At 59.2% G+C, this 69,411-nt stretch overlaps 3 protein-coding genes across 6 annotated transcripts; 1 reads left to right on the top strand and 2 right to left on the bottom strand.

The window, feature by feature from the left end:
- Positions 1–34,708: 34,708 nt before the first annotated feature.
- Ythdf1 (YTH N6-methyladenosine RNA binding protein F1) lies at positions 34,709–48,542 on the bottom strand. Of its 3 annotated transcripts, XM_090352694.1 has the most exons (5): positions 48,421–48,531; positions 48,259–48,283; positions 47,495–47,574; positions 39,601–41,142; positions 34,709–35,931 (listed from the first exon to the last, which is right to left on the bottom strand). In XM_090352694.1, exons 1-5 carry the CDS (start codon positions 48,445–48,447, stop codon positions 35,905–35,907), a joined length of 1,701 nt encoding a protein of 566 aa, XP_090208820.1. In that variant the 5' UTR covers positions 48,448–48,531; the 3' UTR covers positions 34,709–35,904. The 3 variants fall into 3 exon arrangements, with proteins under 3 accessions (XP_090208820.1, XP_090208821.1, XP_090208822.1); XM_090352695.1 differs by lacking the exon at positions 48,259–48,283 and having other exon boundaries at positions 48,421–48,542; XM_090352696.1 differs by lacking the exons at positions 47,495–47,574; positions 48,259–48,283.
- A 3,885-nt stretch (positions 48,543–52,427) lies between these two features.
- On the top strand, positions 52,428–55,316 carry Birc7 (baculoviral IAP repeat containing 7). Its single transcript, XM_090352742.1, is given in 10 exon segments — positions 52,428–52,903; positions 53,610–53,652; positions 53,654–53,689; positions 53,829–53,893; positions 54,265–54,275; positions 54,333–54,461; positions 54,805–54,957; positions 55,074–55,157; positions 55,160–55,216; positions 55,219–55,316. Coding segments are annotated over 10 exon segments (1,152 nt in total).
- A 930-nt stretch (positions 55,317–56,246) lies between these two features.
- On the bottom strand, positions 56,247–66,594 carry Nkain4 (sodium/potassium transporting ATPase interacting 4). 2 transcript variants are annotated; one of them, XM_090352691.1, is made up of 7 exons: positions 66,504–66,594; positions 61,787–61,924; positions 61,054–61,134; positions 60,076–60,270; positions 58,584–58,644; positions 57,667–57,751; positions 56,247–56,740 (listed from the first exon to the last, which is right to left on the bottom strand). In XM_090352691.1, exons 1-7 carry the CDS (start codon positions 66,555–66,557, stop codon positions 56,731–56,733), a joined length of 624 nt encoding a protein of 207 aa, XP_090208817.1. In that variant the 5' UTR covers positions 66,558–66,594; the 3' UTR covers positions 56,247–56,730. The 2 variants fall into 2 exon arrangements, with proteins under 2 accessions (XP_090208817.1, XP_090208818.1); XM_090352692.1 differs by having other exon boundaries at positions 60,076–60,234.
- Between the last annotated feature and the right edge of the window lie 2,817 nt (positions 66,595–69,411).

Genomic DNA, 69,411 nt, shown 5'->3' with positions numbered 1-69,411 from the left:
TGCGGCCCCACCCAGGGCCCCAGGGACCAGAGAGGATCCCTTGCAAGCCACAGAAGCTGAGATGAGCCAGGCTGGGGACCACACGACCCACAACCCAAGGTCTCTGGATCTTGATTGTGTCTTCCTCCATCTCAGAAAAACAAAACCCAGGTTGTCTCAGTACAGGCAGAAGATTCCTGGCCGGCATCCCAGTGGCCCTGTCTGCTGCGTGGGCAGGGCAGGCGTGACTGGGCACCACTTGAGATGAGAAGAGCCCTGCGCTCCAGGGGCCGAGCTGCCCTCCAGCAGAGGCTGGAGCCACACCTGCCACCGCCCCTGTTACACGCCACGCTCACCTTCACCCTCAGCCCGTGAGGAGCTCAGGCTGCAGCTGCCCTGCCCGGGCTGGCGTGGACAGTGTGGGGAGGAGGTCATGACCTCCCAACCCCTTCCTTCCTGGGTCAGGCGTCACTTTCTCTGCTAAGATTGTGTTTTCTGCCAGCAAAGAATTGCGCGTTATAGAAAGGGCAGCTCTGATTAGAAGTGAGAGCGGAAAGGAGACTCGTGGGGCTCCCGTACGAGCCCCACCGATGCAGGAGCAGGAGGAGGGAGCTCACGGGAGCCCCCACGTCTGGCCCTCGGCAGAGCTCACTTCGCTGGCCCCGCCACACGCACGGCCACCAGCACTGAAGGGTGGAAGTCTTCCTTCATTCCCTTTATTAAGAAGGACATGCACAGCCCTTCACCGTCCTTGACCGCAGGCTCGCTGTTTATTAGCTGCTGTGGGTCTGTGGTGAGAAAGCTCTTCCTGGTGTACTTGGCAGCGCTTCACGAATCGTCCATCCATGGCAGGGGGAGGGAGGGTACTCGAGGCTTGTCTGTTCCTCCGCAGGGGTCTGGGGGGGCCCCAGGTGTGAGCCAAGCACTTGCTTCCCCTGCAAGGCCGGACAGGGCCACCTGGGCCTGTCCCCATCTGACCTGCCAGCTCATGAGTCAGCCCACATCCTGGACACCGCAGCAAGAGGGCAGAAGCACTGCTGCCGGGTGTGCGCGCGCACGCACGCACACACACACACACACACACACACACACGTACACGCACACGTCTACACTTTGGCAAACACTCATACCTACATACACATGGCTGCACCCCAGACCACCTGCTCATACAAGCATGCTCACATGCATTCGCTCGGACATGTGCGTGTACACGCCTGGTCACACAGACACCTGCACACACGCCTGCTCACACAGCCGCCTGCACTAGACATAGCTGACGTCCCCGCTAGGACTCACGGGGGCCCCACCTCCAGGTGGCCTGTGCTGAGGATGGCACCTGCCAGGGCTCCCGGGGCTGGTGGCCCAGGGACCCCGGGACCCCGGGACCCCGGGGAGCCGTCTGTGTGGTTCTCTCATAGCCAGCACATCTGAGCCCAGCTAGGCTTCTCTGGGAACGTTCCAGCCCCTGGGCAACTGAGACCTTTTATTTTACATTGAAAGTCTCTAGCCTTTTTTGATTTAAAAAACAACAGCACTTGACTAAAGGTTGTGCTGTGTGGCTTTCATCCCTCCCCGAGTGGCTGGTCCTGCAGGGCCTGCAGACCCTCGGCCACAGAAGAACCGCGCCCCCCACCAGCCCCGGGGCCTGGGCTGCCTGCACACTTGTCCCCGGGCTCTTCCTCCTCTGGTCCCAGCCTCACAGTGGCTCTCTGCTGGGTAGGGCAGCCACCATGCAGGTGAGGGAGTCCCTGGTGAATGTCACCTTGCATGACCACCTGACCCACAAGGACAGGGGCCTGTGCAGAGCCGGGCAGCTTCTCCTCAGAATGGCTCGCGCTCTCCGTGTGCTTGCTGCACTCTGCTGTCTAGCCAGAGGCTGTGTGCAGCACAGCTGCTGCCACGTGGGCTCGGCTCTTGGTTTCCTGAATGTGCCCTTCCGGGCCACTGCAGAGGGCACTGCAGCCCGGCCCTGCTGCAGGGAGGGAGGCAGCCTGGCCCTGCTCGAGGTGGGGGGGGCAGCGTGACACTCTATCCTGGATGCAAGAGGGACAGGGCTTCCCAGCACAGCTGGAGCACCCTAGCCACACATCTGGACAGCACACTCTCTGTCCACTCTGAGGACAAGGCAGAGACAGGTCCACCTTGATGCAGGAACACAGCCCTCCACCAAGTCTAATGCTCCTGAGCGACGGCTGCACAGGCAGGAGAGGGCCTCAGCGAGGGGCCCCGTGGCCAGTGCCAGAGGTGGGGTTTACTGGTGAGCATCAAGGATCCCCCCGGCTCATGAGCAAAGCCTGGCCGAGACTTCTTTAGAGCACTTTAGTGAAGAGCATGGCTGTGAATCGAAACCCTGCTGACTAAATCTGGAAAATTCACTTCTGAACGCGCGAGTTGATCTGGTTCTCGTGAGCTGAGGATGGCGTTTAGCAGTGACTTCCCCAGAAGGCCAAGGCCTCCTCCGAGGTGGGCAGCCCGGGGCAGGGGGGCTGGAGGCCATCAGAGCGGCTCACCAGGACCGGCAGAGCCGGGGGGGGGCGTGGGATGATAAGCTATGCCTCTTGGGCCCAAGTGCCCCCATCCCTTTGAAACGCAGCAGCTCTGCTGGCTCCGTGGGCGCAGAGCTCCTGCATCTCGTGCGCACGCACTCCAGGCAGCTTCAGACGAGTGCCCCTGCAGGCTCCCCACCAGGCTCCGCAGACTGGCTTTATCTCACCTAGAACCACGCCTACAGGTGCCTGGCCTTTCCTTCCCGCATGGAGTCTGGAGGGCTCTCAGTGAGGGAGTCTGGGGTTGTCATAGAGCCAAGAGTGGTGAAGTCGGGAATCAGGGGAAGTCCAAGGGAGTGGGAGAGTCGCTGTGTTTTGAGGGGAACAGGAGCCCCTTCCTGACTCCCACCAAACAGAACCCCACTATGTATATGCACCAGCTTGGGGGTTGCTGTTAGAACCCCCACGGCATTGGTTTATCTTCACTTCAAAATGTCTACCCAAGTCTTCCGCCTTCTGTTCTGATGGGCAGGACCCTGTCAGATGCCCTGGGAATGAGGCTTTCCTCAGAGCCAGCCACATGTAGCCCCAGCCCGTGACCAGTCTTTCCATTTCCTAGATGGCTATGATGAGCTCTCAGGAGTGGCATGGTGAGCCCTCAGGGGAGGTGATGGAGCCATGGTGAGCTCTCAGGGGAGGCCATGGAGCTGTGGTAAGCTCTCAGGTGAAGTGATAGAGCCGTGGTGAGCTCTCAGGGGAGGCGATGTAGCTGTGGTGAGCCCTCAGGGGAGGTGATGGAGCCGTGGTGAGCTCTCAGGGGAGGCGATGGAGCCGTGGTGAGCCCTCAGGGGAGGGGTGATGGAGCCGTAGTGAGCTCTCAGGGGAGGTGATGGAGCTGTGCTGAGCTCTCAGGTGAAGTGATGAAGCTGTGGTGAGCCCTCAGGGGAGGCGGTGGAGCTGTGGTGAGCTCTCAGAGGAGGTGATGGAGCCGTGGTGAGCCCTCAGGGGAGGGGGTGATGGAGCCGTAGTGAGCTCTCAGGGGAGGTGATGGAGCTGTGCTGAGCTCTCAGGGGAGGCGGTGGAGCCGTGGTGAGCCCTCAGGGGAGGCGATGGAGCTGTGGTGAGCTCTCAGAGGAGGTGATGGAGCCGTGGTGAGCTCTCCGGGGAGGCGATGGAGCCGTGGTGAGCCCTCAGGAGAGGGGGTGATGGAGCCATGGTGAGCTCTCAGGGGAGGCGGTGGAGTCGTGGTGAGCTCTCAGGTGAAGTGATGGAGCCGTGGTGAGCCCTCAGGGGAGGCGGTGGAGCCGTGGTGAGCTCTCAGGGGAGGCGGTGGAGCCGTGGTGAGCTCTCAGGGGAGGTGGTGGAGCCGTGGTGAGCTCTCAGGGGAGGCGATGGAGCCGTGGTGAGCTCTCAGGGGAGGCGATGGAGCCGTGGTGAGCTCTCAGGTGAAGTAACGGAGCTGTGATGAGCTCTCAGGGGAGGTGATGGAACCATGGTGAGCTCTCAGGGGAGGCGATGGAGCCATGATAAACACTCAGGAATGGCAAAGCTAGAACCAGTGGCTCATGCCTGTGATTCTGGCTATTCAGGGGGTTGAGATTTGAGGATCACAATTTGAAGCCAGGTCCATACCCACCTTGAGAGAATGTCTTGGTGGTGGATGATTTGAGCCTGTGGGAATGTGTGCAGACTTCCTTCTTTCCATGAGTTCTCTGTGCTTGAGGAAAATATGCATGTTTCAGTTGTCTGGTGCAAGATTCTAGTAATGCCTAACAGGGTTCGTCTTTCCTCATGGGTGGTGGAAGGCAAGCCTGGAGATGGACAGTGCTGAGAGATTGTTACTGCTCCCTCCCCCATGCATACACACGCACGCACACACGTGCACATGTGCACACCAGTGGTCCCCACCTCTGGGCACAGTGAGGGCTATAACCCTTCTGTTCTGAGGCATCCAGGATTCTCCGATCCAGCCTGCTACCTACAGCATTGAAGGCCACACTGCCTCTGGGCTGGGTCTTCCAGAACCTCAGTGCCCAGTGGCGGGGCTGGCAGTTCCAGTCTGCTTCCCACTGAGCATCTTGATGGCATTTGCTATCGTGGCGCACATCCTGTGCAGAGAGAAACGTGGCCAATAGGAGCCCTGGTGTGTGGCAGGATGTGTGATGCAGGTGTTTTTCCGGCAGTCCTCTGGTGGCCTGCACGTGCTAGGCTGGTTCAGTCATCTCCGGGCTTAGCGTTGTGTGGAGGCCACACAGCCCCACCTCAGATCTGCAGCCGATCCAGCTCAGATTTCCACTCCCTGATCCCCAGGGCCAGTTCTCTGTCCACCCGCCAGATCCACTGGGGGACAGTGATAGAGGCCCATGGGAGTGGAGCAAGCCTTCCATCCCACCCCACAGACAGGGCTACACGTGTGGCCCCGCCAAAACCAGACTTTCACAGGACGATGCAGACAAAGGCTGCGGCTCTCATTTTGGTAGACTCACACTCACACACACACACATACACATACACACTCACACACACACTCACACTCACACACACATACCATACACCACACACTCACACACACACACATACACAGACACTCACCACTCACACACACACATACACACTCACTCACACTCACACACACATACCATACACCACACACTCTCACACACACTCACACACATACCATACACCACACACTCACACATTCTCACACACACACAGACACACACTCACTCACACACACAGACACACACACACACATACCATACACCACACACTCACACATTCTCACACACACACAGACACACACTCACTCACACACACAGACACACAGACACACACACACACATACCATACACCACACACTCTCACACACACTCACACATACATACCATACACCACACACTCACACACTCTCACACACACACAGACACACTCACACATACACACACCCATACACACACAGACACACACTCACACTCACACACATACCACACACCACACACAGACACATTCACACATACACACACACTCACACACACATACACACACACTCACACACACATACCATACACCACACACTCATACACTCTCACACACACACTCACACACATACACACACAGAGACACACACTCACTCACACACAGACACACTCACACACACAGACACACTCACACATACACACACCCACACATACACACACACTCACACACACATACCATACACCACATACTCACACACACTCACACACACACATACACACACAGAGACACACACTCACTCACAGACACACTCACACACAGAGACACACTCACACATATACACACCCATACACACAGACACACACACTCACACACACATACACACACACTCACTCACACACTCACACACACAGACACACTCTCACACACACACAGACACACCCTCACACACACTCACACACACTCACAGGAACAATAAAAGCCAAGCACACGAGTTCAGGTCTGTAATCCTGGGGCCTGGGCCGACCCAGGTGGTCACCCCCATGTTAGATCCGAAGGTGCCATTGGCCAGGCACGGGGCCACCTCTGCGTCCAGGCCTGTGATGACCTCCCGCAAGCGGAGGGGAAAGGCATGCGTGGACCCGGTGCGCAAGAGGCAGAGCGCTGGCGAGGCTGTGCTCCATGGAGGATGACAACAGGGATGTCGGGCAGAGCCCCTCTGTCACACAGCTCCAGGCCCCCTCCACGACCCACACGCCACCCCAGGCCACCGGGCTCGAGGCCCTCCCTGTGTCCTGGACCTCCATCCATTGCCATTCTCCCTGCACAGCATGCTGGTTTTTAGTGTCGTCGCAAGCACATCAGCAGACAGCTCTGCAGAGCCGTGCCTGCGCCTGGCTTTCCTGCCCTGCATCTTCTGCTGGAGCAAACCAAGATGTTTACCCTGTGAAGAGGAGGGCGTCAGGGCCGGGAGTCTGCGGACAGCGTCGCCGTGTCCCCATCCGTGTGGACTGTGCTCCTCCTCCTCCACCTGCCTCTGACCTCAGCAGGCAGCCTGGGCCACACTGCCCACCACACCGTGCTCGCCTGGCGGCCAGTCCAAGTGGAGTGACACTGGCTGCAGGCCAAGGGGCCAGGCTCCAGCCTGTCCCAGGTGGCTCCCCACAGGTCTCATCTGGGTCACCAGTGCAGCTGCACCCTGGCGTAGACACAGCAGCCCACTCCGGTGCTGAGGCTGCTCTGGGCCAGAGGTGCCATCTTCGTGTACCCACTCATCACAGTGGGTTCCCAGGGGAGTCATTCTCCAGCCAGAGCCACCTCCATCTCAGCACCCCCGGGAAGCCTGGGCTACCCTTGGGGCTCTCATCAGGGACCCAGCGCCTACGCAGAACTGGGAAGGAGCCTGGGCTGGCCAGCCTGGGCCTGTCCTCTGCTCTACAAGACACGGCCCTGGAAACTTTGGGCAACATGGGTCTATGCAGTGGGCTTGGTCTTGAGCCCCAGGCCCAGGCCTTCAAGGACAGGGCTTTGTGTCACTTGTGAGTGTCTGGACCTCCTCAAGGAAGGACAAAAGCCAGCTTGCTCTGTGTGGCCACAGTGGGCAGAGGCACCCACCTGCCTAGCGCTTGTCCCTTGGGGAAAGATCCATGTGGACCACAGCCAGGGACAGGGAACAAACTGGAGCCAGGTGCCTGGATTCAAACCTTCTCCACAGATGCTGGCTGCGCGCCCCCAGCGTCCTTGACCCCTCTGTACGTGGCAGTCTCGTCTGCACAGCGCAAGTACACAGCTCGCCCTGACCCGCTTAGGAGAGCGCGGCCAGCTGTGCAGCCTGCAGTCTCGTCTGCAGGGCCTCTGCCTCCAGGGCTCAGGGGCCTTCTCCAGCAGAGAGAGCCCATGCCCAAGGCCATGCAGTGGGGACTTCTATGCAGGAGGCTGGCACTCCTCATGGAGTGTGCAGTAGTCAAGATCCCCTTTGCTGGAGGGAAAGCTTCCCTGTCCTCCCTGGCGATTCAACACGGCTTCTCTTTCGGGGCTGCCAGGGCCAGCCACAGCCTTTTGGAGACCTTGAGCCACGACGCCAGGAGAACCGTGTCCCCAGAGGCCCAGCCACCCGAGGAGGCTGTGAGAGAGGCAAACAGAACTGGCAATACATCAACTCTGAGTATTCTGCCTTTAATTGCAGTAAACTAATAAAGGCTTCAGATGCTCTCATTTTAACAGAATGCAGAATTATAATTGGTGACCTATTTTGAGCAATTTAATTTCCAATGACCTGTTTTCCAAATTAACACAGCTGTGAAGGCTGCAGTGCGGCGGGGGGGGGGGGCGGGGGGGCATGCTACCCGGCTGTCACAGGTGTGGCCCCTCAAGGCGTCCAGGGGCAGAGGAGACTGGCACGGCGGCTGCTTCCACATGCCACGTGCCTGGATTCCAAAGCAAAGCACACCCAAAGGAACAGACAAGGACACCTTGAGAGCCATGACATCACTCCAGAAGCCGCAGAGCTGGCAATTCTTTCAGCCTCTGCAGGAGAATGAGCGCCCTCTTGCAGGCTAGGGTGGGGTCACCTCAGGGGCTCCCTCAAATACAGAGGGGTGGACCTGCACAGCCTATCCTGCAGGGATGGTGGGAGTGAGGAGGGGCCCTGGGTGAGCCTTTAGACAGGGATCCACTGGGCTGGGCTACTGAAGACCAACCAGGGCGCAGACTGAGGCTCAGACCTGGCCTCCCCATCGCCCCAGCCAGACCCTGGTCCACCCCGCGCCAGCCCCTTCCTGCAATTTGCTGGTTGCCTCATAATGACATAAACGTATGGACTTGCTGTCCACAACAGCCTTCTTCTGCTTCAAACAGGGTCAGAAGCACACGAAGGTAAAAGCACAGGTGAAGCATCGACGAGCACACGTCAACTCCCAGCCTGAGGCATGGAGGTGCCCACGGCTGGGACACCAGGCTGGAATGGCAGGAGCTGGGGGAGAGACGGGGGGCAGGGCACTCGGCTCTCCTACAGGCCTTTCTCCCCACGCAGTCTTGCCACCTCCCAGGCCCTGGGGCTGGCTTCTCTGCACTTGGTTACAGACCCAAGCCCTCAGCACCTTTCCCCACACCTGGCTGAGGTGCCCGGATGGACAGAAGAGGACCTGGGACCACCACTGACCAAGTGACCCAGTGAGAGCAGTCTTTAGAAGGGCTCAGGCCCAAGGCCCCCTCTGGGCAAGCTATGCCCACACAAGGCCTGGTCCGTGAGCCTAGCGGACCTTGGAGTAGGAAGTCCTGTTCTGGAAGACTGCGGCCTCCTGGGACTAAAAACACTGTGGATTGCAATTACCTGAGGGGTCCTCTCCCCGGGCGTCTGCCTGCCTGAGGGGTCCCCTCCCCGGGCCTCTGCCTGCCTGCGGGGTCCTCTCTCCGGGCGTCGGCCCACCTGAGCTGGCCTCTCCCAGCAGTTTCTGCCCATCCACAGGGCCCTCTCACTGAGGGACTCTACCTATACAGGATCCTTGGCCAGGACTGCCCACCCTCTCTGCCCTGGCACAGGCAGGCCTGGCAGCCGGACTGGCCAAGCCTGGGGTGTCTCCCGTTGGCGCTAGGCAGTCCTCACACCCACTAGCCCCACGGCAGTCTGACACCAGCATGAATCCCAACTCTCCTTCCCAGCACACCCCAGACTTTTACACCAGAAGACCTAGCTTTCCCTGCGGTCTCAACATGCTGGGCTCCGGCTTGCTCCCTCCCTGGACAGCTCTGGCCCCGTTCACTGAAAGATGGGTGCCTCAGGCTGCGGCTGGGCTCACGCCCTGACTTGGGCGTGCGGGGAAGTCCCTGTTGATTCCGCTCTGAGCTGGATTAATGGTGAGGATAAAGCCTGTGATTTGCGTCCAGTGCTATTCGTGGTGCTGGTCAGGGTGCTGGCCCCAGGGAGCGGGCGTTCAGAGAGGAAGGCCTGGCCTGAGCATGTGTCCACCCTCCCTGCCCGGGCCGCCGGCAGCCGGCAGCAGATGGCTCTCCACAGTGGACACAGTGCTGTGTGTTCGGGCTCAAGCCGTCTTGATGTGGGCAGCAAGGCGGTGGCCAAAGCTCTATGGTGGGCCTGGAGCCCCTGCGGGATTTGGGCCCTGGGTGGCTGCAGTGAGTCCTGTGCCTCCACTCTGGTGCTAGCGCGGGAGTGGTCACAGTCCCTCCACATCACATAGAGGGCTCTTGCAATGCTACGGCCAGGACCTTGGGGACAGAGAGCCTTGGCATCCGTGATGTACCGGGGTGCTCAGACCCCAGGCAGCACATGGGGGCACGGAGAGACCACCTGTGGACATCGTGTTACCACAGCCAAATGCAGCTGTGGGGCCACTCTGCACCTGGGCCCCAGACAGCGCCATGGGCTCTTCCTGAGAGCCCCAGAAACAGAAGCGTGGCCCCCCACTGTGCCCACCCTGCTGTCACAGGTTTCTGAGCCCTGGTCCTGGGAGCAGCCCTGTGGATTAGGGCAGCGATGCTGGCCCTGGCTGCAGAGCCGCCTGGAGCCCTGAGCCCACATCCTGGTCAGCGGTCGGCATCACCAGGCCTCCTGGAGGCCTCCCACTCCTGCCCTGCCTCACGACACCAAGTCCTGCAGCTCAAGTTGCAGGCGTAGGACCAAGTCCTGGGGAGCTTGTGGTGGGCAGGAGACACAGAGAGTGGGGGTGGAGGAGGGACAGTTAGTGGGCAGTGGGTTGTGGATGAGCATGCTGGGCTGGCCCTTTTCCTTCCAGGACGCCCCCCCGCCAAGCCCTCTCCTCCCCCAGACCCCAGCCTACCTCCACCCACCACCCCGACAGTTAACGGCTCCAGACAGAGCTTCCACTGTGAACTGGTTCAAGGCCTCCATGGACCCCAAAGGACCTCACATTCATCCAATCTTGACTTGGTTTTCAATTAGCACAGCGTGAGCGGGGTATTGATCCCTACACATCTCCGTTTATAGCTGATGTGTCCGCTGTCGAGAGCAGCTGCCATCAGAGCACCAGCCCGGGAGCAGGGCTTGCCTTTCCCTCCCTGAGATCGATCGGAGACGAAATTGCTGTGTAGCTTTTCATTGGAGACACCGTGCGCTGTGCTTAACAGAGCAGCCGGAGCAGGGGCCGCAGGTGGACCACAGCCAGTGCTGTGTCCACTACCAACACTGGTCACCACCCAAGACACACGGGCCACTCTGTGCACGCACACACGCCCACGCCCACACCCCCACACAAGGACATGTCTCCATACAAACGTATCAACACAGCCACCTGCACCCATGGGTAAACACAAGCACGCGCACACATACACACGCACACATACACACGCACACACATGTGCGTGCACACACATGTGCACACACATGCACACGCACACACATGCACCCACATGTGCACGCACACATACACACGTGTGCACGCACGTGTACACACACGCACGTGTGCACACACGCACACGTGCACACACGCACACACATGCACACGCACACGTGCACACATGTGCACGCACACATGCGCACACATGCGCCAATATGCACACACATGTGCACGCATGCACACACGCACACACATGCACACACACAGCCGGGCACACATAGGAGGCAGGGGTGAGAGCTCCTCTCCGGGGAGGTGGAAGCCTTTACCACGCTGTGTGCATGTCACGCTCTCGCTGGGGTCTGAGGAGGTGGCTAATTGCATGTGGTTGGCTTTGCCCCTATTCACTTGATTTCTTGATTCTGACCTGCCATTGGCATCAAGACAAGGAATTAAGTGCTTTGCTGTCCTGAAGTAAACGTAGGGTTGTCTCCAGGGTGCTTCTGGACAGGTGTCTCACCAGGAAAGTAATGGCCCTCCCACGTCTTCCTGGAAATGGAGACCCAGGCCGGCGAGGTCTTCCCCGGCAACCTCAGCAGCCACACATCCCAGACAAGGCTGCGGGCTGCCAGGCTATCTCTGCTCTCTGTTCTCCCCAGCCTCACTTGCCAGTGAGTCCCGGCTACCCCCACCCCACGAGGCAGCCTCTCCCCACACACATGCTGTCCAGGGATGAAAGACCAAGGCCTGCCTCTACCGGCACCCCACGTCGGCTCTGGGGACTCGTGGGCCATCTTGATCCCCTGTGTCTCTAGCCAGGGAAGTGTGCCAACATCCCTGCTGTGACATCTCTGCAAATCTTTCCTCTAGGGAAGCGTGAGCACTGGGTATCAGCCTCCTCCCGGGGTCTGACTTCTCCACATCCACCAGAAGCACCTGAGGGCCCACCCAGGACAGGGCACAGCTGTCCCCTGAGCACACACAGAGAAGGACCGTGGACGGGGAAGAGGAGGGGGATAGGACGGGACAGGAGAGGACAAAAGGAGGACAGGAGGAGACATCCAGACAGTCCTGAGCTGACTGTGCTCGCTGGCCTCCTGGTGATTGGATCATGGCGCCAAGGATCACCAGGCCATGGATCACCAGGCCAAGGATCACCAGGCCAAGGATCACAGGATCAAGGATCACCAAACCATGGATCACCAGGCCAAGGATCACCAGGCCAAGGATCACCAGGCCATGGATCACTAGGCCATGGATCACAGGATCAAGGATCACCAGGCCAAGGATCACCAAACCATGGATCACCAGGCCAAGGATCACCAGGCCAAGGATCACCAAACCATGGATCACCAGGCCAAGGATCACCAGGCCAAGGATCACCAAACCATGGATCACCAGGCCAAGGATCACTAGGCCATGGATCACAGGATCAAGGATCACCAGGCCATGGATCACTAGGCCATGGATCACAGGATCAAGGATCACCAGGCCAAGGATCACCAGGCCAGGCATCACAGGGCGATGGTCCCTGGATCCCGCCTTTCCCACCCTGTGCCTTCAGGGAGCGTTTGGCCGCCCACATGGACTCCTGACTGGGAGCAGAGGCCTGGGCCCCAGGTGGCCCTGCAAGCTTCGTGCTCCACAGACGGAGCTTCCTCCAACAGGGGTTCAATGGGACGGGAGAGACGCCGGCACCCGGGAAGGCAGGAGACGGCTCCTGTCACCTGGAGATGGAGGATCCTGGGCAGGGAGCCCAGCCAGGGCCACCAAGGCTGACACCTCCCAGCCACAGGCCATGCTCCCATCTCCTACCCAGGCAGGCGACCTGGGACAGAGACAGTGAGGAGGGTCTACCAGCAACCTCTTCTCACACAAGGGCACACATGTGCACACACACCACACACATACACGCACCTACACACCTACACACCACACACATGTGCACACACACCACACACATACACGCACCTACACACCACACACACCTACACACCTACACACACATACACATCACACACACCTACACACCTACACACACATACACACCACACACATGTGCACACACACCACACACACACACATACACATCACACACACCTACACACCTACACACACATACACACCACACACACATGTGCACACACATGACACACACATACACACATACACACATACACACCACACACATGTGCACACACCACACACACACACATACACATCACACACACCTACACACCTACACACACATACACACCACACACACACATGTGCACACACATGACACACACATACACACATACACACATACACACCACACACATGTGCACACACACCCCACACACGCACCTACACACATACGCATCACACACACCTACACACATACACACCACACACATGTGCACACACACCACACACACACGCACCTACACACACATACACATCACACACACACCTACACACATACACACCACACACACACGCACCTACACACCTACACACCACACACATGTGCACACACATGACACATACCTACACACCACACACACCTACACACACATACACATCACACACACCTAACACACATACACACCTACACACATACACACCACACACATGTGCACACACACCACACACACACGCACCTACACACCTACACACCACACACACTTACACACATACACACATACACACCACACACACGTGCACACACACCACACACACACGCACCTACACACATACACATCACACACACACCTACACACCTACACACCACACACACATGCACCTACACACATACACACCACACACACATGTACACACCTACACACCACACACACATGCACCTACACACATACACACCACACACACACGCACCTACACACACATGTGCACACACATGACACACACATACACACATGCACACATACCACACACACACACCTACACACACACACACCACACACATGTGCACACACACCACACACACGTGCACCTACACACACATACACATCACACACACGTGCACACACCCCACATACACATGCACCTACACACACATACACATCACACACACACCTACACACATACACACCACACACACATGCACACATACCACACACACATACACACACATACACACCACACACATGTGCACACACACCACACACCTACACACCTACACATCACACACATGTGCACACACACCACACACCTACACACCTACACATCACACACATGTGCACACACACCACACACACACGCACCTACACACATACATACCACACACACACCTACACACATACACACCACACACACACCTACACACATACACACCACACACACCACACGCACACCCAAGACCATGCCATCTTAAGCCTATGGATTACTCACTTGGGCTTTAGGATTAAAAAAAGGGACAGAGGAAAGGATTGCTAGGCAACCAGCCAGAGGTTGGTCTGGCGTTTTCAAGAGTGCTGCAGAGCCGACCAGCCCTCTGTGGGCTGGAAGAGGCCGGCACAGGACGCCCTGTCAGCACAGAGGAAGAGGGGTCTGAGAGGGACCAGCCTGCTCATGAATATTCATCAACTGATTGAAGCAGAGTCAATTAACTCCTTGACAGCTTGATTTCTCCGATTCCTTTCTTCTCCTGATGCCATTTGGCCACCACAGGGCAAGAGTATCCCGCTGTCCTGCTGACTGGGTGGATGGGTGGGGAAGGCTAAGAGGTCCTGTTGCATTGTGCCAGCCCCAGCCGCAGGGCTCCAGCATCTCACACCATGTGGCTGCTCCCTCTGCTCCCTGGACAAAGAACCGGACATGGCTCCCCCAGTGAGTCTGTGGCTCCAGGGAGAGGCCCTGCAGGAGGGGCCCAACCATCCTTCCTGGCCCAGGGACCATGGACACACATCTGGGCAGAGGCCTCAGCCATGTAGTACTGGTCACAGATAGCTGGAGTGGCCCTGCAGAGAGGGTGGCACTGCAGAGAGGATGGCACTGCAGAGAGGATGGCACTGCAGAGAGGATGGCACTGCAGAGAGGGTGGCACTGCAGAGACGGTGGCACTGCAGAGACGGTGGCACTGCAGAGAGGGTGGCACTGCAGAGATGGTGGCACTGCAGAGATGGTGGCACTGCAGAGAGGATGGCACTGCAGAGATGGTGACACTGCAGAGATGATGGCTCTGCAGAGACAATGGCACTACAGAGAGGATGGTATTGCAGAGAGGATGACACTGCAGAGACGGTGGCACTTCAGATATGGTGGCACTGCAGAGGTGGTGGCACTACAGAGACGGTGGCACTGCAGAGACGGTGGCACTGCAGAGACGGTGGCACTGCAGAGATGGTGATACTGTAGAGAGGATGGCACTGCAGAGAGGATGGCACTGCAGAGACGGTGGCACTACAGAGACAATGGCACTACAGAGACGGTGGCCCTGCAGAGATGGTGATACTGTAGAGAGGATGGCACTGCAGAGACGGTGATACTGTGGAGAGGATGGCACTACAGAGATGATGGCACTACAGAGACGGTGGCACTGCAGAGATGGTGATACTGTGGAGAGGATGGCACTACAGAGACAATGGCACTACAGAGACAGTGGCACTACAGAGATGGTGGCACTGCAGAGATGGTGATACTGTAGAGAGGATGGCACTACAGAGACAGTGGCACTACAGAGACGGTGGCACTACAGAGATGGTGGCACTGCAGAGATGGTGATACTGTAGAGAGGATGGCACTGCAGAGATGATGGCACTACAGAGACGATGGCACTACAGAGATGGTGGCACTGCAGAGATGGTGATACTGTAGAGAGGATGGCACTGTAGAGAGGATGGCACTGCAGAGACGATGGCACTACAGAGACGGTGGCACTGCAGAGATGGTGATACTGTAGAGAGGATGGCACTGCAGAGAGGATGGCACTGCAGAGACGATGGCACTACAGAGACGGTGGCACTGCAGAGATGGTGATACTGTAGAGAGGATGGCACTGTAGAGAGGATGGCACTGCAGAGACGATGGCACTACAGAGACGGTGGCCCTGCAGAGATGGTGATACTGTAGAGATGATGGCACTGCAGAGATGGTGATACTGTAGAGAGGATGGCACTGCAGAGAGGATGGCACTGCAGAGACGATGGCACTACAGAGACGGTGGCACTGCAGAGATGGTGATACTGTAGAGAGGATGGCACTGTAGAGAGGATGGCACTGCAGAGACGATAGCACTACAGAGACGGTGGCCCTGCAGAGATGGTGATACTGTAGAGAGGATGGCACTGCAGAGATGGTGATACTGTAGAGAGGATGGCACTGTAGAGAGGATGGCACTGCAGAGACGATGGCACTACAGAGACGGTGGCACTGCAGAGATAGTGATACTGTAGAGAGGATGGCACTGCAGAGATGGTGATACTGTAGAGAGGATGGCACTGCAGAGAGGATGGCACTGCAGAGACGGTGGCACTACAGAGACGATGGCACTACAGAGACGGTGGCACTGCAGAGATGGTGATACTGTAGAGAGGATGGCACTGCAGAGACAATGGCACTACAGAGACGGTGGCACTGCAGAGATGGTGATACTGTAGAGAGGATGGCACTACAGAGAGGATGGCACTACAGAGACGATGGCACTACAGAGACGGTGGCCCTGCAGAGATGGTGATACTGTAGAGAGGATGGCACTGCAGAGACAATGGCACTACAGAGACGGTGGCACTGCAGAGATGGTGATACTGTAGAGAGGATGGCACTGCAGAGATGGTGATACTTCAGAGACAATGGCACTACAGAGAGGATGGCATTGCAGAGGTGGCATTACAGAGACGGTGGCACTGCAGAGACGATGGCACTGCGGAGATGGCACTGCATAGATGGAACTGCAGAGACGATGACAGTGCAGAGATAATGGCACTCCAGAGAGGGTGACATTGCAGAGACGATGGCACTGCAGAGGTGGCCTAGGAGTTAGGCTGCAGAGCCTCCCTCTCACTCCCCTGGGTCACCTTTGGGGCCGATTAAGCAGGAAATATGAGCATGAGGAGCTGCTGGCTCCATAGAAGTAACTGGTTGAGACCTGGGGTCCTATGACCGATCCAAAAGGTAACAACCTGGGCTAGAGTCCCCAGCACAGGCCGGCAGGGGAAGCCTGCCTTGGGCTACATGTTCCCCTCTTTCCTTATTCTTCCCTGCTGAATTCTGAGCTTTCCATTTGGGTCCGACTCTTGGGCAGCTTCCCGTGTAGATCTGCCATTGCACTGGTGGGGACGGTGCCGATGTGAGCCAGTGCACCAGTGGGCGCCCTCAGGCGCAGGCCCAGCAGGCCCTCATGGCACCGGAGGCCGCCCCTCACCTGGCCCGTCCAGCCATCGGGCATGGAGATGTCTGCGGAGCTGCCGCAGCCCCGAGCAGCCCTGGAGTGAGGACCCAGCATGCTGAAGGCCCTGGATGGAGACGTTTGGGGGAAAGGGAGGCAGCTGGAGGACCTGTGGTCTGGGATTGACAGAGGCCCTGGTGGTGACCACCGGCTGGCTGTGCTGGGTTGCTGTTGTCACGTAGGCCATAAGCAGCGGGGACCCACAGACTTCTGACCTACAATGTTATGACTGGCCACCGGCATGAGAATCCATGACAGCAGCCACAAGAAGAGGGCGCAGTGCCACAAGTGAGGGGCACACAGTCCTACGGTGTGTGTCTCCCCTACCTCAGACCCTGCTCAGATAGAGCATGCTGAGGGGCAGGACCCAGAGTGAGGACAGTCGGAGGCGCGAAGGGCCAGAGTCCGTGAGGGACCGGGGTGCCTGCCCCCAGCCCCACGGATGGGAAGGCCAAGACACAGGGAGAGCAGACCCTTTGGGCCTTGGCCTCACGGTCTGAGCTGTTTAGCTCACCTTCTAACTCCATCCAGTGAGCCTGGGGCCCGAGCAGTTGTCACCAGGGTCATTCCTGAGGCTGACCTTCCAGAGGCAGTGTGAAGCAGAGCAGCTGGGGAGACCAGAGCATCCGGAGGGTTCTGGAGAAAACAGACCCATGGCTCCTCAAAAATTCAAACTGGGGCCAGGAGTGTGGCCTAGTGGTAGAGTGCTTGCCTAGCATGCATGAAGACCCGGGTTCAATTCCTTGGTACCACATACATAGAAAAAAGCCTGAAGTGGTGCTGAGGCTCAAGTGGTAGAGCTCTAGCCTTGAGAAAGTCCAAGGACAGTGGTCAGGCCCTGAGCTCAAGCCCAGGACTGGCAAAAAAAAAAAAAAATTCAAACTGATCCTGCTGCTGGGCAATGACTCATGAGAACCAAAATCAGAAGGTACACACACACACACACACACACACACACACACACACACACACACACACGAGTGCATGTGTGTGCACGTGCGTGGGAATGCTGCCAGCAGCACACTTCACAATGGCCAGATGGCAGAAGCAGTTCCAGGGTCTCCAGTGGACTCCTGGACAGATGACTCAAAGATGGCCCCACACAGACATCAGACAGCAGAGGAAGGGACGGGGAGAAAAAGCGCGAATCTGGATGATAGGGTCTGTGGCCTTTCTCTGCCTGCAGTGCCGGGGCCACCTACAGTGAGGGACTCAACCTGGGGCCACAGGAAGCCGCTCAGAGGCTGGGTGCCAGCAGAGCACAGTCCCGGGAGCTGAGTGTTTCTCCTGGAGGCTGCAGGGTCCAACTGGAAGGACGGCGAGGCCTCCTGGAAACTCCATGGTTGAAAGCAGCCCATAGACTCAGGACTGGGCAGGCAGGGAGCACTGCCGGCAGGAGGCTGGAGACTGGCCAGGCCTGGGAGCAGGGGTAAAAAGAACCCTGCCCTACAGGTGCCCAACCACTCAGAGCAAAGAGAGACCTGCCGAGGCTCAGAGCCAAGGACCCTGCAAAGCGCACAGAGGAGGCAGCGGGGAGCCTGTGGTCATGGGGCGTCTGCCCTTCCCTTCCCTGAGTCCCTGCCTGGCCCCCACCAGGGCATAGATCTGGCGTCAAAACAAGCTGGGCAGGCATCTCTCAACTCTCCTGTGCTTCGGTCATGAGACACTGGTGTGTGTCCCAAGACTTGATGGCTGGCGGGTGTTGTACTCTGCCCCCTCCCCCCTACCCACCCCCTCCCCCACCTCCCCTCCAGCAAAGGAAACGTTTTTAGTCACCATCAGACAGGCTGGGAAGACCCTGGAGCCCAACAGTACCTTGGACAGCTCCAGCCAGCTGAAACCTCCTGCCCCGGCCACCCCCAGCTCGTGAGCCCCCCTTCCTTGGGTGGGGGGCGAGGGACTCAGCTCCTCCCGTCCCTGGGTGTGGCTGTCCATGATTCTGCCCCAGGGAGGAGCACGAGCCTCGTGGGGAGAGCCTACAGCAATCCCAGGTATGTCCACCTGGACAAGGCGGGAACGGCCGCTGGCCCCACCTGCTGGGCTCTGTGTGGTTAGCAAAAACCAGTCCAGAAACTCCATCACGAGATGGGCAGTCCCGAGGGCTGAGGTCTCCTCCAGCCTTGTCCACGCCCCCAGGGCCGCCCAGGCCATGAGCCCTGTCTGTCCCACAGCACTGAGGTCCCCAGACCCCTGCACACAGCTCTCGCCTTGGGATGCCCCGTGGCAGGGCTCTGCACAGAGGCAGCTTCCACAGACCAGCTGGCAGGACCCGCTGGCTGTCACATCAGTCTACAGAGGGCAAATCCCAGAAGGGGGCGAGGAGCTGGAGCACAGGCAAGGAGGAGGGCTGGCTTTGCACTTTGAACAGAGGATCATCAATATGTAGACAAGTGAGGCCCCCTCCTACCTCCAAACTGAGAGGGGGCCACTCCTGGCCTGGAGGCATAGCTGCTCGCTGCCTCTCTTCGGCCACTTGAGGCAGTGCAAGTCACCCATGCCAAGTTCCGAGGCCCATCCAGGCGAGGGATGTCTCTAGGAGGTCTCCAGGCTGGGGGACTGGAAGCAGTGCCAAAGCCAGGCAAAAATGTGCTCACTCAGCACTGGAGCCGCACACCCCCACGGCAGAGCCTGCAGACTACATCCACAGCGGGCTGGCGGCTGGTTCTCTTCCCAGCCCAGCCTCCGGAGCTCTAGGTCGTGAGAGGCCCCTGGGGACCCTGGGACGTGGACACATGCCTCTCCCCCCCTTCCCAGGCTGCTCCGTCCCTCAGTCCCAAGACTCTGTTCATCTCCCCTGCCGCCTGACGTGTGGCTCTCAGGACCGTGACTTTAAAGATGGGGCAGCCGTCCTGCTGCCATCTGCCTGCTGTCCTCACCACGGTCCTCCATTGGGTCATCCTGCCATGGGCTCTGAGTCTGAGCAGCCAAGAATCCACACTTCCAGAGGTCACTCTACCCCATCCGCTCTGCCCCTCTACAGGACCAGCCCCTCCCTCTACAGGACGGGCCTGGGCTGTCCCTCCAGCCTGCAGTCCCTTGGCTGTGGTCCTCCCCTCCACTCCCTCTGCTCTGTGTAGGGACACTAAGGGACAGCCACAAAGGCCTGGAGTCAGGACACCTGCCATTGATGAATTCCTTCCAGGTAAGGCCAGCGGGCAGGAAACAGACAGCACCATGGGAACTGTGTGGCTTGGAGGGTTGGTGTAAGAAAGGCCATGTCACAGTGGTGTGGACAGCACAAGGGAACCAGAGACAGAGCAGACATTAGCACCCCGGCCAGACTGCTGAGCTTGCTGGACCTCCAGGCTGGAGCAACCCCACAAGTATGTGGCTATCGGAAACATCCCAGTCACTCCCTCCCCTTCCCCTGAAGCCAGCTGGAAGCCAGAGGCTAGGAGCCCACCACGGTGGAGAAGAGAAGACAAGCAGAGAAGATGGAGGAGCCTCAGCGAGACAATTGTGTCTAGACACTTTCCAACAGAAGAGAGAGGGGGAAGGAAGGCTTGGGAAAATAATCAAATCCAAACGATCTGGAGGGGCTCCGGACAGCCATGAAACGGTGTCATCCAAGCGGAAAACCCACCCTCAGTCTCTGCTACTGACCACCAAGCACTCAGCTGTCCCTCCATCTCTGTGGCCCTCGGGACTTCTCAGCAGCCAACAATGTCAGCATACGCTGCCTTGCCCCCGTCAGCCCATGTCACCGATTCCAGATGTGCCACGGACAACGCCACAGACCCCAGACTGGACGAGCTCCAGTGGAACACAGTCTTCAGTGAGGATTCCAGACCCTGGCTGTGACAGGAGCCTCCCTCCCGGGCAGAGGCCGAGACCCGAGGTGTCCCCTGCTGGAACACGGCCCTCCTGGCCTCACATCTTCTGACTTAAGCATCAGTGTTGAAGGAGTATCTGATCTCCATAGTTGAAAACCTCTCTTTACTGCTCTCTCCCTCCCCCCTCCCTCCTCTCTCTCCCTGTCTCCCTGCCCCCCTCTCTCTCCCCCTCCCTCCTTCTCTCCCTCCCCTCCCCCCTCTTTCTGTCTCTCTCTGTCTCTGTCTCTGTCTCTCATCTGGGGGGCAGGACCTGTGGAGGAGACCCTCCTCCCCACTTCTCCTCACCATGAACAGCCCTGTGCTTCTCCTGTCAGATGGGCTCCTGCCTTACAGCAAGTGATCTGCCAAAGTGGAGGGCAGCGTGGCCCAGCTGGATAAGCCTGAGCAGGCACACAGAGGCCAAGAGACACTGGGACCCTAGGGGAGGCTGGCAAGCTGTCCAGAAAGGAGGGGTGCCAGCACAAGCAGGCACTCCACTCACCTGCCATTCTGCCAGGACCTAGCCCAGGAAGCCAAGCAAGAGCTTCTGCAGCTCTCACCAACAGCCAAGCCACTGCTCAGGGGCTGGCGCGCTGGGCCCGCAGGTGGTGCTATGTGGTGGGGCTCCCTGGTGGGGTCCTGAACTCTGGAGCCCCAAAGGTGGAAGAACATAGGAAGCCAAGGTGCCAGCAGTGCATGGCATGCGGGTTGTAGAACCCCTCTGCTTCTATGATGGGGAGGGAGGGCAGCCCAAGGGCCCAGAGAAACACCAGAGGCCTCCTCGAGGCCAGGGGCCCCTGCGCCCCTCCCAGAGGCCAGGCTGCAAGCTAGGCAGTAGCAAAGACACTATGGGGCTTCCAGCCCTGCCCGATTTCTTGACATTGAGATGCCTAGATGGAGCTAGCCTCTGTCCTGGATCCACGACACACCCTGGGGACCCAGGCAATTCTGGAGGCAGTGGGAGGCCACTTCAAAAGAAAGAGACAGGCGGGGGGTGGGGGGGTATAGCCATGATGGGTGGCCAGGAAGAAACGAGAAACTCTTGGGCCTGGCCAGATACTCCACCAGCCAACAACAACAACAAAAATCAGCACTCCAAGAACAAAAGGCCGGTTCCCGCCATAGGCAGCCCCCAGCCCAGCGGAGCTCACTGAGGCTTTCCCGCCTGTCCAAGCCCAGGCAGGCCGCTTACCTGGTCTCCCCAGGTCCTCACCCACCAGCTGTGGCCACCCTGGCGCTCCAGGCTGGAGCTGCAAGGGCTCTGGACCAAGGTGACTTCACCTGCAGGCCCCTGGTCTGAGGCCTGTACGTCCTCAAGGAGGAGGACGCCAGGCGGGGGAGGGAGGGCCGGCTGGGGCCTCATTTCCATGCGGAGGCCCAGCCCCTGAGCGGCCCCAGCCACGGGGTGCAGCCAGCCAGGCTGTCTTTGTGGTGGCACTCGGGCCACTCAGGCGTGGCAGGGGTCCCGCCCCCACCACTACAAAGGGCCAGGAGGAGAAAGGACAAGGGACCTCCCCCTCCCTGTCAGGCTCTTCTGCCAGCCCGCAGCTGCAGAGCTCTGGCAGGGGAGGTTGGCGTGTACGCTCCCCCTCCCCAGCGCTGGGTGCCAGCGAGGCATTCCAGGACAACCAGGAGAGGCTGCGGTGGCGGGGTGGGGCTCCAGGGTGTCTTCCCCCAGGGGTGGGCCTGCCTCCCGCAGCTACAGTCTCCAGGCCAAGCCCCCTGCCCAGTGTGAGACGGGCCTGGAACCTCTGCCTTGGGTCCAGCAATTCCCCTCCTCCTCCAGGCCTCTGCTCCCCTCCCTCTAGCAGGCCACCTCTGCGCAACAAGCCGCAGCTCCTCCCTGCAGCCTCCCGCTGGCCCCCTGCGTGCAGAAGGGAGAGGGGGTTGCCATGTCAGCAGAAGATCTTCTCCCCTCCCTCCCCTCAGTTTGGGCGGGGTCAAGGGTCAAGGAGCTGTGAGCCAGAGGTGCCCAGATGTGGCCTTGGCCCCGCCCCTCTCTGGGGGAACGGCAGGGCTCCCCCAAAAGGGGCGGGAGTGTGACAGGAAGAAAGGGCAGGAAGGGAGGGGTCTCCACGTCTCCGCACCCCGGCCCCTCCTGCCCGGCCTCCAGGCGGGCCTTGGTGAGCCCCCAGGAGGCGGCGGGGAGCCGAGCCCGGACCCAGCCAATGATCAGGTCCACACATCCGCAGTGTGCTGGGGAAGGCGCCGCAGGGCCTGAGGAGCCGGGAGCACGGACGCGAGCTGGGAAGTCCAGCGGCGGTGAGTGGACCCTGGCGGAACCTGGGGGGCCTGGGGTCACCAAAACGCTGCTGGGAAGGTTCGCAGGGGCAGCGGGGAAGGGCCGCGTCCGAGTGTGGGAGGCAGCGCGGCCATGCGCGGCGGCTCCACTCCCGCGCGCAGGACGGCCCTGGCTCTGCCCCAGCCCACCGGGCCCCAGGCCGGGGTGGGTGGACCGGGGGTGGCCTGGGCCCGGGGTGGGTGAGCACCGGGACGGCCTGAGCCCAGGGTGGGTGGACCCGGGGTGGGTGGACCCGGGGTGGGTGAGCACGGGGGCGGCCTGGGCCGGGGGTGGGTGGACCCGAGGTGGGTGAGGACCGGGGCAGCCTGGGCCGGGGGTGGGTGGACCCGGGGTGGGTGAGGACCGGGGCGGCCTGGGCCGGGGGTGGGTGGACCCGGGGTGGGTGAGGACCGGGGCGGCCTGGGCCGGGGGTGGGTGGACCCGGGGTGGGTGAGCACCGGGGTGGGTGGACCTGCGCTGGCCTGGGCTGGGGGTGGGTGGACCCAGGATGGCCTGGGCCCAGGGGTGGGTGGACCCAGGGTGGCCTGGGCTGGGGGTGGGTGAGCACCGGGACGGCCTGGGCCGGGTGTGGGTGGACCCGGGGTGGGTGGGCACCGGGCAGCCTGGGCCCGGGGTGGGTGGGCGCCAGGCGGGACTGGGTGGGCGCTGGGCCCAGCTTCAGGGCGGCAGGGTGGAGGGCGAGGCGGGACTGGGTCCAGTGGGTGCTGGGACAGAACCTGAACTCAGCAAGAGGAAGCAGGCCAGCGAGTTGTCCTCGGATGCGAGAGCGCTGGTGTGACGGTGGAAGGGGCTTTGCGGCCGCCCAGGGGCGGGAGGGGCCGGGTGTTCTCCGCCAGAGGAGGGAGAGCCGGCCCTGCCTGCCTGTGAACTGAGGTGCCCCCTGGGGTGCCAGGCCCTCGGGATGAAGTGAGCTGGGGGAGCGGGGCAGCTGGGACGTCCCGGGAGCCAGAGGCGAGGCAGCAGAGGCTGGAGGGGCCCCGCGCCGCCCTGCCTCCCAGCCCACGGTGGGGCAGGTCCAAGGGTCAGACGCCGGCCGCGCGCGGGCTTCGGCTTCATCACCATGGACAGCGGGCCGCAGGGCACCCCAGGGAGCGGTCTGGGGCCGGGCCCCACGCCTCTCCCCCGTGCCCCGCGGCGCCCCGTGGCCGCTGGGGAGCCAGCTGGGCTGCGGAAGAGTTTCTGCCACCCTGGAAGGAATGGCTTGGGCAGCCCTGACACCTGCCGAGGGCAGCTGAGCGCGGCAGGGCAGGGAGGGGCCGAGCCGCCCTCCTTCCCAGGGCCGCGGCCAGGCGGGAGGGTCAGCCAGGGCGGCTGGGAGGGCAGATGGTGCGGTCGGCTCAGCCGGGAGGGTGGGGAGAGGGACGGCGGCCTGCGCAGCCTGCAGCCTCCCGTCCGCGCCGGCACCGGGAACAAAGGCCCGCGGGGAGGCCCGGGGTGGCGGGCTCCCGGCCCCGCCCGGTCGTCCTCGGCCTCCCCCACGCCGCAGGGCCGCGTTCCGGCCCCGAGGGCTCCCCACCCGCCGGGAAGCCGGTCCAAGGGGAGCAGTCTTTGGGGGAGCCATCCCTTCCTCCCTCTCCTGCTCCGAGGAGCCCGGCAGGCCACCACCGGGACCCTGGCTTGCCCCCCGCGGGAGAGGGCACTGGCGGGGCCGCGGGGGGGCCTGCGCCTGGCGCAGGGCGCGTGGCGGGACGCGAGACGCGGCCTGAGTGCGGGCTGCGTGTGCGGGCTCTGCGGTCTGCGTGGCGCCCGCGTGCACGCGGCAGTGGGCGCGTGGCGGGTGGGGCCGGTGGGTGACAGCGTGCAGCCGAGGGCTGCGGGCGTCCGCGGGAGCGCGGGAGGGCCGAGGGCCCGAGGGGCGTCCTGGGCGTCCGCGTGGCCGCGGGGCGCCAGGCGCAGCCGAGGGCGCGGAAGGGCTTCGCCTCCGTGCGGGCGAAGGCGCGCGCGGGCCGAGCGGCCGAGGGAGCGGCCGGGTGCGCGGCGGCTCGGGCGGCCGGGCGGCGTGCGCGGGGCGGCGTGCGCGGGGCGCGCGCCCCGGCGCTCAAGGACACCTCGGAGGCGGCGGCGGCGGCGGCGGCGGTGACGTCACCGCGCGCCCCAGTGATAATCGCCCGGTGCCGGGGCCGGGCGCGGATACGCGCGGAGGCGGCGACGAGCGCAGGGACCGTCGCGCCGGGCCGGGCCGGGCCGGGAGGACGGCAGCCGGGCGCCCGCACCGCCGGCCCGGCGGACGCTCAGCTCCCAGTCGCAGCAGTTCGGAGAGCAGCCTGGCTGCCTCGGAGCTGTCGCCGCGCCCTCCTCCCGCAGGCCCGCGGCGCGGGGAAGGAGGCGGGAGAGGGCGGCGCGGGCGGCGCTGGGAGCGGAGGCGGAGGCAGCCGAGGAGCGGCGGCGGCGGCGGCGGCGGCGGCGGCGGCTCCGCCTGGACGGGTAACTGCGCTCGCGGCCCGGTCGGGGCGAGCCGCTCGGCCAGCGGCCTCTCGGGCCGCCCGTCTTCCCCTCCGCGAGCAGCTGGAGCACGGCCTCGCCACGCGCGGCGTGGGGCGAGGGGGAGCTCGCGGGTGGGCTTCGGCCGGCGCTGAGCACCCGGCTCTTTATTTTAACCGCATTCAGCGCGCGCTCCCGCCGGCGGGGGGGGGGCGGCCGCGGCTCGGCGGCCGGGCTGGGTCGGGCTCTGCGCCCTGGGCTGGCGCCGCGCGTCCCGCTGGGGCTCCCGCATCGCCGGCGCTGCGGCTCCGCGAGGCCCCGCGGCGGAGGGGGAGGAGGGGCGCCGGCGTGGGGGCCGGGCCGGGATCCGCAGCGCTGGCGCAGCGCCCCGCCCCGCGGGCCCGCGGCGAAGACGCCCCTCGGGCGAGGACCCCACGCGAGCCAGCCGGAGGCCCGCCGGGCGCTCGCGCAGCCTTGAGGGCCCCTCTGCGTGTTCACAGCGGACCTTGATTTAATGTCTATACAATTAAGGCACGCGGTGAATGCCAAGAGAGGCGCCTCCCCGCTCCTTTCTCATGGAAATGGCCCGCGGCCCGCGCCCCTCCCGCGGGCCGCCCGGCCTCCGCGCCCGGGACGGATCCGGAGAACAATGCGCCCGCCCAGAGGGCGGCCCAGCTGCCGTCCGGATCCGGCCGCGGGACACAAAGGGTCCCGCACGCTCCGGACGGCCGCCGGGGCGGGTGGGGGCGGCCGCGCCGGCCACGTGTGTCGCCGCAGCCGCAGAGCCCGAGGCGGGCGGCCGGGCCGGGGAGACAAAGGGAGGGTGCGCGAGCCGGGCCGGGGCGGGCCGGGGGAGCTGTCCGCGGTGCTGGCGGCGGGGCGACCCCGCGGGACGGGGCGCGCGGGGCCGGGGTGGCGGTTACCGTGGCAACGGGGGAGGGGCGGGAGCCCGAGGTCCCCCCCGAAGTCCGGCCCGGGTGGGCTGGCCGAGCCGGGGACCGGGCTGGGGCGAGGGAGCCGCATCCCATCTGCAGTGCACGGGCGGCGGCACACGCGGCACCGCATCCCTCCCCCGACCTCGCTCGGGCTCTGCGGCGCGCGAGCACGTGAGGCCCCGCAGCCCGGAGGGGCCCTTTCCCCCCCCCCCCCCCCCCCCCGCCACCCCGTACAGCCGCAGTGACGCCGCTCGGGCTGCGGGCGCGGGCGGGGCCGGGCAGCGCCACCTGCCGTCGCCCCACCGCCGTCCCCGGCCCGGCCGTGCGCAGCCTGCAGAAAGGGATCTGGGGCTGGAGCCCTGGCACCCGCCCCCGCCCCACTGCAGGGCCACAGGGCCGCCCCGAGACCCTGCACCTGCACCCCCACTGCAGGGCCACAAAGGGCGCCCCGAGACCCTGTACCTCCACCCCCACTGCGGGGCTGCAAAGGGCACCCCGAGACCCTGCACCCCCTCTGCAGGGCCACAAAGGGGCACCCCGAGACCCTGCACCTGCACCCCCACTGCAGGGCCACAAAGGGCGCCCCGAGACCCTGCACCCCCACTGCAGGGCCACAAAGGGCGCCCCGAGACCCTGTACCTCCACTGCAGGGCCACAAAGGGGCACCCTGAGTCCCTGCACCCCCACTGCAGTACCCCTGCCTCCAGCCTTCCCTGGAAAAATGCACACTGCACCATGGCTCAGGCACCCATACCTACCCCCACACCCCAGATCGGAGCCACCACAGAGCCCAGAGCAGCGCCCTTTCCCCTCTCGTGCTCCCAGAGAACAGGGAAGCACTGGCCTGACTCCAGCACTGACCTTGAACTTGATGTCCTCTTTCCCCTTCTCTCTGGTTGGGGGTGGGGAGGCAGCACTCTCCTGGAGAACACAGCAAAGCTCTACTTTAGGGCTTGGGAGCTGCTGGCGGGCATGAGCGTGGGGCCTTGTCCTCTGGTGCGCGTGCTTGTGGGTGTCTACCAACACCTTGGGCCCTGCCGTCTGGCCCTCCCCTCAGTGGGCAGCGTCCCTGCTCCGGCTCCTAGAACCAGTTTCCATCTTGCATCATTGCCCTTCCAGGTGATGGGACTTCAGACCAGAATAACCTTCCAGGACATGTTCTGGGGCACCTGGGCAGAAGAGGGCTGCTGAGGCCCCCAGAGAAGCTGCCCTAGACACGGTCCACACAGGGGCCTCCTGGGAAGAGCTCTTGGATCTACCACCATGTTCTAGTGGTTTCTGGGGCTGTCCAGCTGCTCTATGGGAGACTCATTGCCCTGGCTTCACCCTGGCCCTGCTGCAGCCCCAGTACCTGCCCACCCTACAGGGCCACATGTCACCAGACCTGGCACAGATGTGTGGTGGGTCGGTGCAGCGCACAGCAAGGCCTTCAGGGCCAAACACTGACCACCACTGGACTTCACACCCAGCAGGGATAGCCTTGCCTACCTAAGCCCAGATTCCCCTTTCCTGCTCACCCAGGCAAGCACATGCACTCATCTACGCATGCTCCCAGCCCACTCCCAAGCCAGGGCTTGACATACGACCTGAGGGACCAGGCAATTATCCTGATAGGAAAACTTGGGCAGAGGCCTTGTCACTGCCCATCCCCAAGGGTCCAACCCTCGTCTGAGGGAAGTTTAGCCGGGTGGCGGGGTTGACATGCCTGCTGCGCAGCCTCCCTCATGATCTGGAGTCACAGAGGCTTCCACCTGCCTGTAGGGCCACTTGGACATGGAGGGTGCCAGCCCGGGTCCCCTCCACACTCCAGCTCTGGTCTCTTCCATCGCCCTGTGCGGCCAGCACCCAGAAGTCATGTCCAGGCTTCTGGGTGGAACAGGATCCCCATACTCTGCCCCTGGGCAGTCCAGCCTTCACCCTTCTGCCCAGGCCAGGGCCCTTGTCCACTTGGAGCCTTGGGTATTCTATGCTCTGAAAGCCAGATGGGGTGTAGGGGCAGGAATGTCTGGGAAGGAAAATTAAAGTGTAAAGTGCTGCTGAACTCCTAAAAGGATGAAAACTGTGGGTAGGGCCCATGGTGAGGGAAAAGACCAAGCTTCTGGTGACCTCATCCCAAGAGAGGACCGTGGTAGGCTCTCCTGGCACACAGCTGCAGTCCCCCAGAGGGGCCATCGGAGCAGGGCTACTGCTGGAGCCCTTGCCCCTGGCCACACACCGTTGCCCCACAGAGGTCCTGGCACCGCCGGAGGCCCCGGCTCCCTTCTGCCCTGCCAACACCACCTTGCTCCACCTGAAGTGCTGCAGGACAGCGTCCCCTCGGGAGGCATTAGCCCGAGTTCCTGTGCTGCCTAGAGTTTCCTGGGGAGTAGAGGTAGCAATTGTTCTGGAAGCTGAGCCAGGACTGGGGTTTGTTTCAGGGAGCAGTGTGGCGGCAGCTCTTCCGCCACCCAGATTCTTGCCCAGGTCCCTGCCCTTGTGGAACTGAGACATCAGATGGCCCTGGCTACTTTTTAAATTTGATGTCAGCCAAGACATAGTAATCGTAACCAAGGGCACAACCAGACTGCAAATCCATGTTGGCTGACATGCCCCAGTCACCCAAGGCAGCCCTCACCACCCAAAGCGCTCCACAGAAAGATGGGTAAACATGTCCCCCCATGCTGGGGACAGAGCCAGAAATAATTCAGAAGCCAGCTGCACATAGCCATTTTTACCAATCCTCTTGAGAAGACAGGTCTTCTATCAGGGCTGTGGGCATGGAAGCTGGTGGAGATAGATGCCGCTGCCCTCTGCCAGACACCTGCACCGTCTCCAAGGAAGCTAGCCTCACCTGAAGTCCTCAGCCACTTTCAGCCGGTCCTGCCAGGCTACCCCAGCAATGCCTGTGGGCCCCTGAAGCCCCTCCCCTCCCTGACTTGCTATCCCACAGATGAGCACGAGCTGGATACACCCTCAACATTCCCCAAGTAGACCCTACACCCTCTACCTCCACAAGGATTGCGCCACTGGAGAATTCTAGGCTGCTGGGAAAAATCCCTACTCGGGGTCCGGCTAAGAGCCCCTAGCCAGGACCAGCAAAGCTCAGCTCTCGGAGGAAAGTCAGACCCACATAGGTGAGCAACCAACAAGACAACTTTCAAACTTCCCCAGCCCCAGGCTGCAGGCGGTGCTGGGGTACCCAGGGTCAACACAGCAGGCACTGTCTTCCGCAAAGACCCCAGGCCGCTGTACACAAAGCGCTCGGGCGATCCCCATCTACAGCGAGGCAGCAGGAACCTTCTGCTGCCCCTGCCTCAGCCAGGTCCACACACAACACCCCAGCCCACGCCTGCGGATGTCTGGATGTGTGCAGTGGCCACTGTACAAGCATGAGCATGCATCGGAGATGCTGCAGGCTCTGCACCTGGACAGGGATGCAAGTGAGTCCAGAGGGCCCCCAGCACATTCTATATCAGAGAACTGACCAAGGGGAGGCCAGCATCCTCTCCAGTCACTCATTTAACATGCTTCTGCGCCCTCCTGTGGTCCAGGCCACCAAGTGCTGCCCAAATTAGGACCAGCTTGCAAGCCACAGGGCCTCCTCGGAGGGCAGCGTGGACTCCAGCACTGCACCCTGGGCCAGCTCACATCGTGTGGAATAGAGACCACAAGCGGGGAGGTAAACCCCTCCAGCCACTGGGCCCAGGGCTCAAGGATGTGGGTTCCTGGGAGCAAGACACAGCCAAGCCCTTCACTCCTGTGTGCCTCAGTTTCCCTAGCTGGCTGGAAAGTGAGCTCAGACATGTTCACTTGGGAAAAACTGTCATCACCATCACCACCCTTGCAGGCCAGGGCCTCTTAAACTCCCACTGATCTGTTCTGCTTCCAATTCTTTGAGGCAGTGAAGCCCAGTGCAGGTGCAGCTCCACGGGACAGGTGGGCACCCACTGGGCACTGAAGGGACCCATATTTTCCCGAACATAGTTAGGGCTTCTGACCTGGGAACCGCTAGGGGCCAGCCCTGGATGAGGTATCTGTTCACAGGGGAATGTCCTCAGAGGGGACAGCGCTGCTCTGACCTCTTCCTCCTCATCTTTCCTGCCCACATGCCCCCGCCTGGCTCTGCCAAGTCACAACTGCAGCCTTCACACTTGTGAGCCAAAATAAATCTCAATGCAAGTGAACTGTCTCATTTCGTTATGGCGGAAAGCAACCCACAAGATGGCTACATACTGAGGATGCATTCAAAAGCATCTTAGAGGTGGGTGGTGAAGGACTGAGGGGCACGTGATCAGACCCCACACCAAGACACCTCTCCTTGCACACATCGGACGTGGAGACCCCCAAGTATCACTGTCCGGCAGCCCCTGACATAGTTGACCTCAGTCCACAGTCGTTCAAAAGGCCTCCCTGGGCATTGTCCACACATGGCAGTCTTGTGGGGCAGAGTCCTCCTCCTAGCTCAGAGGCCCAGCAGCCATCTCCAGACAGGGCAGTCATTCATTCCCCTTAGAGCTCTCCTGCCCAAACACAGGAAATATCTGGCCGCACCGCACCCAAGGGGCTCCAGAGGAGGAAGAGACCACTACCCCTGCCTCTGGACCCTGGGGTGCTGGGCTCTCCTTGGCCAGGGCGTTGGCAAGTGTCAGCTGGCCATCCTCTGGGCGGCACCACTGACTGCACCACGGGGCCAGCGTTTCTGGGGCAGGGGCTCTGCCTCCTCAAGCTGCTCTGCTCAGGAGCCCTCAGTGGCCACCAAGGGTACTGACTAACTAGAAGCCACACTGAAATGAGTCCTGGTGTTTGGTGCTGCCAAGCAAGTTGATTTCACCCAATGTCCCCTCTAGGCACGACAGCAAGGCCCCTCCTCTACCCCAGACTGCCATCTGTCCTCACCAGGGGACAGACAGGAAAGCCACTGGAGGCAAAAGCAGAGCTGGCATCCCAACACTCTCCCAAAAGAGCCTGGCCCCATGGGAAGACTGCTGTTCAGCTCACTTGCTGTAGCAGATGCTGTCAAGAGCAGCAGGCTTCAGAAGTAAGCTCTCTCACATGCTGGGGGCGGGGAGCCCACACTTACTCCACCCCCACACACTTCCAGGCGCTCCGAACCCAGTCTGTGCCCAAGAAGACAAGGCACATCTCCAGAGAGCTTCCGGGACACACCTGAGCTCCAGCCACTGTCAGCCTTTGCTGCAGGATTGCCTGCATGCTTTGGGGAAGGGGGTAAAGAGAGAGGGAAGGGGAGAGGGAGGGAGGATGCTGCTGAAAAGCCACAGGCAAGGCAAAGGATGAATTGCAGTTTATCTGATGTGGCCCTCAGACACAGGCCACTCCATCAGGCAGTGGCCCATACAATCTGTCCTTCAGAGGGACCGCCTGGCAGAGTTGAAGCCCGGGTCAGTACTGCTTCCTGGAGATACAGAATTTGGTTACCCCCGGTCTGGCTCCTTACACTGGTGACATATCAAGCTTAGCCCAGGATCCAAGTTCCAGGATCAGGATCATGGGCCAACAGGGCGCTTCATCTCTTCCACAACCTGTTCAAATGTTCAGTTTTCCTGCTTCTAGGGCTTAAAACTCAGTAGTTCAGTTTTGCTCAGCTTGCTTGCTCACACCTGGCATTTTAGCAAGTCAAGACAAGTCTCCAGTCCCAGCAAAATGCTTACTAATGGAAGTAGACTCTCACAGACTAGCTCTCTACCTCCTGAGAAGCTAGGATTATAGGCATGAGCAAAACTTAAAAGCAACTAGAGGTCAGGCACAGATGGCTCACACCTGGAATCCTAGCTACTCAGGAGGCTGAGATCTGAGGATCGCAGTTCAAAGTCAGCCCAGGCAGGAAAAGTCCATGAGACTCTTATCTCCAATTAACCACCCTCAAAACTGGAAAGAGGAGCTCTGGCTCCGAATGGCAGAGTGCTACCCTCGAGCAAAAAAAGCTCAGGGGCCTGGGAGTGGCTCACGCCTGTCATCCTAGCTACTCAGGAGGCTGAGCTCTGAGGATCAAGGTTCAAAGCCAGCCCAGGGACAAAAGGACCTGAGACTCTTACCTCCAATTAACCTCTAGAAAACAGGAAATGGGGCTTGGCTCCAGTAGGGTGGTAGCTTTGGGCTGAAGAGCTCAGGGACAGCGCCCAGGGCAAGCTCAAGCCCCATGACTCACACACACACACACACACACACACACACACACACACACAAGCTCAGGGACAGCCCTCAAACCCTGAGTTTAAGCCTCATGAACAATAACTGTCCCCCCCCAATGCAACTAGAGGATGCAGAAAATGAAGTGTCAATCAGCCCGTCATTCACTGGCACAGTGCTGTTGTGTAAGTACTAGGGGGTACTAGGGGGACCCTTCAGTGCTCACGCTACCCTATAGCTGAGACAAGAACTGCCCAGAGGCATGGCCTGAGGTCTGCCTCCTGCAGTCAGTGTACAACAGTGACTCACAGCCCTGGCTGTTCACAGCCCTGGCTGGAGAGGCTTTTCCACTTTGTGCAAGTAAAAAGTCCAGTTCTAGACACCAGGAAGCCAAGGGACAGATCACTGCAGACAGGTACTGGAGCCAAGTATTTCTTCCACATGCCTTCCAGCTTCGTGCCAGTGCAGTTTGTAAGCTCTGCCAGCAACCTGTCAGCCAGCCAGGGGTCTGAGCACTGAACCCCCAAGGAAGCTCATAAAGCAAGAGGGATCACATATGCTGCATCTCATTACAAGTCTCCCGGTATCTTACAAGCAGGTGTTCAGAATGCTGGCATGCCCAGGGAAGGCCTGCCTGGGTGGATGTGGGAGGCAGAGGCGGGCGTGGTGACATACTTGACCCAAGACTCCTGAGGGCCAGGGCATGAGAAGCTCTGCGCCCCCACCCCCCACTAGATACTGGTCCAGGGCTGGCACAGGGGAGGTGGGAAGGAATCCCCCAGAGAATTGCTCTGTTCATGACAGGTCAGTCAAGAACCAACACGGCCCAGAGTAAGCCCGACATGGTATGGCAACTGTCACGGCTTCTCCTCTACATTCTCAGGATGGCCACCTACTGTAACAGGCACCACTCCAGATTTAGCTGACAGTTCACAGGCCAGGATTTATTTTTGCCAGCCCTGGGGCTTGAACTCAGGGCCTGAGCACTGTTCTTGGACTTTCTCAAGGCTAGCTCTCACTTGAGCCCACAGCACCATTTCTGGCCTTTTCTGTATATGTAGGAGGGAACTGGGCTCAGGACCTGCTAGGCAGGCAGGCACTGTACCACCATGCTTGTGGACATGACTTCACGTTTAAAGAAGCCCCCCCCCCCAAAAAAAAGGATTTAACCACTGGCAGCTTCAAACATCTTCTACAACAAAATCCTGAAGTACTTCATAGTACTTCAGACATATTTGAAAATGGAAGAAAAGTTTGAATTTGAAGTACATTATCCATATGTATGGAAACATCTCAATGAAATCCCACTTGTACACTATACACTAAAAAAAAAAATTCTGTACTTGAAGCTGCATGGAAATAAACACGGCCGCCGAGGGGCTTCTGGATTAGCACTTTTTTTGGGGGGGGGGAGCGGGGATCATGGGGCTTGGCCTGGGCACTGTCCCTGAGCTCTTCAGCCCAAGGCTACGGCTCTACCCTTGAGCCAAGCCCCACTTCCCATTTTTCTAGAGGTTAATTGGAGGAAAGAGTCTCAGGTCCTTTTGTGTCCCGGCTGGCTTTGAACCTGGAGCCTCAGATCTCAGCCTCCTGAGTAGCTAGGATTATAGGTGTGGGCCACCTCACACCGGCTGTACCTTTTCTTGTTGGTAAACTTTACCTTGCATGGCAACTGTTAGGGACATTTTACCACCTGCCACCAGAGAGGGGAGCGTACTAGAGGTCAGGGAGTGTGGAGACCAACTGATGATACATGGCTACTTCTGCCTAATTTGTCCACCTTTGCACCTGCAAATTCTCCAGAGCAAGGTGTTGGTGGACCACATTCTTAGTAGTGAGTGAACTTTCAAAGTCCCTCAGTACTTTTACAGATCACTAACTCTCCCAGATTTCCACGAGGGCTCTGGTCCTGCTCAGCTACCCAGCACTGCAGCTGCAACAAGCAAGGTGGGAGAAGCACACGAGTACACAGGCTTGCTAAACAGGTGTGTTTATTAAGGCTTGTATTCTCCTAGAGGACAGGTATCCAGCATCGTCCACGGTTCCAACAGGCTGTAACAGCTTGAGGAGGTGACACACTAAATACAAGTCTGAATGTCCACTCAGGGTCTTCTGGAGTAAATAGCAGCGGTATCTGCTCTCTACGACGGTAAGGGTCCTCTAGAGCAAGCGTGCAGAATCTGCGGGCGTGGGGAGCCAGCACCACTTTCATGCGAAGCTCCAGCTCCAGGTAGTGGTGAGATCCTCAACAGCCTTGTTCCACAAAACAGGACACATACTCGCTTTCTAGATTTTTTGAGTTTTGCTTTCTTTTAGCCATTCAACAACAAAAAAAATGACTGACACATGGTGAGACTTACAGGTGCAGCATCATCCATCACACTGCACTACCAGGTCCTACATTTAAAGCTTAGCATTAATGGTGTAAAAACTAAGGACGGCTTTAGGGTTCTCAAGTGAGGAAAAGGGAAAAACTAAACATGGCCTGTGGTTAAGAAGGCCTGAATGCTGAGCTGGATCTGAACGGGGTCCTGGGCACTCAGCACGTGACAGGGCAGCGCGGGAAGCAGCTCACTCAGCCAGGGCAATGCATGGAGGGATGGCCTTCCCAAAAGCACAACACGGCCACTGCATCTGAAAACTAAAAGCTACCATTCTAAGAGAAAAACCCAAGGGGCAGGCTAGCATTTTGGAAGGATAACAGAGAGCAAACATGGCAAACCTGCTAAATGGGTTGACCACTAACCTTCCTGTCAGTACTGTGGAATTCTGCCAGCATATTCTAAATGACAACTCATGGGCTCTGGCTGCTCTAATACAGAAAAGGGGCAAGAAATGTAAATGACCGAATATAAGAATGAGGACATAATTTCTGCCAAAATAAAATCTTTGGGCTATATTGGGTGTTTTGTTTTGTTTTTAAGGATATTTATATTTCACATTAGGACTGATAAGCTGACAAAAAATAGTCCTTTATTAGTGAGTTCTACAATGTTATAATACATAGAAAAGATACAAATGAGTGCAGATCCATCTCAAAAAAAAATGAACTACAAAGGGTGAAGATGCAAGCACTCGACCCGCACGTGGACAACACGCCAGAGCTGACGCCTGAGACAGCACCAAGCATACAGTTGAAAAGTCTGTTAACCAGAAAGACCAGCTTGTTCTTACTGTTTATTTCGATTCTGCCGTTCCTGTGGGGGGGAAAGGAAGGGCAGTTAAAAAGCTGAACAATTATGCTGTGCAGGTAACCTGCCCAAAACTGCCCAAAGTCCTAGCCTAGATGCAATGCTCCCTTCCCCACTGCTGAGGCTCTGTATTGGTGACGGCCTGATCCACAGACCAGAGTGGGGCACAGTGCTCCAAGCCAGGTCCCATGCCATGGGTCCCCTCCCATGGTCAGCAGCTCACCTTCTTCTGGAAAGGGCAGTCTTGTACTTTCTTTCATTTATATATCCCAGTTGCTTCATCTGTTCATCTTGCTAAAAAGCAAGATCTGATTCACAAGGCTAAGGAAGGACAGAAGGACAAACCGAGCCAAGGCTGCCTGGCGCCCCATATCCAGAGAGGGCCATGGGGGCTGGCAGTCTTAACTGGAACAAGGCTCCAGGTTTGCTCACCAGTCCTGTGAGGACAATCTTCTCCAGAGAATGCCCAACACACAAGTTTGCACCCAATTCTTCCCACACTGCCGGCCTGGCTTCTGGTCAGTGGATTTAGAAGCCATCTAAACGCAGCTCTCAACGTGGAGCACACCACTTGACTACAGGCACACCCTGTATGTTCACCCGAGATGCAGACCAGCTGCCAGGGGCAAACAACCAAACATTCCAAGTACAGGGAAGAGCTGAGTGCCAGTGGCACACACCTATAATCCTAGCTATTCAGGAGGCTGAGATCTGAGGTCACAGTTCAAAACGAGCCTGAGCAGGAAGCTGTGAGACTCTTACCTTAACTACTAAAATGCTGAGAATGGAGGTGTGATTCAAGCAGCAGAGCGCTAGCCTTGAAAATGAGAGCTCAGGGACACTGCCCAGGCCCCAAGTTAATATCCCCGGGACAGCAGCCCCACCCACTCCGTTAAAAAAAAAAAAAAAACAAAAGAAAGAGAATGAAAGCTGACAAAGGAAGCACAGCTCATCCATCCATCCTTAGAAGAATTCTTTTTCTTTGTGCCAGTTCTACACACTGGCCGTGGCTGGAGGCTTGACTGGGTCAGGCCCGGAACCTCATGGTCTGCAGCAAGCCTTATGTAACACACAACTGCCCCCGCTGTAAGCAATGAAGAACTGCTAGCCTGGGACTGATTCATCACTTCCCTATGACTGCTGGTACTTTCCTAAGAAATCAGCTGTGTTTAAATCTCCATCTGGGCAAGGAAAATGAAAACACGTTACGTTAACTACACTGGTCTTCCTATATTCTAGGTACAGAAAATCTGGCTTGTTCACAGTCCCATTTGCATATCTGTCATACCCAGCTTCTCCTAGCACTCTGCTCTGCTGGTGCCTGATTGAGGCTCTAGCTATATATAACCAGGGCAGTGGTTCAAACAGTGGAGTGCAGTCTAGCAAGCATAAGCTCCTGAGTTCAAACCCTAATCATGCTGGGTGCCCAACAGGTTGAGATCTGAGAAGCATGGTTTGACCCAGGAGACTCTCATGTTCTGTTATTCAGCAAAAAAACAGAAGTAGAATTGTGGCTTCAGTGGCAGAGTGCTATCCTGGAGCAAAAAAAACTAAGGCCCTGAATTCAAGCCCCAGTACTGGCACAAAAAATAAATTCCAGAAACCCAAAACTCTTTAAATTCCACAGCAAAGTAGATGCATGAAGAGGAACTGTCAGGACTATATTATTGCCCCCTGTTTCGAAATCATTGTGCAATATGCAGAGTGTTTTCCTGGCCTTGATTTTGTGAAAGTGTATCCCCCACAAAGCAAATGGTGTCCAGAAGGCAAAGTAAAAAAGCAAATTGTACTTCATTTAAGTAACGAGCTAAAAATGTGAGATTTACTGAAAGGCAGCATGCCTTTAGCAGAAGCTGGATGGCATGACGGGAAAAGTGACTCAAGCACCTGCAGTATAACACTGAACTCAGCATATCCTGAACATAAGCAGCCCCTCCTCACTGCCACCTCTGCAACCACACACTACCCACAGATACTAAGGGAATGTTAAGATCAGGACCATCTGAAAGTGATGAGGTCAGGAAGTGGCATTGTGGCTCTAGGGGTAGAGCACTACCCTTGAGCTGACAGGCTCAGCAACAGCACCCAGGCCCAGAGGTCAAGCTCGATGAGAAGGAAGGAAGGAAGGAAAGAAAAAGAGTGAGTGAGAGAGAGAGAGAGAATGAGCAAGCGAGAGAGGAGATCTCTTAGTGATGAACAGAAGATGAATCTGTTCTCCGATGAGGTTCTGAGAGAACCTTGGGGAACTGCCAGGGTCCTGACCACCCCACCAGCTACAGGAATTATGTACAGCCTGCAGGAATGAGCACTGACTCTCCAACACTCCTCACTAGTCATACTAACCCTCCCTCCAGAAAAGCCAGAATTTGCAGTCCAAACACCTGGGATAAACCAACAGGGAAGCTACAGAAAGGAACATCAAGTGTTCCTTTGGCACTGATATCATGTAGCCTGGGTACCTCTCCATCTCAAGACCACCTCAGCACTTTACACAGCCCTGAGTTGACAAAGATACCTGCAATTCCACCGGAACTACCATAATCGATTAAAAAGTCAACAACCAGCTAATCACAAGTCAGAGCTCTCATTTGTCACCTCCAATGCAACACTGAATTTTTAGGCCAGGCTGACATGGCTCAGGGAAGGGTCACCAAGACCCTTCACCAGACTCACCTCAGGCTGGCCAGTGAGGCAGGGTGAAGCCCCAAATTCCTCATGTGGTTCCAGGATCAGTTGTCTAAGACCAAGTTTTCACACAAGTTTTAGAGGACACTACAACTTCAAACACACCAACCAAATTAGTGGGAGACAGATAGATAGATTTTTATACCCAAGTTCACTACCAACTTTTGAGACCTAGTATACTCTATGGTAACACAGTATGTATTATTTAAAAGGAAAACATGAGCTCACAAATAAATAGCTGGTGATGTTTAAGACCAGATCTACGTTACATTAACAATTCTGTTCGCTCTGACCCTGGAATCCAGCTATGCAGCAGTCGAGCCCGCGCTTACGCTATTCTGTGTACACAGCAGGGGCTCTGGGGGAGTCTACCTTCCTATGACGCCATAGGTCTACTACGCTCTATAATGCTGGCAGGACAACCATGTCAACCATGAGCAACACTCCTCAGAATAGGTCCCTTCACTAAGTGACACATGGCTGCTTTACTTGCCAATACAGCATTTCAGTTCCTTTCTTTTCCACGCTACTTTGCTGTATGCGGTGACGGTGGTACTTGATGCACAAAGCCCTAGGGTTCAAATTCCTCAGTACCATATACACAGAAAAAGCCGGAAGTGGTACTGTGGCTCAAGTGGCAGAACACTAGTCTTGAGCAAAAAGTGTCCAAGGCCCTGGCAAAAAAATAAAAAAAGCCAACTCCCCTCAAGCTCTTGATGCAGAAATGTGTTCAGTGTCCCACGTTCCCCAAACACTCGAGAAGTCATCAGAAGCTACTGATGACGTCACTCCAGTGGCACTGCTGACCTTCCAGTGAAGGTGAGGGGAAAGAGTGAAGGTCCTGCCCATTGCCCTCTGGACCAGCACTGCCCAAAGCCGGCTGGCCCTGCCTCTGACGGATCACCAGCAACTCCCATCACTCCTCGCTGCTCTGGCTGCTCAGGTTACCTGGTGAGCACAGAGCCAGGAAGACCCCGAGACACAGCTCACCTTGCGTACCACCTCCTCCTCCTCCTGGCGCTTCTCATAGTGAGAGAAGTCATCGAAGATGGAGGTGGTGTGCCGGTAGGAGGCGATGACCTTCAGCACGTGCCGTGCCTTCTCCAAGGGCACCTCCTGGGTGTCACGCGAGTTAGTAACAGGCTTGTTATCGTTGTTTTCCAGCCTGATGTGCCGCAGCTGGCTATTGGGCACATCCTTGACAAAAATCCACTTCACGTCAAACTTGCCTTTCCACTTGTCCTGAGACCAGACCCCGGCACTGGTGCCGTAGTCCACGGGGGACTTCATCTCAGCCACCCCACAGAAATGCCCGCTCCCGTTGACACTGAAGAGCAGGTAGACAGGCCCCTTGCTGGTCATGGCACGGAAGGCGCTATCCAGGCGCTTGTTGCCGTGCTCTGTGCTACACCAGATGGAGTACTTGATGGAGCGGTGGATGTCATCCTCCGAGTAGCTCTTTATGATGAACACTCGTCCGCTCTTGAGATTCCAGTCAAACTCTTTAGGGTTATAGCTGTGGGCGGCCTTCAGTTTCTCCAGGACAGGGTGGGACTCTGCACTGGGGGCAGAAGTGGGCTGGACATTCCCAGGAGAGCTGTTATCACTGCTGCCCACTCCGCTCTGCCCAAAGGCTATGTTTCTGTTGCGAGGGGCGCCCCAGCGGGGCTGGGGGGGCTGTTGAGGGCTCTGAAACTGTGGCTGGACCAGAGGGGGAGGAGGAGCCGAGAGAGCCTGAGCAGCCTGCTGGGGCTGTGGGACGGCCTGGGGGGCCGGGGCCTTCGGCATGGGCCCCTTGTTATCCCAGGTGCCAATGTCCATGTTATGCTTGATGGGTGGAGGAGGCAGTGCGCCCCCCAGCACAGGCCCACTCTTGGCTTTCATTTTAGGCTGTGGTTTCGCAGGCTTGCTAGCAATGGCTGCCCATGAGGTCGGCTTTGAAACCGGCAGGTTGACGTTTGCCCCACTGTTTCCTGAAAGAACACCTGTCAGTGCTACGCTGTTGACCACAGAGCCCACCGTCTTGACTGCAGAGGTGGTCACGTCTCCGATCTTCAGGCCAACCATGCCCTGCTCGACGCTGTTCATCCCGGGGGCCTTGTTGAGGGTCTCACTGTGAAATCCTGTCTGTCCCTCCACCACCGTACCACCCAGGGAGCTTGGTGTCTGCCCCTCCACCACCGTGCCACCCAGGGAGCTTGGTGGGTAGGTGTAACTGCTTCCATATGCTGAGCTCTGAGTTTGCTGCCCTTGAGAACCACTTGTTCCCCATGCTGAAAATGCAGGGTTTTCTGGGAAAAAGTTAAACCTGTGCTGGTAGAGATTGTTCCCCAGACCCCCAGGCTGTCCAAACACAGCATCATGCATGAAGTGATGGTCTCCGTTGCTCAGCTGTCCGTAGGTGGTGAGGTATGGGATGGGAGGATCCCCTGCTGTGGACCATGGCGCCTCGTTGAGGGAGTAAGAAAATCCCATGGATGGTGGGTAGTAGTTGGACAGGTAGGGGTCACTCATCGAGGGATAGCTGTTACTCTGTGGAAACAAACAGATGACAAGTGAGGGGTCACCCAGGAAGACACCACGCTCGCCAGCCCCCTCTCACAGAGGCAGAGTGTCAACAAGCCTGGCACAAAGCAGAGCTGGTTCTTCTTTGAGGAAAGCCAAGTTCGCAAATACTGTAACAAAATCAAAGCCCAAGAGATCTGTGATGGACAGCTCAGGCTGTTATCTCAACGTACCCATGGCCAACACCCCACAGGCTAAACAACAGCGGAGCCACGGCGGAACTGCTCAAGGCCTTTGACCTCCTGAGAGGGATCAACCACGACAGCAGCAGCACTAACAGCGACCACCATGGAGCGGCAACTAGCGGAAGGAAAACGGCTTGAGAGACACGGAGACGCTTCTGATACAACCCGGACGGGCAGGGCAGGAGGCTCCGGCTCAACCATCAGGGAGAACTGCACTCAGAGCTCCTTGTCTCTCTTGAGGGACATTCCAGGAGCCCCTCCCCCCATCTGTCCTGTGGCTGCTCCACCTCTGAGTCGGGAATCTGCCCCTCATGTTCCCATTGTCTTCTGGGCACAATCCTGGGCTCTCAGAGTGGGCCTAGCAGCACATCCTTTCTGCACCTTGGCTTTAGCAAGTTTCTCAAGGTAAGAACTCCACTCTGGCACAGTGGATCCTCACTTGGGGGCCTTCCCTGTCTACATGACAGCAGGCTCTAAAGTGGCTGGACCATAAGCACCAACAATGTCCTGGAGGAGGAGGGAATGCCTAGGTGCCATCTTAAGAGGTCTCTGAGGGTGCCAGTGGCTCACATCTGTAATCCTAGGTACTCAGAACACTCTTGTCTCCTTCAATTAACCACCAGAAAGCTGGAAGTGATGCTGTGGTTCAACGTGGTAGAGCACAAGGCCTTGAGCAAAAGAGCTCAGGAATAGCATCCTGGCGTGTTCAAGCCCCATGACCGGACCAGAAGAAAAAAAGAGGACTCTGGGTCCGCAGCTTTAAGACAATGTCTTCTTGTCAAAACTGGGCCCGCCCCACACATTTGCCTGAGGGAATGAAGGTGACTTCCTGTAGAGTGCCACGCTGTGCAGGACAGGAGGCTGGAAGGATGAACACGCAGGGCAAGAAGGTCCTGCTATGGGCGGAGCATTTCAGAACCACATTTCCCTGAAACGAAGCCTTTGAGATTCCTCAAATAGGACTCTGTCAACTCCCCAGACCTTTTCTTAAAAGAATCATGAGCTTATTTTCCCTTGAAGCCTTCAAGGTCAGCCCGAAAGGAGAAAAGGGAACAGGGTCTGGGTGGGTGCTGCTCCGTGGAGGGTGTCACAGGCGTGTTCATGAATGCAGGGCCAAACATGGCAGCCCTACCACATTCAGCAGCTGAGTCACCTCAGTACTCTAGGGTAGGCAGAGGGAGAGAGAACTTGGTGGTATGACACTCTAGTCCACCTGAAATGTTCATAAAACAAGGCACAGAACTGGCCACCGAGTTGTAACTGGTCCACTAGATTCTCAGCCATGCTACAGGGGGAGTCCATCTGTCTCTCTGCCTTTGCTGTCTATAAACACCACTCAGCAATTCAAGTTTAAGCACAACCTCAACCAGAGCCCCACACGGATCTTGGAATCCCTGATTCTTCAGGATCTGTCTCTACAACTATGTATGCTCGGGCGAGGCTCAAGCTACAAGCCTCCCCAGGGAGGGACGTGGTTCCCAGGCCTGTCTAAACCAACAGCACTTACCTCCATGTGCTCTGAACGACAGGAGGCTGCTTGTAAAGGTAGAGCACAAGCTCACTGATCCTATATACTTCTGAGGGCCTGAGGTGGGCCAGGCTGTGACCCAGTCTCTTCATAGCTTTGGGCTCCACTAAGACACCAATATGCAGGCTTATTTGTCAAGGACACAGCTAAATAAAGTTAACAAATCCAAAGCTTGCTCCTGAATAACCTGAGTGCACTCAAGACCTCATCCCGACACCAGAGCGAACACTGACTTTTTTTTTTCGGGGGGGGGGGGGGAGTGAAGAATATTGGTCACACTCTGCTCAGATTTCTTGCTCTCAACTGGTATTCTACCACTCACACCACACATCAAGACTGGCATTTTTCTTATCACTTCAAGAGGGAGTCTTTCAGACTTTTCTGCCCCAGCTGGTTTCAAACCCAGATCCTCCAGGTGTTAACCTCCTAAATAGCTAGGCATACAGGCGCCAGTCACTGGTGGCTGGCTCCACATTCAAGACGTCTACCACAGCCCTGGGTATGACACCACCACCAGAAGAGGCTAACACATCTTCCAGGAAGAAATCAATGCCCCCAACAGAAGAAACTAACTTCAAACTCTTAAGCCCCCATTTCACAAATTAAACAATAATAAACACACACTCTAAAGGAAAAAAAAAAAAGGGAATGTTAAACCAGTGGCCATAATTTTTACATCATTTGGAATACAAATTAATGAACATACTGAACTCATAAACCTATTCTAGAATTAAGAGCAATTTTTCTGTGATTATTCAAGTTTAATTACCTTAAGAGACAAAAAAAGGGAGAGAGAGAGGAGGAAGGATGATACCATTCTAAATGATTAGAGCTATATAACCAGCAGAAGAAACTCTTAACTTTCTCTACTGATGTTTCTAAGGGAACAATTTGGATGAAGAAACACTGACCCACATGTTTGGAGCAGGCTGAGAAGCAGGCATGTCACCAAACCAAAGCAAGAAAGAAGGGGCCAGGAGTTTGGTCTAGTGGTAGAGTGCCTGCGTAGCAAGCACAAAGTCCTACACTACAAATACAGAAAAAGCCAGAAGTGGTACTGTGGCTCAAGTGGTAGAGTGCTAGCCTTAAGACAACCCAAGGACAGTGCCCAGTCCTTGAGTTCAAGCCCTAGGACTGACGAAATATAATTAAATCATGAAAGAAGAAAGCATCCAGAGCAATGCTGAGCCGTATCCAAGGGACAGGGGTGTCTGGGAAGTGCTCAGTGAGTCACTCGCGCCAGGGTTACTATGCTGTTTCACAAGTCCTGAGAACAAAGGTACAAGAAAGGCTCAAGCACTAACCAGATGCTTACTCTGACGGCCATTTTCATGTTGGTTGGTCCTGAGGCTGCGGTTTTGGCCAGCTAGATGGTCAATAAGAAGACACAGCAGTTTCTGACATTGAATTTCTGCAGCTTTCTCAGCAACCTGCCAATCAGGAAGCAGGTAAAAACCCACTGCATTCTTCCACTGAAGCAACTATGATGGGAAATCCCTCCAGCTCATCAGAAGATGAGAAGGCCAGGGGTTAGTGTCAACCGTTCTTAACTCCGTCATCACTCAACGGTGGTAGGACCTCCTCTGTAAGGTAAGCCCCTTGCTTCCTGGAAAACAGGAGGCTTGACGTAAGAAGCCTTGAAAAATAAACCAGGATAAGGATACCCAACTCACAGCCATTCAGGCATACTTTCTCAACTCCCTCACTTCCAGGAAGGTTTGTCAACATACATCTCAGATCACAAGGGGTCATGAAGCTGCCGCAGCAGCAACAAGGAACACCAGATCCACAGCAGGAAGTCTGAATCTGTTTGAGGCACACCACCACCAAAGCCCACAAGAAGTACCATTTACCTAACAGCACACAGCAGGCCGATTCCAAAGATCACGCTGCCTTCACAGCGACCTCCAACACACGGGCACTACGAACCACGTAAGGATTCCAAACAAGGGCGGAGGCTTGTTCACTACCTTCTCAGCTGCCATCTCTATGGCATGCTTCATGGAAGTCAAGTGACAGAACTGTGAACTCCAAACATTGCAGCGCGCGCACGCACACACACAGGCACACACATATACAGGATTCCACAAGGTACTCTGATCACCAATCATATTCTAACATTACTGTTACCAACCACAAATGCCTCTCTTCTAGCTGGACACCACAGCGCAACTGTCATCTGAAAACTGGAGAACACTTCACTCCATCTGAAGGATCCAAACCTAGACATAATAACCAGAACCGAAATAGTAAAAGGAGAATTCCAGGCAGGAAGGTAGACATTACTTCCAAGACAACCAGTCACGCATCAGTTGAATGGTCACAAGTTCTGCTCCTCTACCTTGGCAAGCTACAGTCTCAAGGGTCTCCAGTTGCTTCACTTGTAAATACAAGTGAAGACTGAAGATTGTACACTTCCTATCTCTCAAAGTTTGCTACTCTAGAAAGACCCAAGTTCAATTCTTGGTACCACATACATAGAAAAAAAAGCCAGAAGTGGTGCTGAGGCTCAAGTGGTAGAGCTCTAGCCTTGAGAAAGTCCAAGGACAGTGCTCAGGCCCTGAGCTCAAGCCCAGGAGTGGCAAAAAGAAAAGAAAGTCTTCTATCAGTCACTGAGAGAACAGAGTGACTCTTAATGTGCTGATTAATCACCTTGCTCAGAAGTGCACATTGTAACACAGTGAACACAAAGAGGCCATTTTTAAAGCTACACATTTCTTTTTCTATGGCTTCTCCAAGAGTGAAACAACACTGATAGCAGAAAACAATCGTCCCATTTTAAGAACACCAGTACTCCCACTTTATGAAAATACATTCCATGTGCAGTGACTTAACCTCCTTCTCATCACTTTAGTTACAATTTGGTACATGATACTGCCCTAAGGAAAAAAAATCTGATATTTTAAAAAATAAATTTGGGCTGGGAGTGTGGCCTGGGGCAGAGTGCTTACCTAGCATGCACGACACCCTGGGTTCAATTCCTTGGTACTACGTACACAGAAAAGTCAGAAGTGGTGCTGTGGCTCAAGTGATAAAGCACTAGCTTTGAGAAAGCTCAAGGACAATCCCCCAGGACCAGTGCAAAAAAATAAATGAATACATACATTTAACTTCTTGCCATTACCTGGGTCAAGGGTCTGTGGCTGAGAATAGTAGGTGGGTTCTGAGATGCCCTGCCCTGTCCAGAGGAACAGATTCTCAAGAGCAGCCAAGCCAGTGGGGTGGATCAAGAATCCCTCCCACACATCACTTCTCAGGCTCCTAAGCTGTTGATAAGAGTCCAGTACTAAGGTCTTTTGAAAAGGGCAGATAAGCAAAAACAGAACAACAAAATAGGCAGACACTCTTTCAGTCTAGCAGAGGAACAAGGCAAAGTCTTGCTTCATTCTAAAGTAAATACATACAATACACTTTATTTATTTTTTTTTTTATTGCCAGTCCTGGGCTTGAGCTCAGGGCTTGAGCACTGTCCTTGGACTTTCTCAAGGCTAGAGCTCTACCATTTGAGCCTCAGCACCACTTCCGGCTTTTTTCCATGTATGTGGTACCAAGGAATCGAACCCGGGTCTTCGTGCATGCTAGGCAAGCACTTTAACCACTAGGCCAAACTCCCGGCCCCATACAATACACTTTAAAGCTGCAGATAGTTAGGTTAAATCATAGTTCCCAACTGCTCAAGATTCTGACCCAAGAAAATTCTGTCCCAAGAAACAGCTGCACTATCAGAACTCAGGTGGGGATGGATGCCTAAGGTTGGGGGAAAGTGCTCATGAAATCTAGTGATTAAAAGTGAAGGAGGAGGCTGGGAGTTTGGCCTGGTGGTAAAGTGCTTGCCTAGCATGCATGAAGATCTGGGTTTGGTTCCTCAATACCATATACACAGAAAAAGCCAGAAGTGGTGCTGTGCTTCAAGTGGTAGAGTGCTAGCCTTGAGAAAGCTCAGGCCCTGAGTTCAAGCCCCAGGACTGGCAAAAACAAAAATAAAACAAAAATAAAACGAACAAAAGAAGAAAACCAGAAGTGAAGCTGTGGCTCAAAGCGGTAGAGTGCTAGCCTTGATCAGAAGAATTCGGGAACAGTCCCCAAGGCCCTTACTTCAAGCCACATGATTGGGGGGTTGTGGAGGATGATAAACATCATCCAGTGGACAGGATAGCCAATACAATGTCCAGATGTGCCCAGGGCCAAGACTGAGAAACTCTGAACTACCAGAAGCTTTGACTTGTCCCACCATCCAGGGCTTAGCTGACCTTGTCCCACAATTCTCTTTAGGGCCAAAAGCAACAAGCCAGAACCCATTAGGACTGTGCACACCTGCAGTCTGTAAAAGAAACTAAATCATGGACCCACAAAGAAGGGTTATCACCAAGACCCTGCCTGCACCCTAGTGCCAAAGGGTGTTACTTCCTCAGGGAGAAACCCGTCTGCATATCACATTCAGGCCTAGGCCAAGCCGGAAGTGTTCCAAGCAAGTCTTTAAGGGCATTCTATCACTTCTAATATTTTATGGCCTGCTTCTTCCTTGATTAGGATTTAAAAAAATCAAGAATATGACAGTAAAGGTGTTACAATTAGTTTCAAAAATAAAATATGCTAACAAACTCACCGGATTGGACTGTCCAGAAAGGTAGGGCTCAAAGTCATTGTCATGTACTGTGTCCTTCTGATGCAAAGAACCATTTTGTACTAGAACAAGAAGTTGCAAAATATTATCAAGTTTTAAAAGTTGGAAATTACGAAGGTCCATTTTTCATCAAAATTTCTAGCATAAATTATGACTGTATTTTAAAATGGGCATAATCCATTAAGAGCCGATGCTCATACCTAGTGACAACGGTAACGCAGAACTTTCAGCAATTTAAGTTACATTCTTAACGAGGACACAGCACAGCTTGGTGGGAGATTGACAAGCGCAGGGGCAAGAATAGGGTTCTGTAATTTGTTTTGCGCTGGGGATGGGATCCAGGGCTCCCACATGCCAGGCAACAAGTCTGCAGGAGCCCCATCTCCACGTCGTGAAACCGGGTCTCGGGATGGAAGAAGGGGATGCTCGGCCGGGAGGGGCCGTGACCCAGCCTGACCAGCGTCCGCTCTCCACGCCCAGCCGTCAGAGCTGGCTCGCTGAGTGAGGGGCTGGCTTTCCCACGTCCAAGCACGGTGGACCACAGCAGCACCAGCACCGGGGCGGGAGTCGCGCCCAACTGGACCACCCACCGGCGATGGCAGGGCTCCAGGCGCCGGGGCGAGGCCTGGCCGCCGGCCGGCCTCCCCGCCCTCCCCGGGGCGCCTCGTCGTCACGCGGCGGCGGGAGGAGGAGCGCGGTGCCGGCTGCAGGCCCGGCCGCGGCCGGCGTCCCGGAACTCGGCTCACCTTTGCTGTCTGGTCCTTTTGTTCTCTGCGTCGCCGCAGGCCGGGACGCGCGGGCGGACGCGACCCCGCCCGGAAAGGAAAGACAGAGTTACTGCGGGGAGAGGCTCCGGCGGCGCGGCCCCGCCCGCCGCCCGCCGCCCGCCGGCCCGGGCCCGGCCCTACCTGAGGGTCCACGCTGGTGGCCGACATGCTTCATCCACGGCGCGGCGCGGGGCCGGCGCGGGGCTCGGGCCTCCCGCGAGGCCAGGCCTCACTAGCCGCGCGCGCGGACCCGGGCCCCGCCGCCCACTCCGCGGGCGCGGCCAGGCGCGGCGGCGGCGGCGGCGGCGGCGGCTGCGAGCGCGAGGGCGGCGGCGGGCGGCGGGCGGCGGACTGGGAGCGGACGCGCGGAGAGACAGCCGACTCCAATGGCGGCGGCGGCGGCGGCGGGGGCCAGGCTGCACGACGTCAGCGCGCGGGGCAGGCCGGGAACGCCGTCGGGCGGCCGCCGGGGCACCTGCGCAGTGCTGCCCGGCGCGTCCGATTTCGCGCCGGGGTCCGCGTCTCTCGCGGAGGGGCGGGGCGAGCCGAGACCACACGAGATCGGGGCGGGGCTACCGCGCGCGAGCGGGAAGTGGGGGGCGGGCGCGGGCGCCGCCGCGGGCCCCGCGCGGCCCTCGGGGCTTGGGCCCCCGGGCAGCTGGTGCCTGCGCGAAACCCACGCGGCCGGGCAGGTCTGCGAGGAGCGGCGTGGGCCAGGCCGGCGTCGGGCCGGGTGGACGCACTGCGGAGCCGCGGCCGCGCCGGGCCCTCTTGTGCGTGGAGGGCCGCCGAGCCGCGCGGATCCCCGCCCCCCCCACAACGTCCTCCCACCACGGCCTGGCCCCGCCCACCGCACCCTCCCCACCACGGCCTGGCCCCGCCCACCGCACCCTCCACCCTCGACCCTCCCCACCACGGCCTGGCCCCGCCCACCGCACCCTCCCCACCACGGCCTGGCCCCGCCCACCGCACCCTCCCCACCACGGCCTGGCCCCGCCCACCGCACCCTCCCCACCACAGCTCCCATGGCCCACTGCCCCACGCCAGGACTCTCCCCACCACTTGGTCACATTCCCCTGGTCTGAGTTGCGAGCTGCACAGCCTGCCCAGCCCTTCAGCCTTCCTGGCCTCCTGCATCCTCCCGTGCCCAAGCAGCCACCGGAAGCCCCTTTGGTTCCTCAGGAAGGGGTCATTTAAAGCCCAGGTGATGTCCCTGGTCTGCCAGCTCTGGGGATGCAAGACGCTGGCCTTGTCTTCTTTTCCTGTGGCTCCTTTAACAGAAGGCCACAAAGCCGGGGGTGGTGGCTCACGCCTGTAATCCTACCTACTTAGGAGGCTGAGGTCTGAGGATGGAGGTTCAAAGCCAGCCCAGAAGTGGAGCTGTGGATCAAATGTGGTAGAGTGCTAGCCTTGAGCACGAGAGTTCAGGAACAGTGCCCAGACGCTGAGTTCAAGCCCCACAACTGCTAGAAAAGAAACCAGAAGGCCACAGACAGACAGGCTTTAAAAAGAAATGGAAATGTGTTCTAATTCTTTGTGGGTATTTTGTTCTGTGTTGACATCACTGGAGTTTGAACGCAGGACCTCCTACTGAGTCTGCTTTCTTCCCTTGACACATGCCTCCAGCTCTATTTTTACTGGGTGTATTTAAGGTAGGGTCTCCCTTCCTGCTCAGGCCCATTCCTAGATACCAATCCATTATTCTATGACTCCTGTAGTCACTAGGATCACACACCATTGCATCCCTCCACTGAGTCTTGCAGGCTTTTCTACCTGGGCTGGCCTGAAACACGCTTTGGTGCTCAGCTTAGGACAGCACGGCAGGCATGCATCCTTGAGCCCAGCTATGGGTTCAGAAGGTTTTGTTTTGTGGTTTGGGGTTGTTTTATTTATTTATTTTTTTTTTGCCAGTCCTGGGGCACTGTCCCTGAGCCTCTCTTTGCTCAAAGTGAGTACTCCACCACTTGAGCCACAGTGCCACTTCTGGCTTTTTTTTCTGTGTATGTGGTACTGAGGAATCAGACCCAGGGCTTCACTCTGGCAAGCACTCTACCACTAGGCCACATTCCCAGCCCAGAAGAGATTTTTATGACCATTTCCCCAGCCTATCCTCCACAGTCCTTCAACTCTCAGCTTCCCAAGTAGTTAAGAGCATAGTTGTGAGCCACTGGTGTCAACCTAGTGACTTCCAGTTTCCAAGGCCGGCATCTAAGATCAATGTCACATACTGGACAGAAGGACCGGCCCCGAGGGGTCAGAGCAGGGGCTAGCAAACCACCTGTCCCATCAGCAAAGAAGACGTTGGTAGGATCTGATTGCCACCACCCACCACCCCAGGATTCCATGCACCCGGCCTGCCATCCAAGAGGGGTCCTGCTGAGCCCAGCAAGGGAGAAGAGCTCCCTCCTGGTGTGGTGCAGCCATGCTCCACACCGCCCCCAAGCCCTGCTGTGTAGTAACTGCAGCCTGACTTTCTTCAGCGCCTCGCCGCCAATCTCAACTCCCATGTCTGCTGTTCCCTCTGCCTGACAGCTCCTCTTTCCCATCCCCAGAGCCACCTGTGACTGCGAACACTCGGGATCCTCTTTAAGGCCTGCCTTCACCTCCAAGGTCCCCAAGTCTCTATCCCTGTGCTGTCATCTCCCCCAGTAGAGGGAACTCTAGCTCCCCACGGACCTGCCTCAGTTTCCCTTGCTCAGGGAAGTGCTCAGAAGGAAGTGCTGCAACCGTGTAGACGGTGGCCGCTTTGTCGTTTCCTACCATAGCCAGTGACCACATGCAGCTGTGTAACAGCTGGAATTGAGGGACTACACTTCCCACGCAGTGAAATGGAAATATCCACACCTGGCTGAGGGGCTCATCCCACAAGCCCGGCTGCTCACGGTTGGTCCTCCATCAACAGGCCAACAGGCCTGTCCAACCCCCAGTCCAGGGGACCTGAAGTTGAGGAGGCTCTGCGTGCCCAGCAGGCCTCTAGGGGAACCAAACACTGCTGTTGAGTCAGCCCCTCCAGGTGAGTCTGCAGCTCAGGTTTCGGAGCTCCTTGGACGCTGCTCTGTGGAGTCGGGGTGAACTCCTGCTGAATTCTTCAGGGCTCCCTGGTAGCCCTGCTAGAAATGGATTCCTCTGCTGGAGGCTGGGCCCAGCTGCAGCCAGCAGGGGCTGGCCTTGGGGACATTTGGGCTCCAACTGGGTATGGCCATAGAAGTCCCTAGGAGACATCTAAAGCCAGGAGCCCCTGTTTCTCCTCCCCATTCTCTTAGCCTGGGAGGCCCTGCCCTGAGTGTGGGTCCCAGGACCAGGCCTAAGGCAGAGCCCATCTGACAGGGCCTATGGGCCCATCAGTGACGTTAGGCCTGGAGCAAACCTCTGATTCCTCACAGCCCTAGGGCCAGATTACCCACATGCTCAGCTCCCAACTGTCCCACAGGCAGGAGTACCCCGAGGAGGGGCCTGAGGCCCAGGGCAGCTGCAGCCACAAGGAGTCCCCACAGTACTCCACCGAGGCTAGGACAGGGGGTCCCATCACCTAGACAGGCTGGAATTGCAGACAGTTCCCACCATGTGTTTCCCCAAACTGAAGTGGGAGATCTCAGCACCAGGCCCTGCGTGGCCAGAGGCATCCTGTCACGGAGCATTCCCTCGCCTCCCGCGGACAGGCCGCGGAGCTCTGTCCTCTGAGTGCCCGTGACCTGCTTCCAGAAGCTGCACTTGGCACTTGATGTGGGGCCAGAGCAGACCAGCATGGTTGGCCACGGCTCCCTGCCCTGGCCAGGGCCAGCACGAGCCTAAGGGGATGCTCGGAGAAGCACACCTATGTCCCAGCCTTCCTGCTCCTAGAGACGCCACGCTCCTGCACCAGAGTGGGGTCTGTGTCCACCCCTGCCCTTGCTGCCGCCCCTGCCAGGGGCCCCATGACACACCCCACAGAGCACAAGACCTGGCTGCCCCTCTGACCCCTTCCAGAAAGTGGTGGGCCCCTGACACTCCCGCACCCCGGCATCTGGCGGCAGAGCGCTGCCTGCCCCCATCTGCTGTCAGTTAAGAGTGGGGGCTACCACCGCTCTCAGAGAGGACCCCAGGGTGGGGACTCCTGAGGCTCAACCTCATTCTCTACTGCAGACCTGCTCAGAGCTCAGGTTCTCCCAATGGTGCCCAAGGGCAAGGCTAAGTGCCAAGGCTGTGGGGCAAAGCTGAGCCCTTCCGGAGCCCATCATAGCCCCAGGCAGGAGAGCCAGGACAGTGTGGACGGGCAGATCCTGGGCCAGCTGCGGCCCCCCCCCCACAGAGGAAGAGGAGGAGGAGCGGGGGGCAGGGCTGACTCTCCCACGGGACCTGCCTTCCCAGAGACGAGCTCAGAGGAGCTGCGCCTGGCCTCCTTCTATGACTGGCCACCAGATACCAGGGTTCCACCTGAGCTGCCGGCTGCTACTGGCTTCTTCCACACCGGTGAGTCCTGGGGTCCTCCTGTGCTGGGCCAGGCACCCTTCCCGACCTTCAACCCAAGAGCTGTGCCCACCCCTGCCACCCTTTCCTGCTCTGTTCTGGTGCCTTCCCTGAGGGCCACCTGGGAAGCCGGCTGTGTGAGCGGTGGCCTCACTCTGGCCCTGTGTGGTCGTAATGTGTGGGGTCTGCTGACGTGGTGGTGGCCCTGCAGTCCGCGTGCTTGTGAGTCTCTTTGCCCAGGACCAGAGCCTGTGCCCGTGTGTCCATCCCTTCCTGGCTGAGGGACAGGCAGGAAACCTGCTTGGCGGGAGTTGTCACCAGTAGGGCCTGGAGAGCCAGTCCTCGCTCTCCTGGGAGCTGTGTGGAAAGAGGCCAGGCTGAACCCTGGGTAAGGAGGGCCAGCAGCTCAACTGTCGGGAACCATGTTAAAAGGGGCTCTGTGGCCACAGCACGCTGGCTGTCTGCTGCTGGCCAGCCCGGCTGCACGCATGGAGCCTCGGCAGGGGCTCTTGTAGCTCACAAGAAAGCTATGGGGGACAGAGCTGAGGGACGTGCTGACCTCTCCAACCAGGTCTCCCTCCCCATAGGAGTCCTCCTTGGTGGGGCAGTGATGGGGGTGAAAGGGCTCCCCAGGCCCTCCCACCACATACTCTAAACAACGTGAATGCCAGAAGGTTCCGCTCTCCTGGAATGCAGCCGGCTCTGCTGTCGTTTGCCTTAGACACAAGCATGTACCTACAAAATGATAAGGTGGGGGGCCCACTGCTGCCTCAGGGCATAGTGGAGCCTTGGGGGCAGAAGGTGAAAGCCAGTCACAAAGGCTGGCTGGGCCTGGGCTTGATGGTGGGTCTCTGACAGCCTGAGACTCCAGGTCTGGTCTCCAGGGGCCGTTTCCTGCTCTGGTCCAAAGGAAGGGGCTTTATCCACCCGTGTCCAGGAGGCCTGTGCCCCTGCTCAGCTCCTGGTGAGCCATCTGCAGCCACTGGCTGGACTGGGGTCAACTTTAGGAGGTTCCCCACGTGTACTGGTGATGACCCTGGGAAAGGCACTGGGTACACTACAGGACAGGGCTCGGGTGGGTAGTGACCCACCCTTTTCATAAGTACAACTGTCCTCCTACCAGGACCGATGGGAAGATCCAGAGCATACGGCCCCTGAGCACCCTCAGGTGAGAGCCCTAGACCTGTCCCCACCCACAGGACAGCTGGGAAACTGAGGGCTGTGCCCACGCATAAGGCTCAGGCCAGGCCTGCCAGTGGCTGCCATGGGCGCTGGGCGGCCTCTGCGGGTGCCATGGCTTCTGAAAGCTGCCACTATAAGCAGATTAAGCCAGGGGTATGGAGGAAATGGCTTTCAAGCGTTCTGAGGATCACCGGGGCCTATGGACTCCTGCATTCAGATCCATCCCAACTTGCCAACTCTGTGGCCGTGGGCAACTATCCTTTTGCCTTGAGCCTGATTCTGGTCTGTGGGGTAACCGTGCCAGCCCCTGCCCCCTCTAGGGACTGCATGGGTCTGTGGGATGCTTTCTGTCCACAGCGACCACGACGGTCAGGGTCACTGTCCTACCCTGTGACTGGTTGAGTCTGAGAATGTGGCTTTCCCAGGCAAAGGGGGTCTGACCATCACGGCCCCCGCAGAGTATGGACTCCACGAAGTGTGGATGGAGTTCCCTGGCAGGCCACACACCTTCCCCCCGTACCTGAACCTCTGCCCTTCCCTGGCCACCAGGAGTGGTCAGCATGGAGCAGTGCCAAATGTACTGAGCATCTCCTCATTGCAGCCAGTGGCTGACCTGCTTGAGGAAGAAAATGGAGGGCAGGAGGTATCTTCACTCCTCTGGACTTTTCCTGCCTCCCACCTCTCCTTGCCGACAGTGCCCAGCGTGCACCATCTGTGGCCACTGCCTAACGAATGTGCAGAAAGTCCTGGAAGGGCAGCTTGTTTGGTGCCCCTGTGTCAGCCTCTGGCCTTAGACTTACCACTTCAATCAGGCGGGCCTGCCCTCTGGGGCAGCCCCAGATCTTCCTGGCTTCCAGGCCTGTCTCTGAGCTCAAGTCCATTCCTCACTGTGCACAGGTCCTGCTCACAGAGACCCTGAGCTTCCGGTGCCCAGAGAAGAGATCCAGCTGGATGTGCCAGAGAACCCAGAGAAACCAGGGAGCCAGGTGCAGCCAGGGACCCACCTGGGGGCTGGGGCCAGGTTTAACTGCCCTCCTCCATCCTGGGCAAGTGGGGCGAGCAGAGACCACTGGTGGGCCTGGTTGACAGTCCCATTGGTCACACAGAGGGGGTGCACTCATGTCCCAGCCTGCCCCTGGAGGAGCCAACCCATCCCAGGACCTAAGGGTGCGAGCTGGTTCTTGAGCCCCCAGGAGCCCGGGATGCAGAAGAGCAGCGGCGGCGACTGCAGGAGAGGACGTGCAAGGTGTGCCGGACCGCGCTGTGTCAGTTGTTTTCGTTCCTTGTGGCCACCTGGTCTGTGCGGACTGTATCCCAGCCTGCAGCAGTGCCCCATCTGCAGGGCCCCCATCCACAGCTGCCCCCAGGCATCCCCACCACAGGGCCACCTGAGCCAGCCCGGATCCTGAGTCCTGCACCCAATAGCAGTGCCAGGAGGCTCTGGCAGCTTTCCTTCCTCCTCCACCCCTGGCCAGCCCTACTGCCTCCCAAGACTCTTAGGTCCAGTGCTTGGCCATGGGCTGGCACCAGGGCCTGGGCAGCACTTCCTGCCCTGTGGAGTCACGTCCAGGGGCTCGGCCAGGCCCAGGGAGGTTGGCTTTAGAGTCATGGAAGCAGGGAGGACTGGGGCCCCAGGTGTTTAACCAGAGCTTCGAAGGGACCTCAGTACTGGTGACTGGGAGCCATCGCCTTCTCAGGGGTCGCCAAGGCCAGTGTGCATCCGGGACGTGCCCAGCATTTGACAGCCAGGCCTCCCTGGGATCCGAGGCCTCTGACGTGGCTGACAATCAGTGGGACTGGGTGCTGACACTTCCTTTGTATCTTGCAGGCACTGTGCCACCAAAAGGGCACCAAGCCTGCCTCTGCCTCTTCCCAGCCACAGTGAGTCTGTGAAGGATGCTCAGTGACCAGAATCTACCACTGACCAGCCTCAACCCGCTTGTGTGGTGTGGATTTACTCTAGTTTTTAGATACTTGCTGAAGATAAATAAAGCAGAGGGACCCAATCCCGAGTGCGGCTCCGTCCATTCCTGTCCTGTCTGCAAGATTCTACAGATTTTCAGCAGGGTCTAGTGTTAGGCACATGCCTAATACACCCTACTTCTGATTATCCGCTGAGCCCCTGTCCTGGGGAAGAGTGAATGGAGAGCAGGGTCCTTATTTACCCGGTTGCAGGTATTTGAAGATTCTGCAGAACTCTGCCCAAAGTGCCTTTTTCTGAATAGCGCCATCCCTTGCACCAGGAAGAAGCCTGTCCTGTGCACAGCCCTAGCCTGGACAGCAGCCTCGGGGTGGGGGTGGGGGAGGGGGAGGGGGCTTCACCTGAGATGAGCTGCAGGTAAGGCAGAAAGAGGTATTTATTCCAAGTCGTTGAAGCCCACTGCTCAAGGGGTCACAGTGGCTTCCATGGACCTCCTGGTGTGGTTTCAGCTTCCCATCTCTCTGCCCCCATGAACTCTCCGTCCCCTGGCAGCAGGGGCTCAGCCTGCAGGTCCAGCTGCCCTAGGGCAGGGCAATGGAGAAGGGCCCTCAGAAAACATCCAGGCTGGGATGAAGATGAAAGCCCAGCCAGGAGCCTGGGCATGCAATTTTCTTATTTACATTTTTCTTTTGTGTCTTGCCTTACTAATTTTTTTTTCAGAAAACAGAAATTACAAACTCGTTCACAGTCATCCATCCCAACACTGGCACCCAGGCCGCTGTCCCTGGTGTAGCTGGGCAGACACCGGGTGGAAAGGAGCCTGTCTTCAGTGCCCCAGGCCCTCCTCCTCACTGTCTCATGGTTGAGGTCAAGTCACAGGAACAGGCTCAGGGCCTCTTCACCTATGCAGGCCTGTGGGGGAGAAGGGGGTCAGAGAAGGGGATGGGGGAAGAAACTGCCCGCTGCCCCTTATCCTCCCCGTCAAGGGCTTGAAATCCAAGTGCCACAAAACCCACAAACAGAAGGGTCGGCAGCCAGGGCAGGTGCCCAGGACAGGAAAGACCCTGTCTCCTGCTATGGCTCTGGCCACAGGTCCCCCAATAGAGTCTGGGCTATGGGGCTGGGAAGGAGAACTTAACTTTGGGTTCTTGTGCTTACTCAGACTCCCCCTAGCTGGGACACTCCCCCAGGTCTGTCCCCTCAGCCTTGGTCACCACGGCCAGATGCAACCCAGCATCCAGGCAAACCCCAAGGGGTCAGGCCTGGTGACGCCCAGGCAAGGGGCCCTCGTGAGGCCAGCTCCACCCGAGGCTTCCTTTCCTCATCTGCCCTGGGAACTGGGTTCCTACTCCTCTGACGTCCCTGGGCCACGGTGGGCCTTGACTTTCAGGCTCAAGAGGGCAGCTGAGAGCCACATGAGGGTTCTGGGCAGCCTCACCAAGGGAGCCCCGGACTTCTCTATGGACGGCAGCTCCCTGGGGGAGGGGCCAGGCTAGAGCCCGGCACTTGTCCCAGGCCTGAGGCCTGGAAAGCTGTAGACCGTCTTTTCAGTAAAACACAAAACTCTCCAAAGATGACACTAGCAGTGTCCTTTCCTGCCTCCAGCACTTGTCTCCCCACAGCCAACTCAGGACCTGACTGCCACAGATGTGTCAGAAAGTGGCGCTTAGTCCTAGAGGTGCTGTACTGGGCACTTAACCGAGATGGACGTGAAGCTGACTGTCGGAAGGGAGGGTGAGCGGTGGGTGGGTGGGTGGACTGATGCCTGCTGAGGCCCTGGAAGGAGAGGAGCCTCGTGCTCTGAGCACCTGTTGACTGGCTCGGTAGGCCATACTTACAAATGCACCTGCTTGGACAAAAGGCTGGACGGCTTTTCATTGACATGGTACAGAGGGAAAGGATCAAATCCACCAATGAAATCAACTGAAAGAAATCAAGACCCACATAAAGCCCAAACGATGGGAAAGGTGACAGCAGGCGATGCGGAAGTGACCGAAGGCCCTGGGGCAGGCAGTGCCCAGCCAGCTGGCTAGAAGACCTGGACGGGCAGGGGCTCAGCCCGGGAAGACAGCCTGGCCCCAGGCAGGGCACCCACACCACTCCCATCACCTCAGACTGGAGTTCACCCTGGAGGCCATCACCGCCCGTGCTGCCTGGGCTTTCTGGGCAGAGCCCTGGTCCTGGGGTCTTAATTCAGTTGGCAAGTGGGGCCCTTTTGGCTTCCTCCCCACCACTGTCTGATGGCTCCGAGAAATTGAAGCACAACTGTAGGCACACCCTGGCCTCAGGAATCAAGCCATAGTCTCTGTATAGGATGCCACCTAAGCGTGTGGCTTGCTGACTGCGTGACCCAACTCCCAGGGACAAATTCGCCCTACACTTGGATTCCAACACTGGGGAGGGCCCTGCCCCGGGTGTCAGCCCCAGCCCAGCCCACTTTGTTCCTTCTCTGCAGGGTCTTCTGGTGAGACCACTCAAGGTCAGAGGCCCCACGAGGTCTCCAGAGAATGGTCACGTCATTGGCTCAAGGGAAGGGAAGGAGATTCTGCATGGGGCCGCCTGGCACTGAGGCCTGAGGTGGCCTGTGCCCCATGGATTTGGCTCTTCCTTCTGGGGCAATTGTGGGCCTGGCTCCTCCAGACAGAAGCCCTTAGGTCTGGATGGCGGCAGGGGGTGAGGTGCGGGAACCCCAGGCTGTCACTACAGCCTGGGACCTGGAGGTGTGACAGGCAGGCTGTAGGGGAAGCACACTCACAGCTGTCTTCTTCTTCTGTGAACACGCTAACCACATAGCAGCCATAGACAAAGCCCAGGAGCTGAAAGACACCGAGCAGGGGTGAAGGCTGCGGGTGGGCTTCCTGCAGTGCCATCCAAGGGACTGTGTGGATGACCCCAGGCATTCCTGGCCACCGGGACCCGCCTCTCCTGGGCCTCAGCCTGCCTCTAGAATAGGAGAGCCGATCCACACTGCCTCCTGAGATCCCACGTTCCAGGCGGAATCTCTGCTTGGTCAGCAGGAACACGTGGGCAAGGAAGATGGCCAGCTGGTCCACTCCCGTGGCAGAGCCGCCACGTTCTGTGAAAAAGTCTGTCTCTGCTTCCTGTGTGCAGCGGGGCTGGTGCCACTCTGTGGCTCTGCCTTCTCGGCATTGCTGGAGCCCAACCAAGCAGGACACACAAGAGGTCCAAACGCAGACAGCACTCCGGAAGGCCAGGGGGCCTGGCCTGGCCCCTCTGGCAACTGCCCCAAGGTTGCTGGACCTGTGGCCCCAGGGGCCAGCTGCCACTTAAAGCTGATTCAGCACCTTCCATACCCTGTCTGCCCAAGGGACCCACGTTTGGCAGGAATGGCAGCCCCAGCGCAGGTGACCCAGCAGGAAGGAGGCGTCCCCACAGCTCGGGCACTCTCACGTGCGGCCATCCACCACCACCCCAGCACTGCTGGAGACACTAGTGCAGTCCAGTTCTGTCTTCTCAGATCGGATGAGGGGTAGCAGCTCAGTGGGTCCAAGCTGAGGTTCTGGAAGCTGCCTGCTGGCTTCTGTGGCCTGCCTGGCCCAAGGGCAGAAGCAGGGACAGGCAGGCCGGTGTGTACAGTCTGTCTGAGGGATGCATGCTCCTCTCTCTAACAGCCAGCAAGGATAGAGGCCAGCATCTGAGCAGCCTTCGCACTCACCCAGCAAGCAGGGCACAGCGCGAGGAAGGGGCCTGGGGCTGGGCAGTGGCTGGCACTTCAGTGGAAGTGAGGACTTGTGTGCCAGGCCCTCCCCCAGTGCCCGAGCACTTGTCTTATTTAGGAACACAGGCTCTGCAGCGTGTTAGGATAAAGTCTAAGCAGGTGAGGGCTGTCCTAACCCAGGACCCTGCCCTTGCCCGGGGAACGTGACCGCCCGACAGAACGGGCCTCGGCACCCGGAAGTCCCCAGCAGGAGAGGAGAACCTGTGAGGCCTCCCTGAGCCTCTGGAGACTACACACTCAGCAGCCTTCAGGGGCCAGGCTGGGGTCTCCACTTCCTCCGCCCAGCCCTGCTGAGTATCCGCCACCACCTCTTGTTTCACAGCCTCAGAGGCTGCGCTGGTGGCTAGCTCTGAGTACATGGGTAGTGGTGGGGAGAGGCTTCTCTTTGGGGAGCCCACGGTCTAGCAGAAAGGAAAGCTGGTGCCTCTGAGCCCAAGGAAGGGGCTTGAGCCCGGATGAGCCCCTCCCCCGTCCCTCGATCTCCCACAGGCTCTGACCCCATACTCACTGCCCCCAGAATCTGCAGGCCACTGTGCAAAGCTTCCACATAGCTGTGCTCCAGGGCACAGAGGCCACCCGACACCAGGGCCTGGTCCTGCAGGATCCCGAAGCTGGCTGCAGCCTCCTCCCGAGCACAACCCAGCCCATGCTCCCGCCACCAGGAGTGCTGTCGGGACAGGTTGAAGGTCAGCAGCTCACTGTCCTAAGAACCAGGGGAAGAACGGGTCAGTACCTCCCCCAGGGCCTGGCACAGAGGAGGGCCCACCCGTCCTGGCCCAGCCCAGGGAGGGCCCACCCTTCCTAGCCCACCCCTTCTGCTCAGGCTGTGGCCATGGAGGAAAGCTGCTCGTCTGCGGGAAGCCCCAGCTTGGTGGCCCCTGGCCCTTGCACCTCCTCTTCCAGGAAGGCCCTAGGACTTGCTCTCTGGAGTGCAGACCATCCCCCATCCCTCCTTCTGTCACTCTCCCTGACTGTAGCCAGGGGTGTCCCCACCTGTGCCTGGGCCCAAATAGAGCACTCAGGAGTTGAACTCCCCACTCAGGCCTTGAGCCACAAGCAAGGTGCCAAGTACAGCCCCAGTCAGGGCCGGCGCACCAACAAGACCTGCACCCCCCCACTGCAGGGGAGCAAGGCTGCATCTGCCTGCAGTCTGTCCAGGCATGCAGTGCGGCTGCCCACTTGGACACAGGAGGGTAAGGTCTGCACAGCCCTGTGAGCCCCTCCCCCCACCTCTGCCCAGCTGGCCTCTGCCTCTGCCCCCAGGCCCGGTGCCCCTTTCTTGTAGAAAGCCCTCCCGGGGTGGGCCCCAGCGGGAGGCCCCCCTGCAGCTTCCACCCTGCTTCACTGTGCCTCCCCTTTACAGAGGCCCTGGGGGCAGCCAAGGCAGTCCTGGTGCCAAGCAGGAAGCAGGGACCTGCGCAAGCCCCTCCTCCACAGTCCCCTCAGGTGCCATGTGGAAAGCGGCCCTCGTCCCCACCCCACACACCTTTGACAAGCCTCCCACTTCCAGGTAGAAGCAGATGATGAAGGCATTCCAGGTGATCCAGACGGCTGCCCACACGACGTACTGGGGAGAGGAGAGTGCGAGGGCACAGGTGAGCCTCGCCGTGTGGGCCCAGTCCCTGCCCCAGGGCCCCGGTGCCTAGTTTGGCTGGGACAGGCAGCAGAGTCCACACTGCCACTGAGAGCAGCCTCTCCTCCACCCGCTGTTCAAACACGATGTGCTAGGCAGCCAACACCCGGAATTCCAGCACTAGGAAGGCAGAGACTGTGGCCTGACTACACAGTGAGGTCCTGCAGGAGGGAGGGAGGGAGGGAGGAGAAGAAGGGAAGGAGGGACCAGGGCTGCGGTGGCAAAACTGAGCAGGCTCAGCAGAGGCTGTGGCTCACAGCACTCAGCAATGCATAAGAAAGAAGTGCCCGTGCACTGTGGTGACCAGGTCACCACAGAACTCTGGGCACCCTGCCTGTAAGGCGGGGGCCACAGCCCTCACCTCTCCAGCCACTGAAGCTGGCACTGGATGCTCACAGCTCCAGTAGCAGTGTTTAACTGGGGGAGGGGGGGAAGCTTCATGGCTCCAGGTGGAATTACGGATGTTCAGGCCAGGGAGAAGGCTGAGCCCTGGGTGTGGCGGGCACTTCCAGTGTGCCCGTTTCCGGCACTACTGGGGCCTGTGGAGCAGGCTGGGGCTCCCTGCAGGGGGGCACAGGGGACTCACCACCACCACGTAGCGGGGCCGGTATTGGATGGTGCCAAAGAGCCCCAAGATGACCACGATGATGTGGATGAAGTTTGCCAGGATGGGCGCCCACTGGTAGCCCAGGAAGTCGAACACCTGCCTCTCCACGACAGTGACCTAGAAGGAGCCACCAGTGAGAGGTGCCCCCGTGGGTGTGTTTGAAAAGCCCCACTGGATGGGCCGCCGACTCTGCCCCAGTCATTGTCACCAGGCAGGCACGGAGCGCCTCAGACAAGCGCCTCCAGGCCTGCCTGGCCCCCATCACCACCGGGGCTTCTTCCCTTGATCTTCCCGCCTCGTGCCCTCATCCCCCATCTGAAGATCAGGGTGCCTGGTGAGGGGACTCAACAAATAGAATCGCTGGCTCCAAACGCCATTTGGGTGAAGGGTGCTGGTCACGTGGCCCATCTGCTGGGAAAAGCACCTCCCGTTTGCCAGCTGGGTGGTTGCTCTAGGGATAGCAAGAAGCAAGGTGGCTCTTGAACTGGCATGCCTGGTCTTTCCTCCACTCTGGGGCACTCCTGAGACTCCCAGCGCTGGACAGTGGCCTTCCAGCCAGCAGAAAGTAACCAACAGAAGGGAATACATGGCATCCAACCATTCTTGGGGGGAAACTAGCTGGTGCAGCAGTCAAGACTCTACAGGTCCAGCCACATCCTGGGAGACCGTGTGCTGACAGGGCAGGAGCCTGGACTCAGCTCAGTCTCCCTCCCCAGATGCCCAGTTGCTGAGAGGACTGCCCCACGCTGGAGGCCCTGGGGAGGGGGCAGCCTCCAGCCCCCACATGGCAGGACAGGCTCTGTGGCTCTGCTCCACCCTGGGCCAGCTGGTCACAAGCCTTGACCCTATCCAGCGCTCTTGGCCTCCCTCTGCCCCAGCCCCTCCTCACTGCTCTGAGCATTGTCCTGAAGCCTCCTGTAGGAAACAGCTGCTGTGGGCATGCCCTGGAGGTGTCCTGTCTACTGTGTGTGGCCCAGAGCCCCGGGGAGCCCACTCTACCCTTCTCCTTTGGGAGACAACTATGGCGAAGCCTGCTGGGTGGGAGGCAGAGGCAGAAGGGCCAGCAGCACCAGGACCTGTACAGTGGCTGTCTTCCCTGAGACCCCGACCCACCACAGAGTGCCCCCCATGGCCCCCGTCACTAAGAGCCCGCTTCCACCCCCTCTGCCGCCCAGGGCCCGTACCTGCCACGCCCCACGGCACTAAGGGTCACACCCGCTGGCCGGCCCACACAGCGGCTGTCAGTGCATGGAGGGTTCCTGTCACCCTGTCTCCTGGGAGAGACGGCCCTGTGTGGGGGTGAAGCCCTGCCTGGGGCAGCTGAAGAAGTTTCTTACAGGGCACTTCTCAGGGGTCAGCTGATCAGAGGGCACTCGGCCAGCTTCCTGTTCCTGACAGGCTAACTGAACACGCCAAGGAAAGGGAGAGACATGAGAGTTCTCTAGGGACCAGCTGGAGACCACCCCCCACAGAGGCCCGGGTGACCTCTCCGGGGTACAGGAGAGAACCACACGGGACCGTTTCCAGGAGCATTCATGGGAAAGAAGGCCAACTTTTCAAATGATGCAAAAAACCCAAAATGCCACCCGTACACAGTGAGTGGCCAGGAAAGGAGGGCACTGCGCTATGGGTAAGTCGGAGGTGACGTGAACTACTGTGGCATTCTCACCACGCGAGTCCCCCCGCGAGGCCTCATGGCAGAAGGAGCCGCAGGCAGTGTGCCGGGCCCGCAGGCTCTGTCCTCGCTGGGCTCCCACTGCCTCGCTTCCGCCTGCTGCCTGGGCCGCTGCTGAGGAAGCCTGGTCTTTCCTTCTGCCTCCCTGCCGTGACCCCCACAGCGCTGACCAGTCCTGCCCCAGCTCAGCTCCCCACAGGCCACCACCCGGCAGGGCGTGTCCCTGCTCCCCACAGGCCACCACGGGGGAGGGGGGATGACCCTGCTGCACTGGGCCAAGTGGCAGGAGGGTTAGGCCTGGATTCCCTGAGGACAGCTCGCCCTGTGGGCTCCCTACCAGACAGGAAACAGGAAGGCGTGCAGGGGTGCATGCACACGTGGGGCATGGAGGTAGAAAAGGTGGACGGGCAACACACAGGCCCCAGGGGCTTCCTGCTTGCTGTCCCTGGACTTGTCACATGGACGTTTTTCTAACTTTTTTCTCTTTTTTTAAGGGAAAGTCTTTCTGTGATCTGCTGAATTTCTCCAGCTCGGCTGAGCCCTGGGCCTGGAATGCCGCCTCACTAGGGCGAGGGGGTGGGGCTGAGGGCATTTGGCAGTGCTAGACAGTTGTAGAATGACCAGAGCCCTCAACATAGCCCTGTCTAGGAGCCACAGTGCCACCCCTCACACAATGTCCAGCACCTAGGGTTCTGCCCAGGCCCCTCCCTCAGATGAGGGGGCCTCCCACTGGCCTCTACCCGTCCCCGTTCTTCTCTAGCACTGGAGAATCCCCTCTCCCCTAGCCCCACCTCCTGGCCCTCACTCTAGGCCACACAGACAGGGGACATGCCATCCAGAGCCAGGTGATCTGTGTGCCAGGTTAATGCACAGCAACCTGTGTGCGGCACTGACCCAGGGCAGTGCCTGTCCATAGCATTTCATGGCCTGGAAGGAGTCCCAGGCACCAGTGCCTGCCCCCACTACCCCCCCTCCAGGACATTGCCAGCTGTCTCCATCTCAGGGGGCCTCTAGCACCCATGGGAAGCATACATGTGCGCATTTCTCAATTATGAACTTTTAGCAAACCAATCCATGAGGACAGAGGCACCTACCTGCCTTACCAAGAGCCCTGGCTCTGGGCAACCACGGTAGGAAAGACTCAGCCCGAAGAACGGGCCCCACACTGATAGGGGGCATGTAAGGCCTCTGGAGAGGCCCTGGGGGTCATAGCTTAGGTCCAGATGGTTGCAGCTGCCATGGCGCTGAGGGCACCAGTGTGATGAGTGGGAAGACAGGAGCAAGATGTGGGGAAAGCAGAGACCTGGGTGGGGGCAGGTGCCCCCACAGGACACGCACATACCGAGCTGAATTGAATCTCCAAACCCCAGGCCTCGCCTTCCTGCCCAGAGAACAGTAGCCAGTGGGCAGGGGTCTGCCCTCCCAGGAGAGGAAGGGTGGGTGAGGGTTAATGAAGAGGCTCTGGCTGAGAAGCAGCAAGGCTGCCTGGGAAGTGAAGCTCTCCTGCAGGGGTAGAAAGGGGTGGGGGCAGGGCTGATCCCGGTACAGAGCAACCTGAGTCTCGTGGTGGTCCTGTGGCCTCCACGGTCATGAGGCCCGGATGGCCCTGCAGGACGCAGCCCCAATCCTCTGCGGCCCCGGGTCTCAGCATTGGCCTGAGAGCAGAGTGAGTCTGGGAGCGATCTCAGCATCAGCTGGCCCGCAGCCCGCCAAGTTCACACTGTTCTCCAAAGCTGCTTGGGCCTTTTGTCCTTGTAACTTGGTAACAAAATTCTCACGCTTGTCAAGGAAGAAAAGGGGGGAGACTCAGGGCTCTCCCCCAGCAGAGACCAAAGTTCCTCCCAGAAGAGGAGGGTGGACAGTCCCCAACGGCCGTTGGGCCAGGACAAAAGGCCTTTGACAACTCCCTGTGCATTTCAGCCGAGGCCCTGATGGACACAGCCAGGGGCGAGGTTTGCCTAGCCCCTAAAGCCTGCCTGGGCGACAGACTGACGGACAGACTGAGGCTGGCAGAACTCCTGTCCAGGGAAGCCTGGGGACCTTCAGCAAAGACGCCTCTTCCCTTCTCAGCTGCAACCAAATTTCCCAGGCCCTGCCACAGACGTCCAGGTCCACGGCAGAGAACCCCAGGATCCTCCGCACCCCAGAGTCCGTGCCCCACCCTGCCTGTGCCACGCGAACCCCCATTTCCAGCCCTACCCCAGCCATGCGTCAACCCCAAAATCCACACACGGAGGCCAAAGTCACCGCCCCCGAGGACGCCTCACCATGTGCCCTGGAGAGACCGGACTGCGGTCCTGGGGACAGCGGGCTCTTCTTCCCCCGACTGCCCTGCCCGCTCCAGGAACCTCGGCAGAAGTGAGGGCTGGGCCAGGCTGGAGGGTCCCGGGGTCCTCAGCCCACAGCGCCTGGCAGGGCCGCGCCGCCCGCGTCCCGTCCCGTCCTCGGAAGGCCTGAGCTGCGCCTGATCCTCCGGATGGCACGAGCTGCACCCGGCCATGCCCAGGTTGTTCTCTCCTCGAAACTTCTCAGTAGTAGCCCTCCCTCCACCTGCCAGGCGCGGAGGGGCGCGGAGGGGCGCGGAGGGGCGCGACGGGCCGCCTGGACACCCAGAGCCGCACCCTGAAGACCAGAGACCGAGGCCAGGAGCCCGGGAGCCCAGGACGCCGCCCTCCCCCCCGGGGCGCGGAGGGCGCCGGCGGGCCCCGGACGAGCCCCGGCCCGCGGATCCCCGCCCGCCGCCCTCGCGTCCGGCCTCGCGCGCGGAACTCCGCTGCCTTTCTGTCCCGCACGCGCCTTCGGACCCGCGTGGAGCCCGCGCGGCCGCGGCCCTCGTCCGGGCCCTGGAGCGGACTTTCGTTCCGCGCGGCCCCTCCGGTGGCCCCCACACCTGTCCAGCTTCCCCGACGCCGCCCTCGGCCAGGCGCGCACGCAGATCCGAGCGCCGCCCCAGCCCGCGGCCGGGAGCAGACGCAGGGCGCCGGGAACCGTGGAACCGGGAGGTCCGCGGGGGGCACTCACCAGCTGCAGGGCGCAGAGCGCGAGGAGCGTGCAGCGGCCCGAACAGGAGCTCATGGTGCTGGAGCCGCCCGCCGGCGCCTCCGCTGCCAGAGTGGGCCGGGCCGGGCCCGCGCCGGCTGCACCGGCCCCGGCCCCGGCCCCGCCCCGGACCCCGGGCTCCCCCCCGGACCCCCCACGCACCCCGGCTCCGCCCCCAGGACCCCGGCCCCCGGCCCCGCCCCGACCCCCGCCCCGACCCCCGGCTCCCGGCCCCGCCCCCCGGCCCCGCCCCGGACCCCCCCGAACCGCGGACCCGCCCCCAGGACCCCGGCCTCGCCCACGGCACCCCGGCCCCCGGCCCTGCCCCCCCCACCCCCTGCCCTGCCGCGGACCCCAACCCCGCCCCCCGGACCCCGGCCACCCCCACGGCACCCCAGCCCCGGCCCTGTCCCCCCTACACCCTGCCCCGCCCTAGACCCCACCCACCCCGGCCCTCGCCCCTGCCCCGGACCCCAGCCCCGCCCCCCGGACCCCGCCCCCACCCTACACCAACCCTACCCCCTGCCCCGGCCCCACCCCGGCCCCGCCCCGGACCTCCCCACTCCGGCCCACTCCGATCCCCGTCCCGGCCTTCCCTTCCCCCCCATCCCCGCCTCCCCCTACCCCGGGCCCCAGTACCTCCCCCGCCCCCCCACTCATCGCTGCCTCCCCGGCCGCGCCCGGGATCTCCCCCGGGCCCAGGCCCTAGTCCGTCTCCAGTAACACCCCTGGGCCCGACTCCGAATCGCCCGCCCAGCTCGCCCCTGCCCGGCCCCTGCCTGGCCCCCGCGCTGTTCCCCCTCCCCCTCCCCCTCCCCCCGCCCCTGCCCTCCTGCCCCGCCCCGGCCGCGCAGCCGATCCCACAGCCCCGAGGGCCGCAGCAGCGCAGCCCCCGCCCGCCCGCCTGGTAACAGCTGCGCCGCGTCTCTCCCCACCTCCCCCACCCCGGACCCCGGGGGCGGACGCGGGGGGGCGGGGACGGCCGGCCGGGACGGACCTGGCCCGCCCAGAGGTGGCCGGGAGTCCGGATCACCAGCGCCCCCTGCCCGGCACCGCGCCGCTCTGGACCCTGGAGCGGGACCCTCGCCCCGCCCCGCGGCCCACGGGGCAGGCAGGGCTAGGGGTGTCAGTCGGCCCCTGACCGCAGGAGCAGGTCAGGAAGGGGCCGGAGGGACGCCAGAGCGGGGTCAGAGCGGCTGCCAGGCCCGGCCCAGGGGCCCGCAGCGCACGGAGTGGGGCGCACACAGTGGGGCGCACACAGTGGGTCGCCTGTCACCGGCACCCACACCTGCTCAGAGCCGCCTGGCTGGGCCAGGCCAGGCCAGGCTGGAAGTAGAGATGGAGCCACCCCTGGCCTTCCTCGGAGGTGAGGTATCCGCGGCAGTCCTTCGGGGACAGGGCCCCGGCCTGCGCGGTCAGCACCTGGGATGGGTTTGTCCAGGGCAGGGTGGCTGTTGGGGAGCAGGAGTGTCATGAGTGCCAAGGCCACTTTTTTTGCAGTGTGATGCAAATGACAGCATCTCCTGGGGCAGCCTTGCTCTTGCACAACGTGGTTCAGCACCTCAGAAGAGAAGAAAGCAGGGCTGTATACACTACTGGGCGGCCCGCACCCCAGGGCAGGGAGGCAGCCGCTGCCTCTGCTCCTCAGGGCCAAGCTCACAGCTGCACCCCGGGTAGGCCGGGCCTCCGCACCACATTCAGTCAGAGGTGTTTGTGCTCCCTGCACCCTGCCTGTTCACCTCCGGCCAGCACAGGCCCAAGCTCGTATGTGAGGTGTCAGGCAGCAGGCAGCGGTGAGTGTGTCCCGTCCCATCTGAGCCTTCCGTGGCTGAGGCAGAACCAGCCTGTTCCTCTCCCGGTCTCTGGGCAGGCATCCTCCGACTCTTGTGCCTTGTAATCCCCACCCTGTGAGGCCTGGGTCCCCTCGGAGCAGACAGAGTGGGTCTCCTGGAGACCATCGTGGCCCAGGGACCGGGCTTGGTGCACTATGGAAACCTGCGTGTCTGTCCATAGCAGGGGTCTTCCACAGCGCTTTTGGGCTGTCACTGAGGGCCGGGAAGGTGCACTCAAAGCTTGGACCTGGGGACTGTACGGGATGTCTCGTCCATCTCACCTGTCCCTTCAGTCCTGCTTCTTCTGTCTCTCTGTCTTCCATGTCCTGGTGACATTGTGACGGGCAGTTCTCATGGGGGTGGCAGTGAGCGAGTGTCAGTGCTCTGGTCACGTAGATTGGACACAGGGACCCGAAGCCGGCTGTGGCCCAGTGTGCTTGCTCGCCACCCCTTTGGGCAGGGGTGGAGAGAATAGAGCTCCAGAGTCAGTGGTATCTTCAGACATTTGCTGCCACCACCGTGTCACCAGCTGCTGCTCAGCACAGCAGCAGGCCTGGTCTCCCGGGGCCAGGGTGGATTCTCCCAGCACAAGTGTGGAATCACTGAGTGCTGGGAGCTGCCTGACATACAGAGCAGAGCCCAGCACTGAGGCTGGGAAAGAATGCGAAAGCGGCCCCTGGCTCGGTGATGTGGGTGTGGCTGAGGAAGGCCCTCTGATACATCAACTGTTAGACTCCAAGCCTCAGTGTGGGCCGGTGAGGCAGCCAGAAGTCCCTGCCACACCCTGGGGCCCCCCCCCCCCATGAGATCCCAGGTCCTGGAACTTGCAACATTCCTCTGGGACCTCATCTTTAATCTCAGCAACTCGAGGGTCAAAGAAGAAAGCAAGGCATTTAGAGTTGGGTTTCTGTCAACCAAGACTGCCATAGAAGATAGGCACAGAGGGGAGGGGCAGGTGAAGGGTACAAGAGGCCTTCCAGGTTCTGGGACTGGGTCCATTAGGCCTGGAGCCTGAGAACAGGCCAAGCCTCTGTCACATGTGAGTCCACTCGGTGGCA

This window comes from Megascapheus bottae, chromosome 18 (genome assembly GCF_031878675.1).
Source record: "Megascapheus bottae isolate mThoBot1 chromosome 18, mThoBot2.hap1, whole genome shotgun sequence".
Taxonomy (NCBI): domain Eukaryota; kingdom Metazoa; phylum Chordata; class Mammalia; order Rodentia; family Geomyidae; genus Megascapheus; species Megascapheus bottae.
This window is presented reverse-complemented; position numbering and strand designations above follow the sequence as displayed.

What these genes read in the sequence shown, in the direction of transcription:
- Ythdf1 (XM_090352694.1), bottom strand. Translation starts at nt 48,447, where the DNA reads ATGTCGGCCACCAGCGTGGACCCTCAG. An exon ending in CCACCAGCGTGGACCCTCAG is followed by an intron (nt 48,284 to 48,420) that starts GTAGGGCCGGGC and finishes GCGGCGACGCAG; the next exon opens with AGAACAAAAGGACCAGACAG. An exon ending in TTTCTGGACAGTCCAATCCG is followed by an intron (nt 41,143 to 47,494) that starts GTGAGTTTGTTA and finishes TTGTTTCCACAG; the next exon opens with AGTAACAGCTATCCCTCGAT.
- Nkain4 (XM_090352691.1), bottom strand. Translation starts at nt 66,557, where the DNA reads ATGAGCTCCTGTTCGGGCCGCTGCACGCTCCTCGCGCTCTGCGCCCTG. An exon ending in GGCCCCGCTACGTGGTGGTG is followed by an intron (nt 61,135 to 61,786) that starts GTGAGTCCCCTG and finishes TCCTCTCCCCAG; the next exon opens with TACGTCGTGTGGGCAGCCGT. An exon ending in AAGTGGGAGGCTTGTCAAAG is followed by an intron (nt 60,271 to 61,053) that starts GTGTGTGGGGTG and finishes CCTGGTTCTTAG; the next exon opens with GACAGTGAGCTGCTGACCTT.